At 37.5% G+C, this 72,089-nt stretch overlaps 1 protein-coding gene and 2 non-coding genes across 3 annotated transcripts; 1 reads left to right on the plus strand and 2 right to left on the minus strand.

Annotated features, from left to right (window-relative positions):
- The first annotated feature begins 4,191 nt into the window (after nucleotides 1-4,191).
- Nucleotides 4,192-42,076, plus strand: LOC149250208 (ubiquitin-conjugating enzyme E2 20-like). The gene is made up of 5 exons (XM_089453577.1): nucleotides 4,192-4,239; nucleotides 28,297-28,524; nucleotides 28,689-28,752; nucleotides 41,821-41,880; nucleotides 42,018-42,076. The coding sequence occupies exons 1-5, from the start codon at nucleotides 4,192-4,194 to the stop codon at nucleotides 42,074-42,076; spliced, it is 459 nt and encodes a 152-aa protein (XP_089309703.1).
- On the minus strand, nucleotides 26,777-26,936 carry LOC149250209 (U1 spliceosomal RNA). Its single transcript, XR_016268027.1, has one exon. It is a non-coding gene; the product is annotated as a U1 spliceosomal RNA (small nuclear RNA).
- LOC149250210 (U1 spliceosomal RNA) lies at nucleotides 39,786-39,945 on the minus strand. Its single transcript, XR_016267916.1, has one exon. It is a non-coding gene; the product is annotated as a U1 spliceosomal RNA (small nuclear RNA).
- Nucleotides 42,077-72,089: the final 30,013 nt, after the last annotated feature.

Here is a 72,089-nt window from a genome sequence, read left to right on the forward strand (position 1 = left end):
GGATTATCATCCTCGCTTTCATCATCAGAAGAAGAAATGTTTTCAAAGATAGAAGAGATAGGAAGAGGTGGCACATCCGCCGGACTAGGCTCGCAGGCCGATTTATTTTCATCAAATTTTACATCTCTTCTAATGATAACATTTTTGGACTTAAATGGAATAAGTCTATAACCTTTTACATCTTCAGAATATCCAACAAAAGTACATTTCTCACTCTTAGGTTCTAAAGCTTTATGCTTTTCATCTGGAATATGGGCCCATGCTTCACTTCCAAACACACGAAAGTGACTTACATCTGGTTTAATGGAACTCCAAGCTTCTTCTGGAGTGATATTCTCTAGAACCTTAGTAGGAGTGCGATTGATTATATAATTTGCACAATTAATTGCTTCGGCCCAAAAACTAAGACTGAGTCCTTTAGATTGCAGCATACAATTAGCCATTTCCTTTAAGGTGCGATTTTTCCTTTCAGCTACACCATTTTGTTGTGGAGTGTATGGAACAGTATGTTGCATTTGAATTCCATTTTCGGTGCAAAAGTTGATGAATGCATTTTTAACATATTCTCCACCATTATCAGTTCTTAGCTTAAGAATTTGATGTCCAGATTGTTTTTCAACAAATGCTTTGAAGGCCAAAAAGGTGGTAAATACTTCGCTCTTGAGTTTTAAGAAGTATACCCAAGTGCGTCTGGAGAAATCATCAATGAAAGTTAAGAAGTACTTGCAGCCAGAGAATGAAGCAACAGGAAGAGGACCACATAAATCACTGTGCACAAGCTGTAAAGGGGCTGAGGCGTGCCAAGAGGCACGTTTGTCAAAACTGTCCCGATGATGTTTTCCGAGTACACATCCGGAACAAACACCATCTTTGCAAGATACCATAGGAAGACCTGTCACCATATTTTCTTTACATAGATGCTGAAGGGAGCGATAGTTTAAGTGACCAAACCGCTCATGCCAAAGTTTGCTCACTTCATCATTATGAGCAACAAATACTGAGGGAAGATGGATGACCCAAAGTTGTGAAACTTATACAACCTTTTGGAATCATCAGCAAGACCAGTAGCTAGAATCTGTTTAGGATCTTTTAGATCCTTGATTACAACATCATGAGGTGAAAATTCAACAATTTTACCTTCACCTGAATGAGTTATCTGATAGACAGATAGAAGGTTGCAGGATAAGTTTGGAACACATAATACATCATTGAACTGACCATTGTCTAGATGAACAGTTCCAGTCCCTACAACATTAAGAGATCTATCATCACCAACATATATATTTTTGGTGTTACAATCATTTAAAGAAGAAAACATGGCTTGGTTTTTGGCCATGTGACAAGAGGCTCCAGAATCAATGAGCCACTCATGAGAATGAGAAGAAGAAGAAGATACATTTAATGCATAACCAGACTGAGATGATTGACGATGACATGCAGAAAGTGCCGTTCCGGAAGTTGAAGTTGAAGTAGGCTCCAGATGGATGTTATGTTTCTTCATTGCGGCTTCCAAGGCTTCCATCTTCTTAAAGCATTTAGATTCTAAGTGGCCATCTCGATTACAAAAGTTACAATGTCTGTCAGTCTTCTTCCATTTGTTTTTATTGGTCTTATCATTTTGCTGAAATGATCTTTCATCTTGAGGCTGAGTTGGTTTAGGACCATTCCTTTGAGGATAAGACTTCTTAGGATTCTTTGAATTTGGTTGCTGCTGGGCGGCTAACGCTTTCGAGGAAGAGTTTCCAAGATTAAGAAGACCAAGGTGTAAGAGTTTTTCTTGTTCTCTTATTAAGGAATCACAAAAGGAGTCAAAGGAAGGGGGCTTGTAGTCTTTGCCTTGACAAATGAAAGCTTCCCTGTAGAATGGAAAGTGGAAACAAATACAGAGTAGGCTGGTCCCAACTTAGTAAGGATGGAATAAATAAGGTTACCATCTTCTTTCTTAACTTTAACACCTTCCAAGAGATATCTAAGGGTCTTGAATTTGGACAAGAAATCTTCAATGCAAGAAAAATTATTAGGATCCAAAGTAAGCAGCTCATTTTCAAGTTGATGGGCTCTAATTTCATTTTTAATCCCAAAAACTTTAGCAAGTTTTTCTAATGCTTCATGAGGAGTTTCAATTTCTGCAATGTGGAATCTAAGATCAGGAGAAACAGACATTCCTATCAAACCACGTGCTTGATCTTGTCTATTTTCCCATTTTTCGGCCTTGTCTTCATCTTTGGGTTTCTTCTCTTGGTCTGTGGCTATTCTGAAGAGACCTTTACTTCTAAGTAAATCTCCCATGTAGGCTACCCATTGGAAGTAGTTAGTGCTGTCAAGAATGACTTGGCATGGACTTTCCATTTTTTGAAAAACAACTGAAGCTGAAGATGCTGAAAGTAAGTGGTCCAATGGATAGATCTCGAAAAAATAGGCGGTTTTAAAAAAAACGGCTCTGAAAAAGGCTTCCGGATGAAGAAGTTATGGCTTTTTGAAAAAAAATGTTGACGTTGCCGGCAAAGTGCGCGAATGTGCGGGAATGAAAAAATCCGCCCCCACAAAATGGAGACTTGAACCCAAGACCTCTACTCTCTTAAAAGGTCTTTGAACCAATTGATCTATACAAAATATTTGAGAGAGAGAGAGAGAGAGAGAGAGAGGGGGGGGGGGGCCTCGATTTGCGTGCTTGCCTTGGGAAGACTCTTTTCCCCTACAAAACACAAAACACAAAACCCAACACGAATATCCAAAGAAAAACGAACCTTACGGCTCGAAGTTAGCTTTAGCCAAAAAACTAGAAATTTAAAAAAAAATCTCAAAGTTAGCTTTTAGCCGAAAAACTAAATATTTTTCTCAATGTTTCTGATTTTCCGAGATCACACTAAGGTGCAGGGAAAAGAGCATACGCATGAGAAAAATCCTTTCTTTCTGTTTCTGATTTGCCCAGATCGCACAGAGTCGCAGGGCAAAGAGCATACGCAGAAATGAAAGGTATAGATCCGGAAAAAAAAGGGCTAAATAAACCGAAACCGAAATAAGCAGAGAGAAAATGACAGTAAACTGCAAAAAAAACACTGTATACCTCCCGATCTGAAAAATGACGCAGCTAGGGCTACCGGAAACCTTTTCGCGTGAAACGAAAGGGGTTCCTCACTGAAACAGATGCTCCGAACGCAACAGAGCAGTCCTCTCGGCCCGAAAGCAGTCAGAAACAGCAGATCTAGGAAACGACAGCCGCATGCAGTTCTACCGGCTTCAGATTTGGATCACCAACGGACGCGGCCCTCAAATAGCTCTGATACCATGTAGGAATTTACAGGGTAAGTTCCTCAGAAAGAATACCAAAAGGACACCGCTCACAACCAGATCTCAAATCAATACACCAGTATTTTTGACGTGGTTAAAACCCTCAGAGTGCAAGGAGGGAAACAGTCCACGGCCTGTCCCAACGTGGGTACAGACAATTTATTAATCAAAGAATGAAAATTTACATAAGCTTCTCTCATGCACGGATTACCCGAACAATGACCCTCCATGCGCTTTAAATAGAACTCATGGACCAATCGGGTGTCAAGCCACGGATCAAGTGTCGGTAATACCGAGGTGAGAGTGAACCGTCGGATCACTACATATCGTGACCGTCGGATTGTAAGTTACAAAATGTACAACGGTAAAGAAACACACTTTACCTAACTCTAACCTAACTCTATACTAGACCAAGTTGAACTTAACTATATCCTATGTGTCGGAATATCCTAACAGTAGGCAAAGAGGGCAGAGTAGAGTTCTGGAGAGGCGAATCAAATGATGGAGAAGTCTACAGACAGGTACCCAGAAGATGGAGTGTTGCTAGCAAGAGGGGCGGACATTCGAGAGCCGGGAGGTCTGCCAGGTTAACATCAGGATGTTTCTTCTTCCCCAAGAGCGGCAGTTGGGAATGTAAGGAGGAAGCAGCTGTCTCGGAAACATGTTCTTTTCCCCAGGGTTCCATGGCAGGGTGATTATTATATGCCCAAATGTCCTGTAGTGGCATGGGATCCTCCTCGTAGTCCACGAGGTCCTCTTCGACCATATTACCTGCCAAAACAGTGATGCCCTAGACAACCGACCAGGAAACCGACCGTCGGAGAGAAAGGAATACCTGTTCGCGGGGTTCGACAGAGAAAAGAAAACCGCAGGGTAAACCAGGTGCAAGGAAAACCGGGAATGGTTGGTGCGCTTGTGCCTGTCAAAGGTCCGGGATACCTGCACACTGTCTGTAAACCGCCATGAATTTGTGTGTGCCAGGGTCGCCGCTAGGGTTAGGGTTCCACCATTGCGGGAAGAGAGCATACTAACCTATTGATTTGTTTTTATTTTTTATTTTTGCAGGTTGGCGTGGATGAAGTGGCTCTTACCTAAATTTATTCATGAGAAATATGGATGAATTTTTTTTTATTTTTTATTTTTTTGAAAACAAAGCTAAAGGAAAACTCTATCAGATCTCATTTTATTTATTTTTAATCTATTCTACCTTTAACTTGAAAGATTTTTTTTATTTCCTAGGTAAAAGAATGCTTCCAGTGAAGCCATCTACGGACTAAAAATTCAAAAATGCTCACATCTAGATTTAAAGTTTTTACTTGATTATTTGCAAGCATGTGAGTAACCTGTCTTATTCTTGGAGTTGGTGCAAGGTTCTTTTGAAACCAATCTTCAATATTGTTCTTGCTCTCCAAGAAGTACCTATTCAACATTTTCAATTTTCTCATCCGTAGATGGATTACTAAGAAATGGGGGGTTTAAAAATTGAATTTGAAACTAAATAAGTACGAAAAAAATCAAAAATCTCAAACTTGAACTCCTTTATGAAGATCTTGCTATCACCAGGTTTCACAAGTTAGTCCATAAAAAGAAATTGCAATAAAAATAACTTCCTAAGTCTATCTCCAAATCATCCTCCCCGGCAACGGCGCCAAAATGTTGGGTCTAAAATGCGAATGCAAATTAGAGTTTCATTTAATATCAATCTGAGTAAGTAAACTTCGAGGATCATCCAATATATATGGACTTAGAGACAAACTAAACTAAGCTAGGTGAAGAGATGCCAAATCTCCCTTACAAGAGGTCTTTCATTGGGATCTCCAACATCTATTTAGTCATTTAACAAAATGAAATCTAAATGCATTGTGACAAGTGCAAGAAATATTAAAGCTCCCTTACAGGAGATTGTTCATTAATATCTCAAACATATAAATTAGAAACTTTAACTAATGAAATCAAACATTAAATAAAAAAATCAGATTCATTGAAAGAAACATTAATACTTTCTTACGAAAGGTCATTCGTTAATATTTCAAACATATGAACCTAATGAAATTTACAAACAAACATAAAATGAAAGCTTACCAAAACAAAAGTGTACTTGCTAGACAATGGGGGCCCTTCCAAGGATTCACAAGCACATCAAAAGAGAAGTCAAATGTAGAAGATCAATGAAGCTCCATTTTATTTATCTTCAATTGAAAATTGCAATTACAAGTTCTACATTCCAAGAGGTTCTAAAATCTCCATTACAATGATTCCAAATTCTAACTTCTCATTACAAACTTATAAGATCCTAAGGTTCTAAATTCTAACTTCTCAATTCTAAATTCTAAATTCTAAAATTACAAATGAAGGAGATAACACTTCTATTTATACAAAAGCTATGATAACAAACTCATAAATGTGGATCCACTATTCCCTCTTCAAATCCACATATCTCTCAACCAATGGTGACACATAACCCTATCCTCCATGATCTTCTCCATGAGGTCCATGTTCTTATCCATGAGGTCCATGGTCTCCTCAAATTCGAATTTGAACATAGAGTGCCACATACGGGTGCCTTAGAAGCTTCCTTTGTACCTACACATGTCAACAAACTCATTCTAATTGTTAGGTATAAGTATATGGATATTATTTTCTAAAGTTTAACCACAAATTCACTTAAAAATACTAAGAATTAATAATGTTTTGGAAAACACAATGGTAACCCATTTAATGATGAAACTGAAGCTGATGTGGTGACATGGTGGTGGAATAGAGGTGAGAAAATGTGTGAATGGAGTGAAAGTGGATGTATTTTAAGGATAATTCTTAGGCCCAACACCAGCATAATAGAGACAAAATTATCCATGAAATCACAACCATATACACCACATATAATCCATCATAATACTCATATACATACCAGGAGAAACAACCTTTCATTAATGATGCAAAATCTAAACATGGGATGGATCTTCCATGTTCCACCTGACCGTAGAATGGCTGAGCCAAATCTCTCTTCAACCATTCACCCCCATGCCATATTCCAAGCATGAATGTGGGATCTCATAGAACACATCAATCAAAAACCATCTAAGGCTTCCAGAAGCCATTCACCTCAACCCATCAAACAATCATTCCACATAACTAGTGGACATCACTAAAACCATCATCCGATCGGTCTCCATCCCAGCCTTCCAGGGCTCTAGAGCATTTGTTCCATCTCAACACCCAAGACTAGTAACTCAACCCATGACTATTGTCATGCTATAGAGAATATGTTCCATCCCGACAACCAGGATTAGTAACTCAACCCACAACTATTGTCGGGCTTCTAGAGTGTTTGTCCAATGAAGGCTTCCAGGACTAGTAACTCAATCCACCAAGGGCTTCCACAACATTTGTCCAACCAAGGCTTCTAGGACTAATAACTCAACCCAAGTTGTTACAGGGATTCCAAAGTGTTTTTCCAACCAAGGCTACGGGACTAGTAACTCAAACCAAGTCGTTACAGGGCTTACAAAGCGTTTGTTTAACCAAGACTTCTAGGAACTAATAACTGAACCCAAGCTAAGGAAACATGAGAACCAACCAAAACAAAACAAGGAAATAAACCCACAATCTCCATGGATATCCAAGAAATGGAAATGCTAAGCAAATCCACTGTCAATCCAGGCAATCCTCCATGCCAGTGACAGATCATAACCAAGAAACCACATGCATGTGCCATGTATGCCAAAACTAGTGAGGAATCCATACACGTGACTCGATACCTACAAGCAAAACTCATTGTAGTTGTTGATACCGATGTCATCTTATGCTTCCTGCTCTTCATTTTCCTTCTTGCTCCAAAACTTCAAGTATGCCACACCCTCCAAGAGTGCTCCAAGAAAACTCTAAGTATCCAAGAGTATGATAAAGAGAGAATAACGAGAGAGCTCCAAAACTGAACTGATCCAGTATTGCCCACTGATCCCCATAATATTTTTTATTAATGAGGCCTCTATTTTCTTTATTTTCCATTACTTTCCTTCATTTTCCTCCTCACATGCAACTTGTGACTTTTCACCTTCCTTTTCTCCTAATTTCCATTATTTTCATAAATAAAATGCCAATAAATGCCTCATGCCTTTCCAAAGTCTTAGTCATTGCCTTTGTCAATTTCTGTAGCCATAATAAACTGAATCAACACCCATTAGGATGTTTCCCCCACCATTCATCTTGGAATATGTGTCCCATTAATCGTGGCCTTATATATTTTTTACATGGAATTTTCACCAGGGCTGTTACAAAACCCTCCCCCTTGGGGGAACACCGTCCTTGGTGTTCAATGACACTTATAACCAACAAGACTGTTGAAAACAAAACATACTACCCATGGAGCTTTATAACATATCTCGTTGCATTATTTACAATGACCACTGCTGAAACATGACTAACATATTGTTTACTGGAGCTTTATAACACAGTTTATTACGGTATTTACAATAACCACATATACACATCACATTTGCTTCAACCAACAAATAACCATATTGTCTATGGAGCTTTATAAATCCATATCGATACAGTATTTACAATAATGCACACATATGCACATTTTCTCAACCAACAAATAAAAAGGATATGATGCTCGCATCCGCAATAAGGGAATCCAGAGTTGCACACCTCCACCCTCGAAGTCCAGACTCCACTACAAAATCAAATCTGCATCCAATGTCTAGTGCTATAATCCTGCACCACTTGTCCTCTCAGTGAAAAATTACCAGCTCATTGTTAAAGGGCATACTCCTAATGTGCATCTGATTCCATATGGAAATGCTAATGACCAAAACAAATCCATTTGTGATCTTCTTTTCTATGCTATATAGTCCCTTGGCAAATCCGGTCATCCCCTTTCGTGCAGTCACTCACCTTCCAAGTTCCACTAACACCCCCATCTCGGGCATTCCATCCCTTAGCAAGGTTTCCCCGCATCGGAAGATACAAAAACCAAGGCATATCCCTGCCTCAAAACCATCATACTGGTCATAGCATGCTCATGGAAATCAATGGAAACTATTGGGTACTAGTGTCCCACAATGGCCCTGCTCTTGAAGTTATTTACCAACATATTGTTGCATTTTCCAATTCCTTTTGTTGTTGCTGCCAATTCTTGCAATCGATTTCAACCACTCAACTGGGCATGTTCATGCATTCCTGTTCCAAGCACATAACTTCCATTAGATTTAAAATAAATTGAAATAAATTCACATCATACCTCATTGGTAGCTCGTCAATAAGGTACATTTGCAATCATGTTTGCTTCCTATCACAACAAGTCAAACTAGCATATTTGACCAAATCAACATGTATAAAAATATCACATCAGGTTAGCTCAAAACATAGCCATCATAGATCAAAATCATAAATCACATGTAACCATCATAAACCAGAATCATAATTCACATGTAATCATCATATACCAGAATCATAAATCACATGCATAATAAAACTGAAATAAAATATTAATACTTATTTTTTAATCAATCCTTGGATTCCACCTTTGTCCTTATTTCATATGCACTCTGGGTCGGTTTCTGCACCCAAAAAACACCAAGTGCCTTCTCCTCAACCATGTGCACACACATATAGTGTACATCCCACACATACAATCGCACACGACATACCACACCATGCAATACATGCATCTACACCTGACATACAACACATACACCTACACCTACACCTAGTGTACAACACATCACAATACATATGCATGCACTTAGTGTACAACACAATACAACACGTATACATACACAATGTACATCACAAGACATGCATCCGCATACAACATGTGACACAAAAAATGCATACACATACACCTGATATACAACACAACTCATACATCTATATCCCATGTACAATGCCACACAATAAATTTACCTACACCTAATGTACAATACAACAAAATACATGTACTACACAAAGTACAACACAATGAATACACATGTCACGATACCTTGACTACACAATGCACATACAAAGTACTACCATCCCGCAACACATCATGTATGACATGCAAATAACACCACATGTACACTAGTACCATATATACAACATGTACACAGTACCATCTGTATACCGCACCACTTGCATAATGTGTGCATAACATCACATGTGCACGACACCATTTTCACAACATGTACACAATGCCACATGTACACTACACCACTTTTACAACGTGTACACAATACCACATGTACATAGTACCACATGCATGACATGTACACAACACCACATGCACGACATGTACACAGCACCACCTGAACACAGCGCCACTTGTACAACATGTACACAACACCACATGCACAAAGAACCACTTGTACAATCATGCACCGCACACCATATGTACATAGCACCACATGTACAACATGCACGCAACACCCATAGCACTGCATATCCAACATGTACATAGCATCATATGTACACAACACCACATATCCAACACGCGCAAAGCACCATATGCATACAACACCGCATATCCATCATGCACACAGTACAATATGTACACAACATCGTATATCCAACATGTACATAGCACCATCTATACCCAACATTGAATATGCAACATTCATACAACACTATCTATACTAACACCCTGTACATAATATTGCATAAACAACATGTACACACACTACATATGCACAATACTGCATGCGCACAATCATCACAGATGAAACATGTACAACATGTATGACATATGCACAACAGTAATACCACACATCCGAAACCACACTACCTCTACCAAGCAACCTTGCTTCCAGTGTCTTATCCATGCTTGTCCTAACATGCCGCAGACCACACTGCTTTCATTTCACTGATGTATCCCTTGGTATAACCTGTCCATAACATAGACATAATATAATCACATAATATCAACTCATAACCACATGATACTAACCTCATATATTTTTCATGACGACTCTTCCACTTGATTCCTCATAAACCAAGAACCTCTTCATGTCATTCGCCTGTGTAAACAATCATTCCTCCATAAGAACGATTCTTGGTGACCTTGTCAGACAATGACATAGATAGATGGACACATACATATATATACATAAACATTAGTATAAAACAATCATGGTCCCGTCAGACAACGACATACTTACACATACATATATATACATGACATACATACACCTACATGTATACATCTATAGACATCAACATAATCTTGATCATAACATAATTACCAGATATCAAGGTCAAGGTTAAGAGAACTTCCTTATCTGTTCTCACCATGCACAACATTGAGAACAACATTTTCCAATATAGTTAAGGCATATGATGCCTCCAATCCATTAACTTTACCTTTTCTGGTTACCTTTCTCATGTCTGTACTACCATTGTCTGTTTACCATGATGGACCCAACCAGTCCAACCGATTGTCATGGTCTTCCCTTCCGCTGTGCTTACTCATGCACAAAGCTTCATATGAATTCTTACATTACCTGTTGGGTTCCACACAGCTCTCCTGAGCTCCATCAAATTTCCTCTTTCCCAAACAATTACCAAGACACTCAAAACATAAAATGCAAACACAAGTAACAAACAAGAAGAAAACCATGAAAACCAATAACAACACGACTTCGCAAACAAAGTGGTACGGCCATACACTAGACATAAGCAAAGTCGCAAATCAAGCACAACAATTCATGAAGGACCAAAAGCACAAGACTAGCAACAAACACCATGACTCAATCTGCATGGTTCCACAGGGAAACTCAACTAGAGCCTTCTTCAAGATTTAGTGGCAACCTCTATTTCCATGCGACTCCATCATCGTACTTCCATCAACACATAATTGTCAGTGCATAAATAAACATAATAATACACTAGTTACGTTTCCTTGTTGTGTCAAGAACGTTGCCTTGTAGCTGAACACATATGTGCCATCTCTCAATGGAATCCAATTCCTTTGACAGATCTACAGGTAACTAGAAACTGGTTGATATACCTGTCAAATACATGTCCATAAATATAACACATATCCACATAATGTCAGACGAGATTAAGGTTGAGAATACTTCCCATACGCAAAACACTCATTCGTTTGGAGTTAGGGTTTCCAAACATAGCCAAATGAATTCTTGCCCAATTCCTTTCCTTTACCTTTTACCTTGTTGTAATTGAGGCTTACGATGTACTGTCGTGTCACCCAAATATTAGTTATATAAACATATCGACTATTACCTTGTCATACTAATACTAAGCATGTTTCCTGAAACTGTTTATCCATGTCAATCACATGTTCCAAATATCAAGACAATCATAATCTATCAATTTGAAATCAGCATTTAGAAAGACTAACAATCATGTCATAATCTATAGTCAACTCATATTCATTAGACATAATGCTACAACTATCAACTACATTCAAGTACATATCGGCTATCTCAACACATATGTTAGTGCAATCATCTTAAAACAAGATCATTGGAGCACATACTCATATTATGCAACTCATCAAACATTCAACCAACTTGCAAACATACCATGTTAAATAAATCAACTAGTTGACATGATAGACACCAAACACTCAACATCAAATAGACGACATAATCAAGAATGAAGCATCAAGTATACTACATAAGAAAATGCATACCTTAGTGTACCTCAGGGGAGGCTATCTTATCTACACAATCAATCTAGTTAGCAAGATATAACTTTACAACATGTCAACTCAAACATAAATAAGATCACAATATCCATAACACTAATTAACTAACATGTTCACATCATAAACTCATAAGCATTTATCATTTATGCATAGCAATCACATATGTACGATCAGTCTAGATTAGTAACACACAATGCATCATAATAAGTCGACTCATATTTGAATGTCATAACCCTAATCATCTGCATAGGCCAATCCAATTTAGAATGATACATATAACATCAAGTTATTAATGTTATAACCCTAATCGTCAAGTTAACTAACATATAACAACAATAATTTTAGGGTAGCATCAGATGTGCTCTAAGCCTCAAATTTTGCGGGGAGGGTTGGGCACAGGTATTCCAAAGAACCCATATAAGACTTTTGTTAAATTCCACCCAGAAATGATTTTATTAAAATAAATAATATTTTTAATGGGGTTCCAAAGTCTAAACTTAGGAAAATTAAAATATTGATGGGTATTAATCTAATTAGGGGTGAAACTTCTAGAAAAAGCCACATATCAAGCCAAAACGATCTGAGCCTTTGATTATGTTTTAATCTAGGTTGTTGGTTGTCCAACATGAAGATATAAGAAGGGGCTTGAGGGTCATTTGGAAAACACACAGAGAGATTGAGAAAATCGATTTTCTGAAGTGAAAAGTTCTCAGGAGGAAAATTGTTTGAGGAGATCTTGTAATAGAGGGGCAGTGAGAATCTGGGAGAAGAAATTTCCGGAGAGTACCAGGCAGAGGGAGATCATAAAGACGTCTAGAGGAAGGCTAATGCTGGCCTACACAATACTGACACAGAGGCAACATAGTCCTTGAGGGGAAGTCGAGTTTCCACTGAGGGAGTCGAAATTGAGTTGCCGGAAGCCAGGGTGTGAGTCTAGGAGGCAGAAAGTTGATTTCTCAGCCAATAGAGGATCTAGAGGAGAGACAACGTAAAACCTAGGAGGGGTGACGCAGTTTTGCGCAGAGACCACGTAGAGGGTGACGCAAAGCCTCCAGTGCAACAGGATTAGTCATTGATTCTCCAGTGACAAGGGGAGATCATTTCACCAGTCTTTTGTTTAGTATTACTCTGTATTGGATTGCTAGTTGAGAATCCTAAAATTGTACTCAAAATTTCTCCTGCATAATAATAAACCTTCAGAGTTGTTGCACCGGTTTTACCGCATTGGGATTTTCCGGGGACTATTTGTCCAAAAATAAATGTGTCCTATGTGTTGTATTTGTCTTTCTTGTTCAGCATTTTGTTTTTGCATATATGTAAATTAAGCGAAGGCTACAGATGTATTTGCTTCGATATTTACCTCAGAACACAGTAAATAACTTGCATGATTTAATCAAGTAGGAGAACTAACATCAGTTTGTTGCAGTAGGGATTCTCTCTTATGAATTTTCACAGTTAACCTACTCATCAACAACATATAACATGATCATCAAGTTATCTAACATAAGAAAAAATAACAACGCATACAACCACAGGTTACTATCATTCTTAACTATCCGACACGTGCATATAGCTACACTAATCAACTAACACCTATCATGAATGTAACCATAACATCAAAATACATCTACATAAATCTAACATATATAAAGCTAATACATATGACAATCCTTAACTTACATACCCGCATGCCAAACATACAATACATGTATGACGATATGCTCTTACTCCAAAGTCTAATGTTGCAACCTCATTATGATGATTTGCATCTCCTGCTCTATCTCAGCCAACACATTAGCATCATAACAACCAATAGCATCATGATGACCTAAATTGCATACCATGACTTCACAAGGCATGTTTGACCTACTATTCATGCATAACTATAACCAAAACCATACATGCATGAAAATTGCATAATCAACCATACACACATGAAGACATGCTTCACGACAACACTTTCAACCTTCACATGGAGACATCACTACAACCATGATCAACACCATGCAAATGCAACAAGCACATGGACTACATGCATAAGGAACACGTATGCAACCAACATGAAAGCATGATCAACACACAACCCAAGGAGAGCACAACCATGCTCTGATACCACTCTGTAACACCCTCCTCCCACATCTACCCAAGCAACCGGCCAGTCGGGGTAAACATGCGATGAGAGGCTACTATGATATGATTCAACCTCCTAGGTAACCTTAAGGAAATGGAATCGATGGAAACACAACACACAAACCTCCCTCAGGTGCTTCAGGACCCCCATGAGCTAATCCACCACTCTAAGTGCCCAAACTCTAAGTTAACCTAGCATTTAGATGCATTAAACCCAAATTCGCTCCCATGACAAGGCATGCATTGTGGTGGGAGTCAACAAACTGTAAAATTGGAATTATGGTGGGTGTCAACAAACTTTGAAATTGTTGTAGTTGAAGTTTCAAGAGCTGCAACTTCGATGCTTCCTAGTTGGTTTGTGATAGATCCTTGGAAGGAAAGTGATACAACCTAAAGGAATGTAGAGCATATAAGGGGGTACAATACCTTGGGTTGTGCAAATTAAAGGGAATGAGAAATTGATTGTTGGAATTGTTGCAAGAGGTGATGAAATTATTGTATATGTTTTGGGTTGGAGATCATGTATTGAGTAAAGGCTAAACACACTGGCACTAGAATATGTGTGTACACAAGGTCTAAACATTGGCATGGATGACATTAGCAGTAGTAGAAGCAGAGGTGTGGATGTGGAAGTTTCCTGCCGTTTGCATAGGCAAGGGTTGACACATCTTAATTGAGAATTGTTTTCCATGTGTTTGTCTTGCATATTTTAAAAATGTCACTTTCCTTCTATGGTGGTGGGAAAAAGCATTCTCACTTTAGATCTTATTTCATATAGAAGGTTATTAATGTGGAAGTCTCCTACGTACATTCCATCAAGATTTGCCTTTGTCTCGAGTATATGAACATTATATCTATCTATCTATCTATCTATCTATCTATATATATATATATATATATATATATATATATATATATATATATATATATATATATATATATCCTTTCCCAAAAAAAAGAGTAATTGGAGCCTCATCTCATATGGATGGCATTAATGGGTTATTTGGGTGTAGAGTTGGATGTACTTTCAAAGCCGGTGGATGCGTCGCTAACTACCTCGTGTTTGTAAAATAAATGTGTCAATTTTCCATTGTTGCACTGAGAGGCTCTCTTCAGTGTAATATGGAAGAGATGTTGAAATGTCCTTTCCTGTAAACATTTTGACTCGGTCAAATTTCTAGTGGTTTTTGGACTCTAGGTTTTGACAACCCATGATATTTGTGAACAATATAGTCTATTAAAGGGGAAAGACTCCAAGTAATGTAAATTTGTCCTTCAATGCCAATGTTATCCCAACAATTTTAATCTTTGATCCAATGATTAGGATTGGCGTAATGCCCCCTAGATGTTTAACATGAAGGATCTTGAAGGCCTTTGATAGAATCCCCAACACCCCCATGAACTACAGCTCCTTTGTTTCTTTATCTCGGATCAAACCTCATCACTCCACATGTATCTTCAAATGAAAAATGTTCAGAATTTTATATTCAATTGTTTCACTGTTCGACGGACCTAAATTGAGGCCTCACCACTCTCAATCGAGAGATTATTTCTCTTACACTCTATATACTCAACAACATTACCCAAAAAAATGACATGGTAATTTACTTTGGTTATTTAATGAATGAAATTCAACAATGTTGTACCATTAGTTTAAACAAGTTCAGTGTAAATATTCACAATCCTCAAAATGAATGAATGTTTGCCTTTCACTTTAATTGCATGAATCAAATTGAATCCTGAATCTTTGCCTCTGCCGTGAATCCAACAACGTTGAATTTAAAGAAAAAATTAATAAACACACATTTTTAATTACGTTTAACATTTAAGGTTTTCTTTTCTCACAGCTAGTTAACCATTCAGTTCGTGCCATTCCTAATGTTTCAAGTTTCCACCTATTAATGCTCTGTGGAACATTTAGGCCGATTAGCAAAGGATATTTAGGTGGGGAAACCATTGGACTCATGTAAATAGTGTGAAGAAGACAACGTTGTTGTTAGGTGTAAGTTATAGGGTAAGTAGCATGTTTATTTAAGTTGCAAGTATTTTGGAAATAACATAAATGATTTATACCACATGTACGAAGAAGAAAGATAAGAGGAGAGGGGATAATAGAAATTCGTAGTCTAACGAGGTGTAGGAGTTGCCTAGAAAGTTATGGAAATTCTGGTTATATTTAGAGAGAAAATTTGGCAAGGATTTTTATAAATCCAAGTTATAGTCGTTAAACTTCAAAATTTTAGGTGTTTTAGACTTTTTGGATTTTTGTAAATCCAAGTTATAGTTGTTAAACTTCAAAATTATTTTTGTAAATCCAAGTTATAGTTGTTAAATTTCAAAATTTAATCCATTTCCACCATCAAAAACACGATTCAGATACTTTTTTTTATTTCTTTCCACCATCAAAGACACGATTCATTTCCACCATCAAAAACACGATTCAATTTTTTTTTGATTTCCACCATCAAAAACACGATTCAAACACTGTCTTTACAAAAATTTTGAATGAAATTTTTTTACCCAGATTTTGCTCGGATTCTGGCCAAAAACACTGCCCTACAAAAAAATTTGAATTTTTTTTACCCAGATTCTGACCACTTTTAGCCATTCCTGCCATTCCTTTGCCTCGACGACTCCATTGTGTTTTCTTTCTCTATGAAAAAACGTATAATCCATGAAAGCAGGCTAATCTGACCAATTAATCCTTCTGCCCATCGCCAATTGAAGAAGTAGCAATCCATTGGCACAATTAAAAAGCACCACCATCTTATTTGACAGTTATGTTTTCATGTGTTGTTTACTATTCCAGACCCGCCCCAGATTCCGTTGAATTTAATTCTTTCAATTTCATTTTAGGCTGTACTTTCTGGTTGTCTCTTTTTCAAAGTTGCTCGCTTCCATTTATCATCGACAGGTGTTTTTGGTTCTTTTTCTTGCTTCCATTTATCATCGGACGGGTTTTTGGTTATTTTTCTCGATCTTTCCATTTCTCATCAACGGGTGATCTGTTCAATGTTTGTTTCTAAATCCAGATCTATATATCGTTTTATCTGTTAATCCAGAGAGAGAGACAGGCACACATATATATAGACCAATGATGTGTATGTCAAACGAATTACGCTTCTACGCTGTGAAATTTCCAGGGGGTTCCAATGTGAATTTGATTTCTATCAGCAATTTTAACAAATTCCTCGGGAAACAATCCAAAAATTTGTGAATTGAGGATGAGGACGTTGTGATAACTCCTTTTACTAATTTTATCGAGTACTAATCATTAAGTACTTGTGGCTTTTGGAGGGCAGTATGGAAATCCTAATTTCATGTTATCCTAATTTCAATTTTCTGTTATCATAATTTCGTCATCCTACTCAGTTCTTCAAGCTATGGGAAATCCCCAACAAGAGTATGGGATTGCATACTCTTCAAGGTGAACTCCCCCATGCATATTGATGAAATTGGGCAGGGTTTAAAAGCTCTGATAAATGAATTACAAAAACGGGAAAAGACCACCTTAATTGAACAACATAGAGATAGTTGATGAAACGGGGTGGGCAGGATTTAAAGCCTTTGGTGGATGATTGAAAAGGAAAAGACCACTTTATTTGAACAACATAGAGGTCGTTGTATTAGCTCCCTGTATCTGGTTCTCACAGAAACCGTCTCACGGGATTCCTTTTCTTGTTGGGAGCTCCCGGAGTGGTCCATTACTCATTCTACAGTTCTCTACCATGTTTTGAGGAACACTTGACACGTGGCCACAACGAGCTTGATGGAAGCTTGGTTATAAAGACTGATGTTTGGTCCCCAAGCTCACCGCTCAATCCCCTTCAGTCTTACACCATCATATCAGAGCGAGCAGAGTTTGGAAATGCCAAACGGGTGAAAGAAATCCGTGATAAATGTTGCAGATCTTTGCGTCCCATTTTCTACAAGACCTTACACATTTGGGAACGATCTCCTTAGCTCCTATTTTTTTTGTAATTGTTGTTTTCATTCGGAGTTGAAGCTAAGAAACAGGAGAAACTTGTAAATGGAAAGTCTGGTACTACGTGAGCTTTGCGCTTAGGTTTCAGCAATTTGGTTGGTTGTTCCATCAAATGTGTAAGCCTGTTAAAGAATAAACAGTATCAAAGTGTGAGCAAGTATCAATGGTCGGAGGTATGATTTCTTGGGTATTCAAGTTTTTTTTTATTCTTTTAAGTCTTTATTCCACATTATAGAATCATTATTCAGCAAACGTTTGGTATCAGAACAGTTTTATCTCTGCCTTGGTGTTTATGAACGACGTTTTGTCTTTGTTTGTCTCCGTGTTATTATGCTCTGTTTCATTAAGTTTTGAATTAGAAATTATGTAGAAACTGTTTTCGGAGGTTTTATGCATGCAACCCAACCCTCTTTCTTTCCCTTGCATTTTCCTACTGGTAATGTTGAGAAAGAGAGAAGTCTGATGGCTTTCTGCGTGTAGTTGATGCCACTGCTATAGAAAACCAAAGCCATTAGAGAAACCAGAAGAGGAAAGTGTTGTAAAACCTCCAGAGACTTTCAATAACCCAAAGCAAGTGTTAACTAAATTCTAAGAAATAACACCGGCATGTAAAAACAGTAGTGAAAGTATTATATTGGCTATCCACGCCCTTTTCAAAAACTAAGAATCCAACCATCCATAAGCTACTGTTCACCATTGTATTCTACTTTCCCAAACCAGAGAAGAAAGCCCCATAAGATCAGGTTATGAAGGCAAGCCATTGAGCCATTGGTTTGGCTCAATGCCATATTTTGAGAACTTTCTGAATTAAGGTATTTATTTGGAAATATGTCTAATTTTTGCTCAATATTTATGCTTATAATATTTATTTGTTTTAATTATATGCAATTTGAATAATTGTTGTGCAAATTTATAACTGTGCTCATATTTAATTTGCATGAATTGATTATTTCTATTCTAAATTAATACATGTTATTTTGGATGAGTATAAGAGACCGATTGATGAATGTTATGCATGAATATTATAGTTTTATTTATGCAATTTATAATTATTCTCATATCAAGTTAAGTCTAGTGATCCATATAATTTTTAATTGATTAGAGAATAGCCACAGCATCTCTAGTTAAATAATATTATATATTATGATTGATTAGGATCAGATAAAGAATATTTAGACATTAATTGTAATTAATTATACTAAATATAATAAATTTTATCCCCCAGGAATTTTTATTATATTTATATAATTAATTAGGATAAAATATCAAATTATTCATAACTTACTCACAGGAATTATGAATTAATAGTTTTATCATAAAGTTCAAATCTAAGATAGAATTTATATCAAATTATAATCATAATATACCCTTTAGAATTATGAATTAAGTGAATAATTTGGTAAATTTTACCATAAAGAATAATTGAATCTGCTTGAATTGAAAATTTAGTCCACGGAGAATTTTTATGTCATTAGATTCAATTTTAAGCATGATTTACATTGGTAAAGCATGAAATTTTATTTAGGACTCAAATTTAACATAAGCATGTGATCTTTAATTTTATGCAGTTGTACAACCTGCAAATTTCTCTGAAATTCGTTGTGATATCTCTGAACTTAAGGGAGATAACTATAAGGTCTGGAAGGAGAGAGTTCTCCTTCATTTGGGGTGGATGGACATAGACTGTGCTATTAGGAAAGATGAACCACCGGCACTCATTGATACCAACACTACAACGGACATCATGCTTTATGAACGATGGGAGCGATCTAATCGCCTAAGCATGATGTTCATTAAGACTAAAATTTCAGCTGGTATTCGTGGTTCTGTTGATCAGCATGAAAAGGTCTGAGACTTGCTGAAAGCCATTGGTGATCAATTCGTCACTTCAGACAAGGCACTAGCAAGCACCGTAATCATGAATTTCTCATCCCTAAGGCTCACCAGTGTGAAAGGTGTACGCGAGCACATCATGCAAATGAGGGACAATGTGGCTCAATTGAAGAAACTCGAGGTTGAAATATCGGAGTCCTTCCTGGTGCACTACATCATGAAAACCCTTCCACACCAATACGGACCCTTCAAAATCTCATACAACACACAAAAGGATAAATGGTCAATTAATGAACTCATGACCATGTGTGTTCAAGAGGAAGGGAGACTTGTGATGGAACTAGGAGAAAGTACAATGCTGGCAACATGTGGAAAGGGAAAATCTCAAGCCACTCAGAAAGGGAAAGGTAAAGTACCTCCCCAAGCCAATATCAAGAAGGATTCCAAGTGTTTCTTCTGTAAAAAGAAGGGACACATGAAGAAGGAATGCACCAAATTTTAGAAATGGCTTGCGGACAAAGGTAATCCAATCTCGTTTGTTTGTTATGAATATAATATGATTAATGTCAATATTAACACTTGGTGGATTGATTCTGGATCAACAATTCACATTTTGAATTCCTTGCATGGTTTGCAAAACCTAAGGAAGCCAGTGGGAAGTGAGCAAACCATCTTATCAAGAAACAAGATGTGCTCGCATGTGGAAGCTATAGGAACATGCTATTTAACTTTAAGTAGTGGCTTTGTTTTAGAATTAGAAAAGACCTTTTATGTTCCAAGTTTTTCTAGAAACTTAATTTCAGTTTCAAGGCTTGTACATTTCGGATATTCCTTTAACTTTTCAGAAACATCTTTCAGTTTGTTTTATAAATTTGATTGTGTTGGGAATGGTACTTTGTCTGACGGTCTTTACTGCATTAATTTACAAAACAATGTCACTTATGATTCAATGCATGTTCACACTGGCACTAAAAGATGTGTTATTAATGAGGATTCCTCTAAATTATGGCACCGGAGATTAGGTCATATCTCCATAGAAGAATTAAAAGATTAGTAAATGAAGGGATACTTAATACTTTGGATTTCACTGATTTTGAGACTTGTGTGGACTGCATAAAGGGAAAGCAAACCAACAAGTCAAAGAAAGGTGCAAATAGGAGTTCGTACATATTAGAGATCATACATATTGATATATGTAGTCCAAACACGGACTTACATGGTCAGAGATACTTCATCTCTTTTATAGATGATTACTCACGATATATGTATCTCTACATGCTTCATAAAAAGAACGAAACATTAGATGCCTTTAAGATATTTAAGGCTGAAGTAGAGAAACAATGCGGCAAGCAAATTAAGATCGTGAGATCAGATAGAGGTGGAGAATATTATGGTAGATACACAGAAGATGGACAAGCACCTGGTCCATTCACAAAATTTCTTCAAGAGCATGGGATTGTTGTCCAGTACACCATGCCTGGTTCACCCGATCAGAATGGTGTAGCAGAAAGAAGAAACCAAACATTATTGGACATGGTGCGGAGTATGCTTAGCAGCTCCAATCTTCCTAAATCCTTGTGGACTGAAGCACTTAAGACGACAGTGTATATATTAAACTGAGTTCCAACCAAGGATGTTCCTAAAACACCATTTGAATTATGGAAAGGTTGGAAACTAAGTTTGCGACATATGCGCATTTGGGTATGCCCGTCTGAAGTAAGAATTTATAATCCACAAGAGAAGAAACTGGACCCAAGGACCATTAGTGGGTATTTCATTGGATATGCTGAAAGGTCTAAAGGTTACAGATTTTATTGTCCATCTCACAGTACTAAAATTGTGGAATCAAGAAATGCAAAGTTTCTTGAAAATGACTTGATCAGTGGGAGCGATCAAACTAGAAACGTAGTTTCTGAGAATGATCATTTAGAATCTCAACCTTCCACCTCAAGTGATAGATTGGTTATTGTTCGTAGCACCCCTCAAGTACAAACACGTGTTGAACAACCAATTGTTAAAGTTCCACAAGCTGCTGACGACATTCCAGTAGATCAGGTAGTTCAAGAGTTGCCAATAACTTTTGAACAACGAGTTGAACCACATACTTCTCAGGAAAATGATGGTACAACATTAAGAAGATCTATTAGACCAAAGAGATCAGCAATTCCTGATGATTATGTTGTGTATCTGCAAGAATCTGACTACAACATTGGCGCCGAAAATGATCCTGAGTCCTTTTCACAAGCAATAAGTTGCAAAGAATCAGAATTATGATACGATGTCATGAAGGAAGAGATGAATTCTATAAAGAGTAATGGAGTCTGGGATCTTGTTGAGTTGCCTAATGGTATAAAAGCCATTGTATGTAAATGGGTCTTTAAGACAAAGAAAGACTCATTAGGCAACATTGAGAGATACAAGGTAAGACTCATTGCTAAGGGATTCACTCAGAAAGAAGGAATCGATTACACGGAGACTTTCTCTCCTGTATCTAAGAAAGATTCCTTGCGCGTTATTTTGGCATTAGTAGCCCATTTTGACTTAGAGTTGCAACAAATGGATGTGAAAACGACATTTCTCAATGGAGATCTAGAAGAGGAGGTTTACATGAAACAACTTGAAGGATTCCCCTCTAGTGATGGTGAGCAATTGGTTTGCAAGCTCAAGAAATCCTTATATGGTTTAAAACAAAAATCCCGCCAATAGTATTTGAAATTCCATAATGTAATTTCTTCATTCGGTTTTGTAGAAAACATTATGGATCAATGTATATACCTGAAAGTCAGTGGGAGTAAAATCTGTTTTCTTGTTTTATATGTGGATGACATTTTGCTAGCAACCAATGATAAGGGTTCGTTGCATGAGGTGAAACAATTCCTCTCTAAAAATTTTGATATGAAGGATATGGGTGAGGCATCTTATGTCATTGGCATTAAGATCCATAGAGACAGATTCCGAGGCATTTTGGGTCTGTCTCAGGAAACCTATATTAATAAAATTTTAGAGAGATTTCGGATGAAAGATTGTTCACCAAGTGTCGCTCCCATTGTGAAGGGTGATAGATTCAATTTGAACCAATGCCTGAAGAACAACTTTGAAAGGGAACAAATGAAGAACATTCCATATGCTTTTGTTGTCGGAAGCCTAATGTATGCTCAAGTCTGCGCAAGACCTGACATTGCATTTGTTGGGGGAATGTCGGGACGATATCAGAGTGATCCAGGTTTAGACCATTGGAGAGATGCAAAGAAAGTAATGAGGTACCTTCAAGGAACCAAAGACTACATGCTTATGTATAGATGGACGGACAATTTGGAAGTAATTGGCTACTCAGATTCTGACTTTGTTGGATGTGTTGATTCACGCAAATCAACATTAGGATACATTTTTATGATGACCGGTGGAGCTGTATCATGGAGCAGTGCCAAGCAGACCTTGACTGCCACTTCCACCATGGAAGCCGAGTTCATCTCCTGTTTTGAGACTACTTTACATGGTGTATGGCTTAAGAGTTTGATTTCTGGGCTTAGAATTATGGATTCTATCTCTAAGCCATTGAGAATGTATTGCAACAATTCAGTTGCTATTTTTATGGATAAAAACAATAAAAGTGGGAGTCGAAGTAAACACATCGACATTAAGTATTTAGCTACAAGGGAACGTGCTAAAGAAAAGAAAGTGGTCATTGAGCACGTCAGCGCTGAGTTGATGATCGCTGATCCTTGGATTAAGGGCATGCCACCGTTAAAATTCAAGGATCGTGTAATGAATATGGGACTTGGTTCCATTATGTAGTTTCTCATTGTATGGACAATGTTATTTTTATGAAATTCTTAATTATTGTGATGTTTTCCTCATATTTATGTGCACCTTAATTTGATTTGAGAGAATTCCTTTGTGTAGGATCAAGAATAAACATAAGGTTTATTCATTAAGAAATTGTTGCCACATAAATTATAATAGAAATAGATACATAGTAATACATGGAAGATAATACTCGTCATTAGAGGACCTATCGCCATGATTCATGTTTCTATTACTTAATACAGATTATCAATGGGTTTTAAGATGAGACGTTAGATCAGAAATATGGACCAAGTGGGAGAATGTTAGCTCCATGTATCCGGTTCTCACGGAAATCGTCTCGCGGGATTCCTTTTTTTGTTGGGAGTTCCCGGAGTGGTCCATTACTCCTTCTATAGTTCTCTACCATGTTTTGTGCAACACTTGACACGTGGCCACAACAAGCTTGATGGAAACTTGGCTATAAAGACTGTTATTTGGTCCCCAAACTCACTGTTCAATCCCCTTCAGTTTTACACCATCAGATCAGAGTGAGTAGAGTTTGGAAGTGCCAAACGGGTGAAATAACTCTGTGATAAATGTTACAGATCTTTCCGTGTCGTTTTCTACAGGACCTTACACATTTGGGAACGATCTGCTTAGCTCCTCTTTTTCTGTAATTGTTGTTTTCATTCAGAGTTGAAGAAACTGGAGAAAATTGTAAATGTAAAGTCTGGTACTGCGTGAGCTTTGAGCTGAGGTTTCGGCAATTTGGCTGGCTATTCCATCGAATGTGTAAGCTTGTTAAAGAATAAACAGTGTCAGAGTGTGAGCAAGTATTAATGGCCAGAGGTATGATTTATTGGGTATTCAAGTTTTTTTCTAATTCTTTTAAGTATTTATTCTGCATTATAGAATCATTGTTCAACTAACATGTTGGAATCGTGAAACCCCTAATAAAAAAAGATAAAACCAATGTCCTTAAAACCAATGTCCTCTAATAAATTTTGTTGAAATCTTGGAACCCTAATAAGAAAAGATGAAGTAAAGTTATCCACTAAGTTAGATTTGCATATAGTGAACCCCTAATAAGAAAAAATGAAGTCATCCACTAAATTAGATTTGCATATAGTGGTGTGTGGAAACAGGGAAAGGGAAAGCCTCCGAGGATAATTGTAAGCCCACATATAGACAAATCATATGCATGGGAATATTTAGGGTAGGAAAGCTACGAAGGTTGGGGCAGAGGAGTTTTATATTTGGGGGAAACTAAGAAATTAAAAGGAAATTGTTTCAAAGAAGCACTGGGAATAGGAGGGGTACAAATAACTGGGCAAAGCTGAATTCTCCGGAGTTGCTGATAAGGATGGCAACAGGACACATTCAAATTTAAGGAGATTGGCGGGCGAGGGTACAAATCACTGGGCAAGGAAGAATTCTGTGGTATGGCAAAATAACTTAATATTTAAGTTTTTAGGAGATTCCAACTAAGATAACCACTGACTAGATGAAGATTTATCTCTTTGCACAGGTATTTTTACTACACAGGAGGAAGAAGCAGAGTCCCAGCTCTCAGGCACTATCGGATTATTATATGATGATGAACACCCAGCCATTATAGGATGCTTATATGATGAACATCCAGCCACAACAACTGGCTAAAGACTGCAGGACAAATGCTGATAAGTTTCATTTTCTTTTTTCTGTGTTTCCACGCACAAGAGGTGGATCCAAGTTTTTGTTAGCAGAGCCTATATGACAAATCTTCAGAATCTGGGCCTTCTGGAGGAAGAACAGCAGCATTATTGGCACCCCTCGTTTTTTACGAGGCTTTGATATTGACACACAACTTACTTTTTCTGAAAGCTCAAGCGCATTGCAATGTATATTCAAATTTGTATTTAAAATAATGGCAAATGTACAATTATTAGGGAGCACAAACTCGGCGTGTGCAAACACATCACGAGTATCCAACAGTTTACTGCATGTATACAGACAATAAGAAATGATTGCTTTGCCGTGAAACTCTTTGGGTCACTGTAAAAACGTTTTGGGAAAATAAATTCACTGCGGTGACTTGAACCCGGGTCTCTGAGGTGAGAGACTACAAGTGAGCAAAGAGTCAAGTTGAGCGTTCAGTGTGTGGAGCAATTTGGCAGGAAACCTTCTCATTTTAAATTTGAAAAATAGGCGTTGTAATTTGTTTGAGTCGACAGTCAATCCATCAATGGCGTGCATTTCGTCTATAAGCTCGTGTTTATAGAATATATTGGAGTCTGTTTATAGAATAGATTGGAGTAGTGCTATAAATCTATGAATGCAAGTAACTGCGCACGCACCAGCACCAGCGATCTGCAGTAATCGCACACCTTGATCTAGTTTTAACGAGCAACAGCTCGGAACCACAGAAAGAAAATCCGCCAATAATTTGAACTAATTATTTGAAAACTACCAGGGGGTAAAATTTACCCAAGAAATCCGCCAATTACTTCACAGGAAATAGAAATGCAAATACTCGTGTAATCATTTCACTCAAAGTCTCACTATAGAACTTGAATTTCCATTAATCATTTCACTCGAATGCATAGAAATGCAAATACTTGTGTAACCATTTCACTCAATTGCAAATACGCGTCTCACTATAGAACTTGAATTTCCATTAATCATTTGACTCAAATGCACACGACAACTGCGTACGCTCTCTCATTTGCTTTACATTTCTTCACTCAAAAACTGCGAACACTCACACTCTCATTTGCTCTCTGTATTTCTTCAACACTGTGATTTGCTTTGCATTTCTTCACCAGACATCCGCGGACTCCCTTCGATTTTCATTCCGTTTCAGTATTAACTCTGATTTCCTTTGCATTTCATCCAAAAACTGTTAACGTGTAGGCGTACTCCCTTCGATTTTCATTCTATTTCAGTATTAACTCTGATTTCCTTTGCATTTCATCCAAAAACTGTTAACGTGTAGGCCGCGTTCACGGACAAGGGCGCCAATACACTCTGATTTTAATGTCGTTTTAGCCGCGAATACGCCGTGATTTTCATTTGGTTTAGCCGCGAATACGCCGTGATTTTCATTTGGTTTTAGCGTTGGTGTGGAGGCCGCGCGAACGCGAGCCTCCTCTGCCACAAATTATGACGTGCACTCTCCTCAATGGGAGATGCTAGGTAGACCCCCCTCCGACGTGCAATGGTGGTGGTCTTCCTAGGCCATCGACCTTCCTGATCATCCATTGACCCCGCCCAGGTAAGTATGTTTCGTATTTTACCAACTTCACCCTCTATACTCGTCCCTTTCATTACTTCCATGGCCACTTTGCATGTGGGATATATCCATGCTCTTATCCTAATCCAAAAATTTAAATATGGATAAATGCTCCCTCCATTTCATCCTTATTGTTATACTTGAATGAAAGTTGTATGTCCATGCCATATTTTAAATTATATCTTAATCCAAAATTTAAGAACACAATGAATTGCTTTTTCTTCTATTTCATTCCCATGTTGTTGTTAACTTCCATGAGTGAAAGTGGTAGCTATTATGGCCTTTACTAAGGTTCAACTCACATGGCTAGTGTCACTTTTCTGCTTATCACTATGGATGTGTACATATGTATGTAATATTTGTTTTGGTTGGGTGAAGGGTTTTGGCGACCTTAGCTCTAGGGATTTGCCTAATCAATTGGACCATTTGTCAAACCAAAGGCATGTTGTCGATGGGGAGGTTACATATTCAAATCAAGGTCGGCCCCTCTGAGTTACCATAAGCTCTTGCACCCAACAGTTGACACCAGAAATACTTTGTAGGACTATTACCCCACTCCCCACCCTGCATTGCCCCGCCTCCCCTTTCTTGCCCATAATAGTTGGATGAAAAGCGGTGTCAACTGCTAGCTTTGAGAGAGAGAGACACACAAAAAATTGTTCATTGTCAAAGCAACCAAAACAAGCAAATTCCACTGACTTGCAAGTGCCTAAAGAACTCTGAAAAAAAACAAAAAACAAAAAAAAAGAACAAAAACAAGAGCACAAATTCTAAGCCCATATCGCTTGACAAGTCCCAAACTTGCGCAACCATATAAATTAAATCGCTGGTAACCGATAGACATCAATCCATAATAAGCATTAAAAAACACACTTCATCATACATCTCAAGTTGCTAAAATTTAAACTAGCAATTACCCCTGAATGATCAAAGGTACATTGAATGAAGAGAAATGTGGGAAGATCATCTTGAAAAACAAAATCACTAAATATAAAAACTCTTATTTCTAATAGAATAATTTTTTATTTTTAATTAGAACTAAATAATTAAAAGAACTCTACAGTGTTGGGTTGGGCAGACATTGTTCAATTAAAAATAAATAATTAAAATCTACGAAGACAAATGAATATCAAGGATTTGCATAAAAGTGAGTGAATGTACTAGTCTTTGAACCCGTTATTTTCACACTTGGAATGTATTAACAATATATTCTATTGGAAATTGTTTTAAGTCAGTGGAGTATGTAGAATGCATATTAATCTCATGTTTAATTTGCAATTTCCTTGTTTTCCTACTCTATTTTGCTATATTTTGAAGAATTGATTTTATTTTATCTTGTTCAATCATCAGATGAATGGCCCTCCTGGAATTTCATCTTTTCCAGAGGCAGATGACACGTTCTCTTTGTTTGGCACCGTAAATGGAGGAAAATATATTGTTTATGAGGGTCTAACATATAAGATTTCTTTGTGTTTTCCAAAGGATTATCCCTTCAAGCCTCCTCTAGTGAAATTTGAGACACCTTGCTTCCATCCTAATGTTGACACATTTGGAAACATATGCTTAGACATTCTTCATGTAGGTTTTGCTTGTTTTTTGTCTTTTCCTACGGCTACAACTAACTTGCAACTTGTAAGCACATAAAAGAACCAAGCATGACGTAGGCAATATTATGCTTGTTATGGTATGCTAGGCAATTTGTTGCCTTGTGTACATTGATATGTAATGAGAATTGATTATAGGAAAAATGGTCCTCTACATATGATGTTCGTACTATCCTCCTGTCTATTCAAAGCCTTTTGGGAGGTAAACATGAGCTTAATCTGGATCAACTTTGTAATTTTATATTCCTTTGGTTTTGTTTTCCAAACTCAACCAACTCTTTTAATTGTATCGCAGGATGATTGAATTAATTTCTCTTTTAATAACAATTTAGAAATCTTAGTGCAATCCATTGATTACTTAATATAGCAATGTGTAGACTTCAAAAAGGCAGTGATGAAACAGTACAAGGATGACGGTGGAGCAACTGGTCAATAATTTCAATTCATGTAGTTTTCAAGATTCAAAGATTCTTTGCCTTCGGTGAAATCAAATCAAATTGTCTTAGATGGTAGTTTAACAATTTTGTAGTGTATAGAAGTAGTGGAGTTTAGATAATTATATTATTTTTATTGTAAATATATTGTTTATTAAAATTGAATTTAGGTAGAAAGTATACTTATTTTTGTTTCTTCTAACCAATGGTGAATGTTTCTTGTAAATGTATATATATCCATTTTGTTCTCGCTCTGGCATGTTGACAAACTTGGCCATTGTTAGTCATGAACATATTATCTCAGGAATTCTGGTGGTTGTTTTGTTTGCTGATAGATGTTTATAATAAATGTATAGGATTTCCATTTTTGTTATTTATTGCATCAATGACAAGGTTGAAAATTTGCGTGTCAACAAATTATTACATGGAAAATTATTTTATACATGAAAGTGATTACATAAACATTTGTGAAAGTGATTACATAAACATTTATTATTGGAGATGAATGGAAACTCATCGTGACAAGTTATGTAATTGATGCTTCAAAGTTCAAACTATGGACTCACAATGTGCTCAATTGGCGTGTTGTCCTATCACAAATAAATGGAACAAGTGACGTGGATGTAGACGAAATGTGCATGGTTTTTCTTTTCCTATTTATTTTTACTTCGGAGCGATAACGATTAGAAGTGATCTTATGTTGAACTTACCCATAAGTAATTTGTGGAGAAAGTGGTGCCCTTACCTTAAACTAATTAACAACAATAAAAAAAAAAAATGTGTTATAAACATTTGATCCTGGGCTTGTTCAAGATAACTCTCACCAGTTACCGATTATCCTAGATTAAAAAAAAAAAAATGTGTTATAAAGTAGAAATCATATTATTATAGTTAAAAATTGTGAGATAGTTATTATGTTGTATTTTACTGCATTTTAAAGACGTTGTAAGAAAGTCAAATTATAATTATATTTAATGATATATTTAGAATACAGTTTTTAATAATATTGAAAAAATATATATTTTTCATAATTAAATATTATAATTATATTAACAAGTGGGTTTTTATATTGATGGGGGCAATCTATAAGTAGTCATAGGCTGGTTTACGATGGAGGAGGAGGCATAATCATACTACACACCAGATCTTTTTGAATCGACTGACATTTTTTCTGTGGGGGTTGGGGCTCAATCATTGTTGGTGAGTGTGGAATCAAACCCGGGACTGACCTATTTTGGGTATTTACCTGACCGTTGCTACCATGGGGCTGGGTTGCCGGCGTCGTTGATGAATTGTTCAAGGGACAGACTTATACAGGGTGATGCGGTCCTCTCTACTAGACAACTGGGGCATATCTGGGGGGACACTGGGGTTACTGGGAATACAAGTGTCAGTCTTGTTCATTCCTTGGATTTTGGGCCTCCTTTGGAATTTTGTGACCCTTGTTAGGACAATCGGTGCTCGGAGCAGTTACATGAACTTCCTGTTGAAGTGAGGGAGGTGGTTTCTGGATCAAAATCATTTGCAGGATTGGTGGTGGAACCATTCTCCACACCAGTTTGTTTATCTGAGGATTTGGGGTCATTTTCGGTTGGGGCTGTAGACTCTTTTGATATTTGTGGGGGGGCTAGTATTGGGGTTTCTTCATTAGTTGGGCACCCTCTGGTGGAGGGGGGGAATGTTGCTTCATCTCATGTTTGTGAGGTTTTAAGGAATGTGTTGAATGGTAAGAGTGTGGAGGGAGGACGTGTTGTTGTTTCTCTTCTTGGTTCGGTGGGAATTCAATCGTTATTTAAAGATAGGATTGAAGCTGCTAGACAAAGGGGGCATAACAAAAAATTCATTGCGGCATGTAAAAAAGATTTTGGTGAAGGATTAATTTTTGGGGAGGATGTGCCAATGTCCAAGTTGGTTGAATATTCAGATTTGGTTGTTGTTGGTCGGGCCTGTGGTAGACATTTGGGGGTCCCTTTTCTCAAGGACTGGATTAACGAGACATGGGGATCTAAGATTTCATATGTCCCCAAGGTTCAGCGGCTGGTGAAAGGTTGGTTCACTGTCTTTATGAAAACCAAAGATGATGTTAAATGGGTGGTTGGCTCTCACTGGCAGATGGCGGGGGTGCCTGTCTGTTTTTCCAAGTGGTCTACATTATTTGATGCCAAGAGGGCTAAGGTTGTTGAGGAATTGGTTTGGGTACGCCTCCCTTGTCTTCCTAGTGGCTTCTAGGAGCTGGACCATCTGAAAGCAATTGGGAATTATATTGGGAAATTTGTTGAAGTAGATATGTCGATTGCGGAGACTAGGGAAGCGATGATGGCTCGTATTTTGGTAATGTTGAAAATATGAGAAGGTTTGATGTCTGAAATCCCTATTCAAATACCATCATGATCCTTCAAACAACAATTGGATTATGAAGGTATACCTTTTTGGTGCTAAAAATGTCATGCTTATGGTCACTCAGTTGATCAATGCATGTTGTCGTTTCGGCCTAGGTTTGTGGGGGCGGATCCTAGTGGCTGCAAAGTGCGAGTTTCTGGGGCTGCACCAGATGAGGTGGGTGGTGGTGATCATAGAGGAATGGGACCTTTGGGGGAGGGGTGTTGGAGAAGACCCCTCCTATCATTCACAGGGTGGTGGATCTGGAGGAGAATGGGTTTACTAGCAGGGCGGAAGAGATGCATTTTCTAGAGTCGATGGTCTCTACTGTAGAAGTGGTCGGTACTCTTGTTATGTCACCAATTGTTCCTATGGTACATGATTCTTTGTCGTGTGATAAATCAGTTGTTGTTTCACTATATTCTGCTTCAACTACTTTAGTTTCTTCTTTGGTTATGGTAGATTGCATCATTCCTAGTATTGAGCAGTGTATTTCGTCTCCTAGAGTTACGTCTTTGTCTTCGCTCTCGAGAAATTAAGAAGAGTAGTGGATTCGGTACTCTTTGTGAAATCGAATGATTTTATGGTGAAGGCATATGTGCTTCTTTTGGCCTGGGGTTCGCTTCCACCTTACCTATGTTCTACAGGGGTAGGGGTCAGAAATCATTACTCTCACATGCACAGGCTCATGCGAAGATGGATTTAGCTTATGGGAGACATTCTTCTATTGAATGGGCACTTAGAGCAGCGAAACCCAGGATTGTGGTTACCTCATGAAGTTTTTTTCCTTTAATTGTCGAGAGTTGGCGAGGTCATCTAAAAAATCGTCACTTCGTAGACTAGTAATGGATACTACAATGGATATTATTTTCCTACAAGAAACTTTGGGTATTGCTACATGGGTGAAGGCTACTCTGGAGTCATTACTTTGAAGTTGGACATTTGAGGCTATTGATGTTTGTGGTCATTCTGGTGGCTTGGCGGTGGGATGGCTCAATAGGACCTATTGTTGTGAAAACATTTGGGGTTTTGAGTCAGTTATGGGGTTGGAGGTTTACTTGATGGATTTGGATACCTCCATATTAGTTGTTAATATCTATGGTCCTTGTATTGATTGGATCCCCTTCTGGGAGAACCCATTTCGTAAATCATTTTTCGAAAATAACAACATGTAATGCATGTAATGCAAACAATCAAATAGCATTAGAAATATCTACACTGAAATCGATGCATCTAATGAAAGTAATCAAATGAGATTAGAAATCAATATCTACACTAAAATCAATGCATCTAGTGCAAGCCATCAAATAGGATTATAAATCTACATCTACACTAACATCAATGTGTCGAGTGAAAGAAATCAAATAGGATTAGAAATCCACATCTACACTGAAATTAATGCATCTAGCGTAAGCAATAAAATATGATTAGAAATCAACATCTACATTGAAATCAATGCATCTAGTGCAATCAATCAAATATAGTTAGAAATCATCATCTACATTGAAATCAATGCATCTAGTGCAACAAATATTCTTCCCTCTCTCCCCCTTCCATTTAATCTTGAAAAACATTTTTAATAATTTACAGTCTCAAGATTAACAACATCTAATCCATCTAATGGAACCAATCAAATAAAATTAGAAAATAACATCTACGTTGAAATCAATGCATATAATGCAAGCAATCAAATAAAATTAGAAACCAACATCTACAATGAAATCAATGCATCTAGTGAAAGTAATGAAATATAGTTAGAAATCAACATCTACACTAAAAATCAATGCATCTAGTGCAAGCAATCAAATAAGATTAGAAATCATCATCTATGTTGAAATCAATGCATCTAGAGCAAGCAATCAAATATGATTAGAAATCGACATCGAAACTGAAATCAATGCATCTAGTGCAAGCAACTTAATATAATTAGAAATCAACATCTACATTGAAATAAATGAATCTAGTGCAAGCAATCAAATAGGATTAGAAATCATCATCTACACTAAAATCAATGCATATAGTGCAAGAAATATTCTTCCCTCTCTCCCCCCTCCATCTATATTTATATATCTCCATATCTCCTTTGTCTCTCTATCTCACCCCCAAAAAAATAGTCTCTCTCTCTCTCCATATTTATCTATCTCTCCCTCCCTCTAACTATATCTCTCTTCACCTCCCATCTATATCTCTATCTCTTTTCCTTTCCTTTATCGCTCTAAAGCACCCCAAAACATGCACACTCTTTCTCAATATCTATATATCTCTACCGCCCTCTTCCTCTCCTTGTCTATTCCCCTTAACTCTATCTCTTCTTCTTCTATCTCTCTTCCCTCCTTCTCTCCTCTCTCGCTTATCACTCCCCCCCCCCCCCTCTCTCTCTCCACCTTTCTCTCTCTATGTATTTCTTCTTACTTCCCTCCAACACCATCTCTCTTTCTCTCCCTCTCTCCTTCTATCTCTAACATTCTCTCTCTCTAATTCTCTCTCACCTCCCTATGTCTCTCCCCCCCTCTCTCTACAACCTCCAACTCTGTCACTATCTCCCTCCCTCTCTCCTTCTCTTCCCCATTCCTTCCATTTCCCCTTCTTTGTCTCTCTATCTCACCCCAAAACATGCACTCTCTCTCTCCATCTCTCCTTTGTCACTCCCTCTCTCTCTCTCTCTCCACTTCTCTCTCTCTATGTCTTTCTTCTTCACTCTCCCTCTCCTGCTCCAACTCCATCTCTTTGTCCCTCCCTCTCCATCCTTATCTCTCTCCCCCTCTCTCTCAAGTCCTCTCTTTGGTCCTTCCCCTTTGTCCTTTTCTCTCCTACCTCCCCCTATCTCTTTCTAGCTCTCTATCTGCCCTCCAACCTTATCCCTCTCTCCCCCTCTCCCCCCTCCATCCTTTTGTCTCCCTCTCTTTATCTCTCTACCTCTATCACTTTATGTCTTTGTTATTCCTTTCACATATATCTAGAGTTAATATATATCATGATATATTAATGTATATTATAGTATAACAAATTGAATATCGTATTAAATTTAATATTGCATTAATCCAAAGTTATTAAATTTAATAATATTAATATTAGATTTAATGATGCTTTTTACATGGCATGATAACAAAATTTATAATAAAAATACATCAAATTAATGTTTCAAATATTAGAACTTTGATGTGCAAATATTTATGTCTTAAATATTTTCATATATCCATAGGATACGGTTTTCCCTTTAAAAAAACATTTTACAATATTTAATTAAAATATTATTTGTGTTGAATTAACCTTTTTCCTTTGATTTGAGAGATGGTATTGGATTTAGTAAAGAGTAAAGATGTTTAAAATTTTACCTACTTTGGAATTTTAATGTGGTAATTTTTTTTGTTGAAGGTAAATTTATGATCCATTCAAATTCACACATACGATAAATGAACTATTAAACACATGAGATAATTTATTTTCCATTCAAATTATATGTAATAATACATAGTTATATTTTAATAATTAATCTTAGTTCATTAATAAGTTTAAAAAGTTATATATGATCTAAAGATTCAAGTTATATATAATTTAAGATTCATGCTAATTTTTTCGCTGACATTAGTAGAAAATATTTTTATTATTTTTTGAGGACGTGACATACTTACACATTAGGGTCATACTGGACTGTAAAATGCACCTCTCGTCACAATGAAAGATGGCTTCCCTCATTCCCATTTTGGAACTCAAACGTACAACAAAATATTTTGATTTGAAACAAGATATGAAAACACAAAATTGACAACTTCACATCGAGAGTGCAACAAGATATTTTGATTTGGAACAGGGTATGAAAACACAAGATCGACAACTTCACATCGAGAATGAGGGGTCTAGGATCTTTAGTGATGGCAATTCAAGCCAACAATCCACATCGCCACAAAATGAATAATCAAGAAGGATCCATCCACCACCACACTTAAAAGCATTTGAGAGGCATGAGAACCCCTTGATCAAATTAATCATCATCGGAGAACGGAACCTAAAGCCAAAGTAGAGTGCCAATGGTCTAATGTGTAAAGCCAATGACAAGGAGATACACGTCAAGATGTACGCTTTACTATCTCCAATGATCTACACACAAACTCCCAAACTTGCGTTTTCAGGATATGCAACTCTACTGGCATGATGCCTTTGTCTTCTAATGTTGTCTATCTCTATCTCTATTTGAGAGGGATTTTTTGCCCGTCTTGTAATGGTGTGTATCTTTGTCTCTGTTTGAGCCAGTGTTTTGTGATTTCCATCCTGGAGGATCCTATCTAAATCAAAGTTTCTTTAATGTATTGGTAAATGAGTGAGGCCTTTTCTTCCTCCTCCAAGCATCCGCTACACCTTTTCGGCCCTTGGAAACATCCCTTCCCTAATTGCTACCCGACATATACAATTTTATCATTCGCTGCCAACAGACAAGACGATACTACTTCCTCCCACATTCTTGGGAGCTATGCCTTCTTGCTGAGCTTCTCATTTGACAAAACCCAAGCAAGATTATTAGGCATCCTTCCTTCCAACCAATTCTGTATTATCCCCTTTTAAGAAATCATATTTCTCTTTCCAATTTCAACATTGACGGTCCAAAGATACCGAGCATTTCTCCAGCACTTTTCATTGTAGTTTTTTCACTGGAAATTCTAAGCCTTCCCCTTCCAAAATTGTCTAGTATTCCTTGATGTTCTTTCAATTTTTGTGTTATCATAATTTCGTCATTCTACTCAGTTCTTCAAGCTCCAACAAGGGTGGAAATCCCTGACAAGAGTATGGGACTGCATACTCTTGAAGGTCCAACGAGGGTTAAATTCAGAACTCCCCCATGCGTACTGATGAAACTGGGCAGGGTTTAAAAGCTCTGATAAATGAATTACAAAAACGGGAAAAGACCACCTTAATTGAACATAGAGACCACCTTAATTTAAAGCCTCTGGTAGATGATTGAATAGGAAAATACCACTTTATTTGAACAACGTAGAGATCGTTGGAAGCGTGGAACCCCTAATAAAAAAAGATAAAGCCAAGGTCATCCACTAAATTTTGTTGAAATCATGGAACCCCTAATAATAAAAGATGAAGTAAAGTCATCCACTAAATTAGATTTGCATATAGTGGAAATCGTGGAACCCCTGATAAGAAAAGAGGAAGTCAAGTCATCCAGTAAATTAGCAATCATGGAACCCCTAATAATAAAAGATGAAGTAAAGTCATCCACTAAATTAGATTTGCATATAGTGGAAATCGTGGAACCCCTGATAAGAAAAGAGGAAGTCAAGTCATCCAGTAAATTAGATTTGCATATAGTGGGGTGTGGTGTAATATTCCAATATGGAATATCAAAATGGTCAATTTTATTATAAGTAAACCACTGGAGTACAACAAATTGGAAGGAGTGCACATGGGCTTGTTCAAGGCAAATTATAAGCCCTAAGTGATCAATCTCTCAATACCCAACCACTGCAATAGTTTGTTCCTCCAGAAATCTGCACTGACCCAGTTTTTCTACACTGCTGGATGACTTGGCCCCTTGATTTGGCCCCTCAAAACTGTCCAGAAAATTCTGTAAATTTAGGGTTGTGATCTTTGTCAAAAACCTAGAAAAACCCAAAAAAGTTTGCTCTAGTTTTGACCTTCCAAAGTTTGCTCCACATGGAGCAGAAAATGATGAATCGCTGCTCCAAAATGCTAGCAATCTGCCTACAATCTCCCTCTAAATGAAACCCTAGTAGCTCAGCCCCTAAATCCTCCAATTGACACTCCACACAACAATCACCCAAGAAGAATTGCCCAGGCCTATGAGGGATGACACAGTAACAAGCTTCAACAATTCATACAGCGGTGAAGGACTCCCTTTTGCCTCCCAAAATCTCCCTCCTTTGGCTGGAATCTGACCAAGAACACTCCTGCATCAATAAAGACTCCAATTTCTAGCACCAATTCTCCCAATCACTGCGTGGCCTCTCCTTTTGCATCTTAACTGAACCAGAATAGTGTGTACTTGTGTGATGTCCCTCTCCCAACCTCCAAAACAAAGAGAAAATCCTTCCTAGGGTGGCACGCAAAGTCCTCCGAAGAAAGGTTGAGCTTCACTCCTTGGGAAGCTCTTGTGCTAAGCAGCGCTTGTAACTCAGCGAAATAGCTAGAGTGACAATCCGTTATCAAAATGTCAAAAGCTCCCAAAATGATGTCTCTTATTTCTATTTATCTTTGCTGCCCCCTTTCTCTCCTTGTGGGCCCCACCAATTCAACTTTCTTCTCCCTAGCTCGATTTTCCTAAGGGGTTTGAATTCCCCTTTTTGGGTGGCCCTTTACATCTCACTACCAATTTAATTTTTCCTTTTCTCTAATGTTGGTGGCCTCCATCTTTCAAATAATTAAGTGGAGACTCCATTCACCCACTTTTCCTAAGTTTACATGCCAAAATATTTTCCAACACCTAAAAGAAAAAATGGAAATTCTTCTTAGCAAAATTAATTTGATTGAGTACATTACATGTGGAAACAGGGAAAAGAAAAGCCTCACAGGATAATTGTAAACCTACATATAGACAAATCTTGCATGGGAATATTTAGGGTAGGAGAGCTACTGAGGTTGGGGCAGAGGAGTTCTATATTTGGGAGAACCTAAGGAAATTGTTTCAAAGAAGCCTTGGGATGGGAGAGGGTACAAATAACTCGGCAAATTGCTGACAAGGGTGGCAACATGATACATTCAAATTTTAGGAGATTGTCGGGAGAGGGTACAAAGTTCTATATTTGGCAGAACCTAAGGAAATTGTTTCAAAGAAGCATTGGGATGGGAGAGGGTACAAATAACTCGGCAAATTGCTGACAAGGGTGGCAACATGACACATTCAAATTTTAGGAGATTGGCGGGAGAGGGTACAAATCATAACTGGGCAAGGATGAATTCTCTGTGGTATGGCAACATAACTTAATATCTAAATTTTAGGAGATTCCAACCAAGATAACCACTGACTAGATGAAGAGTTATCTCTTTGCACAGGTATTTTTACTACACAGGAGGAAGAAGCAGAGTCCCAGCTCTAGGCACTATCGGATGCTCATAAGGCACTATCGGATTCTTGTATGATGATGAACACTCAGCCACTATAGGATGCTTATATGATGAACACCCAGCCACAACAACTAGCTAAAGACTGCAGGACAAATGCTGATAAGTTTCATTTTCTTTTTTTTGTTTTTCCACACACAAGAGGTGGATCCAAGTTTTTGTTAGCAGAGCCTATATGACAAATCTTTAGAAACTGGGCCTTCTGGAGGAAGAACAGCAGCATTATTGGCCCCACTCGTTTTTTACGAGGCTTTGATATTGACACACAACTTACTTTTTCTGAAAGCTCAAGCGCATTGCAATGTATATTCAAATTTGTATTTAAGATAATGGCAAATGTACAATTATTAGGGAGCACAAACTCGGCGTGTGCAAACACATCACGAGTATCCAACAGTTTACTGCGTGTATATATACAGACACAATAAGAAATGATTGCTTTGCCGTGAAACTCTTTGGGTCACTGGAAAAACGTTTTGGGAAAATAAATTCACTGCGGTGACTTGAACCCGGGTCTCTGAGGTGAGAGACTACAAGTGAGCAAAGAGTCAAGTTGAGCGTTCAGTGTGTGGAGCAATTTGGCAGCAAACCTTCTGATTTTAAATTTGAGTCAACAGTCAATCCATCAATGGCGTGCATTTCGTCTATAAGCTCGTGTTTATAGAATAGATTGGAGTGTGTTTATAGAATAGATTGTAGTGATATAAATCTATGAATGCAAGTAACTTCGCACGCACCAGCACTAGCGATCTGCCGTAATCACACAACCTTGATCTAGTTTTAACGAGCAACAGCTCGGAACCACAGAAAGAAATCCGCCAATGATTTCAACTAATTATTTGAAAACTACCAGGGGTTAATATTTACCAAAGAAATCCGCCAATTACTTCACAGGAAATAGAAATTCCATTAATCATTTCACTCGAATGCATAGAAATGAAATCCAAATACTTGTGTAACCATTTCACTCAATTGCAAATACACGTCTCACTATAGAACTTGAATTTCCATTAACAATTTGACTCAAATGCACACGACAACTGCGAACACTCTCTCATTTGCTTTACATTTCTTCCCTGAAAAACTGCGAACACTCACACTCTCATTTGCTGTGGATTTCTTCAACACTCTGATTTGCTTTGCATTTCTTCACCAGATATTCGCGGCCTCTCTTCGATTTTCATTCCGTCTGTGTTAACCCTGATTTCCTTTGCCTTTCATCCAAACACTGTCAGCGTGGAGGCCGCGTTAACGGACAAGGGCGCCAATACGCTGTGATTTTCATATCGTTTTAGCCGCGAATACGCCGTCATTTTCATTTGGTTTTAGCGTTGGTGTGGAGGCCGCGCGAACGCGAGCCTCCTCTGCCACAAATTATGACGTGCACTCTCCTCAATGGGAGATGCTAGGTAGACCCCCCTCCCAAGTGCAATGGAGGTGGTCTTCCTAGGCCATCGACCTTCCTGATAATCGATTGACCCCGCCCAGGTAAGTATGTTTTGTATTTTTCCAACTTCACCCTCTATACTCCTCCCTTTCATTACTTCCATGGCCACTTTGCATGTGGGATATATCCGTACTCTTATCCTAATCCAAAAATTTAAATATGGACAAATCTCACTCCATTTCTTCTTTATTATTAATATTATACTTGAGTCAAAGTTGTATGTCTATACCATATCTTAATCCAAAATTTAAGAACACAATCAATTGCTTTTTCTTCTATTTCATTCCCATGTTGTTGTTCTTAACTTCCATGAGTGAAAGTTGTAGTTACTATGGCCTTTACTAAGGTTCAATACACATTGCTAGTGTCACTATTCTGCCTTACCTTACCACTGTGGATGTGCACACATGTATGTAATATTTGTTTTGGTCGGGTGAAGGGTATTGGCAACCTTAGCTCTAGGGATTTGCCTAATCAATTGGAACATCTGTCAAATCAAAGGCATGTTGTCGATGGGGAGGTCACATGTTCAAATCAAGGTCAGCCCCTTTGAGTTACCATAACCTCTTGCACCCAACGGTTGACACCAGAAAAATTTTGCAGGACCATTGCTCCAGCACCCCCTCAGCCCTGCCCCTCCCTTTCTTGCCCATAATAGTTGGATGAAAAGTGGTGTCAACTACTAGCTTTGAGAGAGACACACACACACACACAAAAATGTTCATTGTCAAAGCAACCAAAACAAGCAAATCCTACTGGCTTGCAAGTGCCTAAAGAACTTGGAAAACACAAAAAAAAAAACAAAAACAAAAACAAAAACAAGGGCACAAATTCTAAGCCCCTATCGCTTGACAAGTCCCAAACTTGCGCAACCATATAAATTAAATTGCCGGTAACCGATAGACATCAATCCATAATAAGCATTAAAACACACACTTCATCATACATCTCAAGTTGCTAAAATTTAAACTAGCAATTTCTCCTAAATGATCAAAGGTACACCAAATGAAGAGAAATGTGGGAAGATCATCTTGAAAAACAAAATCACTAAATATAAAAACTCTTATTTCTAATAGAATAAATTTTTATTTTAATTAGAAATAAATAATTAAAAAAACTCTGCCGTGTTGGGTTGGGCAAACATTGCTTAATTAAAAATAAATAATTAAAATCTACAAAGACAAATGAATATCAAGGATTTGCATAGAAGTTTTTGAACCAGTTATTTTCACACCAGGAATGTATTAACCATATATTCTATTGGAAATTGTTTTAAGTTTGTGGACTATGTAGAATGCATACTAATCTCATGTTTAATTTGCAATTTCCTTGTTTTTCTACTCCATTTTGCTATATTTTGAAGAATTGATTTTATTTTATTGCCAAGAAAAGAACTTTTATTGTGTAGTTCTTGTTTAATCTTTAGATGAAAATATATTGGCACCATAAATGGAGGAAAAGATATTGTTTATGAGGGCCTGACATATAAGCTTTCTTTGAGTTTTCCAAAGGATTATCCCTTCAAGCCTCCTGTAGTGAAATTTGAGACACCTTGCTTCCATCCTAATGTTGACAAGTTTGGAAACATATGCTTGGACATTCTTCATGTAGGTTTTGCTTGTTTTTCGTCTTTTCCTACGGCTACAACTAATCTGCAACTTGCAAGCACATAAAAGAACCAAGCATGCCATAGGAAATATTATGCTTGTTATGGTATGCTAGGCAATTTGTTACCTTGAGTACATTGATATGTAATGAGAATTGATTACAAGAAAAATGTCCCTTTGCATATGATGTTCGTACTATCCTGTTGTCTATTCAAAGCCTTTTGGGAGGTAAACATGAGCTTAATCTGGATCAACTTTGTAATTTTATATTCCTCTGGTTTTGTTTTCCAAACTCAACCAACTCTTTTATTGTGTAGAACCAAATAATGAATCTCCTCTTAATACCTTTGCAGCATCCATATGGAGCAATCAAGAAGGTAATGCTTGTGACACTCTTATTAAAATAAATTACAATTACTAATTGTATGGCAGGATGATTGAATTAATTTCGCTTTTAATAACTGTTTAGAGCTCTTAGTGTAATCCACTGATTACTTAACATAACAATGTGTAGACTTCAAAAATTCAGTGCTGAAACAGTATAAGGATGACGATGGAGCAACTGGTCAATAATTTCAATTCATATAGATTTCAAGATTCAGAAGTTTTTTTTACTTAAGTGAAATCAATCAAATTATCTTAGATGGTACTTCCATCTAGTTTAACAACTTTAGAGTGTATAGAAGTAATGGAGTTTAGGTAATTATATTATTTTTATTGTAAATATATTATTTATTAAAATTGAATTTAGGTAGAAAGCATACTTTGTTTCTCCTAACCAAATTTTGTGCCCATTTCCTGCACTTGTCCATGAATGCGGTACCAACATTGTTCATATGACCTTTAGAGTACCGCTTGGCTTGCTATTGATTTTATCAAGATTGTGGGAGATTATGAGATTGTCATTGATTGGCTACAAGGGTGGAACTCCCTTGAAGTTTTTTTGCTCTACTTTTGGATGCAAACACCATTGGATGGAAAACATAGCTGCCCTCTGCTCTTTCTTCAATGATATTTCCTTCATTCATGTGTACAAAGAACAAAAACATGGGCGACGATGCTCTGTCCAAGCAAGGATCACTCTATGTCTTGGCAAACTGTTTTTTGAATTTTTTATTGAAGGGTTTATATATAATTGAGGTTCTTTTGAGCTCTGAAAGCCCTGTTGGAGACACAGTTTTCATTGTATTAGAATTATATAACTTCTCAATTATAATAAAGAATGTATGTTTTTTTTCTGTAAAGAAGCAACATAAAGGCTTGCCAATGACCTTTCTAATTCCATAACCAATTCTGTAAAATCACTTGCGCTGAAGATAATACTAGTGCATAATTTATAGTATGTGATCGTTGCCACTAACTCTTCCTCTGCCAGAAGGATAATGAATACCAGTGTTCCTAACACAAGGCACATCAACTGTGCAAACCCACTCACTGCCATGATTGATTGATTGAGAATAACAATACATGGGAAATGAAATGATGATGAAGATTGAAGGCTTCACTATACGAACATGTGGGGAGAATTGGGTTGATGCCCAAACACATTCAAAGGCACCGAGTAAAGTACTAATGACTCGAGGTCTAGGCTAATGGATTTCTTCATAGGAAACATGAAAGAAATTTTGTGATATTGAGTTCTATGAAATCTTAAAATGTCGAAGAAATTTTCTGTTCATCTTTAGATAATATTCCACACTGAAATAAATTCAATTTATTTTACTAAAAGACGAACACAAATTTGTTTAAGGCAGGCTTATTCATTTCATTTTAAGCTAAAATTAAAATTAAAGCGAAATGACAACGTGTCTCTTCCAATGTAATGAATGCTTGCTTTCATCTAATGGTTGATGTTTAGGACAATGTGTCTCTTCCATTGTAATGAATTCTTGCTTTCACCTAATGGTTGATTATAGGAGGAAATCTCCCAATGGGTTACCATAGGCTTTTTGGTCGTGTAATTTTATATCATGTTCTCAGAATTCCGAAAATTTTCATCTCACCTATGTGGTAGTCAAAGAAATTTGATCTATCATATGTTTGGGATCACCAAATAAATTTTAACAAAGTGTGAACATCTTGATTTATGAGTACTCCTCCTTGGTACAGTAGCAGTGATAGACTTGCATAAATGGTAGAATTTAGTAACAAATGTGGTTGTGCTCGAACCAACGGTGGATAACAGTAACAATTGTTTGTTCGACAGTGCAAAACAAAATGGTAGATGAAAGTGGACGCTGAAGTGCTTCAACAAATCATCAAAATTAACTAAATTATAATTTTATTTAAATAATAGTTATTATTATTAAGGATAAAAATATTAACATATAAGTTAAATGCATATACATCTTAAAAAAACAGATAACAAGATTCTAATCACCAATTGAGTGGGACATGTGGCTAATATTCTAACCACCAAATGTGAAGAGTCCTATACATCAAGTAAATCTATTAGATACTCCCCCTTGGTGATCTACATCACTATGTCTAGAGTATGCCAATAAGAGAGGCCATGTTCACCCTACGCAATACGTGGACTATGTGGAATTTTCGATGCTTTGCCTCTGCGTGCAAGGGAGCAATAGATGAATGCACACCTCGACATATGTTTGCAGAATGGTTGAAGAGTTAGAAGGTTGACTGTAATCAGTGGAGAGTACATCAATTTGTGTTGGAACATTGCTCCCTAATGCACACATTCATCTAAGGCTTGGCTTCACCAAACTCTGGTATTGTCAGGGAGAACCCAAGGAGCTTTCCAAGTGCCCAACTTTTGATGCGATTTTTAGTGTGTTTTTTACATCCTCCCTAGTATTTGCATAGTCTCCCCGGATGAGATCCTCCCCAGTATTTGCATATGGTCCTAAGTGTACACCAATAGGTATTTGAAACACCCCATCTATTACCACATCCATGTGGTGAGCATGATCAAGGTATCCCCTTGCCTCTAGGTAGAAAACCACACGGTGTGTGTCCTTATAGGTGCCCATATGCACAAAAGAATGAAACATGAATGATCATTCAAGATATAATGGAGGTTGGAGTCATACATCCTAGTACGAGCTCTTTCTCATTACCCGCAGTCTCCATATTTAAGAAAGAAGGTAGTTGGCACACATGGCTCGATTTTTGCACTATCAATTAGTTTACCCTTGAAGACAAATTTCCATTTCCAGATGTCAATGGTCTATTAGATGAGCTTCATGCGGCACAAGTTCTTCACTAAACCGACCTTTTCTTAGGATACCACCAAACACAAATGAAGGAGGCAAACATCCCTAAAACAACCATTCACAAACATGAATGTCATTGTGACTTTCTAGTGTTTCCCTTTGGACTTTGCAATGCTCCGTCCACCTCTAAGAGCCCCATGAACAAGATTTCATGACCTTTCCTTTGTAATTTTGTGTCTTTATTCTTTGATGATAGCTTGATCCATAAAAAAAATTTGGATTCCCACACATAACATGATTATAGAGCCTTGTCACTCCTTGAGGACCACCAGTTGTTCATTGAGCATTCTAAACACGATTTTGGGGCTTCAAAATTTCAAATACCTCGGCCACATTATCAGTCAAGAATGGGTGCAAGTGGACCCCAAAGCAAGTTGAAAGTGTGTAAAATTAGCCACAACCCAAGACATTGAAGAGTCGGTGGGTTTCTTAGGAATTACGGGCTACTTTATGAAGTTTGTGGAGAGTTATGCTAAAATTTTCACCCTCTTAACAAAACATACTAAAAAATAATGCCTTTGTGTGGAATCATGTTGTTGACTAGGACTTTCCGACTTTAAAGGAAACCATGTGAACTGTACCCATTTTAGTCGTGCCCAATTTCCTTGATGTGATGCATTCGGCAGATGTCCTATAGATGTGTCGATGTTGTTGTGGGACAAAAAAAGGGGAAAATCCACCATGGAGAGTGAGATGATGGCTATATTTCATACAATTGATACTGGGCACCTGTATCCTATTTGGATGTTCTTCCAAGTCAAGATCGTCATTAGAGTTTAGATTATTTTCTAGACCACGAGTTATCATTCCTTGAGAAACACAAATGGGTTAGTAAGATGCATTGGTGTGATTACAAGGTCATATACAAGAAATTATATGTGGATCCTTCTTCGTTGCAGAAATATGAAGAGAATGGAACTCTCTCTTCACTTTACCCTTACAACAACATATTGGGTTCTCGAAGCTCGTTGAGAATGGATGACAATTAACATTGTGGTTGAACTCATCCAAATGCTTTAGGAGGGTCACAATCCCCCTCAGGGGTATAAATTGTAGTATAATACCTTGAAGTATAAAGGGTGCATTTTCCTGGCACAAACACGTGATTTAAAATAATGGATCTTAGAGGAGTTGCATTCATCCCCTACAATGATCACCTTGGTTTTCACGATACCTATGAATGAGTTATGCACTTTTGCTTTTGGAAAGGCATGAAAACACTAATTTATGCTTTTGTAGATACATGTGGCTCTTATTGACGGATGAAGGGTGAGACGGTGAAGACCCCTATGGCATTACAACCCCTACCAATTTCAACAACATTCTAGATAGACATTTACACGATTTTTATGGTGAACCTTCCTAAAGTAGAAAATAAATAGGTCATCAGAGCACACATTGACTACCTTTCTAGATATGTGCCCTTTTTCACCCTATCACACCCGTTAACACCTATAATCACCCACATTTTCATGGACCCAATTTTTAAGTTGCATGTCATGCCCACTTCCATTGTGTTGATTCGTGACCTTGCCCTCACCAACAAAATCTGCCAAGATCGATTTAAACTCTAGGGTACGCAACTAAAATGAGAATCGACTATCATCTCCAAACTGGTGGGAAAACACATATGGTCATTAAATGCTTGGAAACCTATTTGAGATGTGTTGCTTTAAAAACACGACACTAATGGGCATAGCGACTAGACTTTTTGGAATGGAAGTATGTTACCTCTTATTATGGCATGACCAAAATGATGCCATATGAACCTATCTATAGCAAAAAATTCTTGGCAATGGCTTCATATTTACCAAGCACATCCAAGTTGCATGAAGTGGATTGCATGCTTCACAGTAGAAAAGTCGTTCTCCACATGCTTAAGGACAATCTGGTCATGTATCAAAATGGAATGAAGCAACAAGCTTATTAACATTTCTCGAAGCTTTCTTTTGTATAAGGGGACTAAATTTTTCTTCACCTTCAACCCTACAAACAAACATCTCTGAAATATAAAATGCATAAGAAGCTCCCGCTGAAATTCTATGGACCCCGTTAGACCATCTAGTGCATTGGACAAGTTACCTACAAATTGGCTCTTCCATCCCACTTCAATATTATAACATCCAATCCTTCATGTGTCTTGTTTTAAGAAGATAGTGTGATTGAATTGCAAAGTGTAAACTAGCCTACCTGAACTTGCTGAAGAGGGGTTTGTCTTGGCTATAGCAAGAGTTAGTTTTGGACACCATAGAGTGTCAATTATTGCTACCACGTTGTTCGAGATGTGTTGGTCCAATGAAAAGATATGCAACCAAAATATAATACCTATGAATCGACGATGATTTTACAATTGTTTATACACCTCCAGTCATAAGGACAATGTCACTTTGGAAGGATGAGGTAACATTAGGGTCCTACTCTCACCTGCTTACTCTGGGGATACTTAGGTGTTAGTCAACTAAAGTATGAGAGAAACTTCATTGTGTTACCCAATCATGGCAATTACAAGTTTTGTTTTCATTCCATTTACACAACGAGAGTATTTTCATAGATTAATTTCTTATCTTGCTACTATGATGGTTCTCAGCCAATGACCTTTCACACCAAACAACATCATTATACCTTTATTGCATCATAAGATAAATAATGTGTATGTATATATCAACCATTCAGTATTAAGGTTATGAAACTTCCTTTTTCTTCTCCATTGTCATAGTTGTCATGTTACTATCCATTTTGTTCATATGGAACCAACAAATCCACTTGCTTGTTCTGGTGTCTTCTTTTGTCCCCTTATTGCCCTTTTTTTTTACGCGGGGTTTAACCAAGTCTTGCACTTCCAAATGGATTTTACTTCAGCTCTTCTCCAAATCTCCTTTTCCCACACTCAACAAACACCAAGAACAAAACATAAAGGACAAGAATAAAGAAGAAACTAGGAACAATAAAAATGTCACAACACAACACATAATAACAACACAAGGTAGCATGGCCATGCTCAAGGTGAATATTCCAAACAACAAATAAAACTCGAAGCCAACAATAACATATAAACATGTAAAACATTCTTGAACCCACAACAACTCAATCCCATGAGTTATGGTGTTCAGTGAATCATATAGACCGAGTCTTTTCCGAGGTTTTATGGAACCTCAACAATTCAACATCCCTCGAAATAGTTCATGGAGGGACCTTTTAATTTCTTAGAGAGCTTGAGGGGATGATCCCTCCTCTCCTCCCATTTTATACATTGGTGGTTCATGTGCCCGGAGTCCACATGAAATACTCTTCTTCTTCTTTCATTATTTGTTAGGACAGTCTCTTCCCAAGTGTCCCTCTCCATGGTACCGTCATGAAATTGGATTTAATTCCTTTTCAGCCTTATGAGGTCTCTTTATGGCCTTACCATCATGAAAATCCTCTATATATTCAGAGGATGAGGGTTGTTGCAAAAAAAATTGCATGTATGACATGTGTTTTAGTAACACCGAGCTCAACTTTTCCTACATGTTTTGCTTCATGTCGAGCCTTTCAATTTCTGCCTCGCAACTCTTCAGCTCAACCTTTAAGCTCTTGAAAGCTTTTGCTCTTTTAGGGGAGTTTCCCCTCTCTTGTTCATGATGAACTTGGTTCATACAATGTTGTACCATACTGTTGTCCATGCATTTAATTCTTGCTATAATTGTGTCTTCCTATGTGTTGTCACACACACACAGTTGTTAGTTTCACTAATAGAAACAAATTAACTTGCTACCTCATCATGCAAATACCAAGCATGTTAATATGAAGCATGTTGATCTGTTGCTTTCCACACATCTAGAATTCATGTTAGTATGTTACAAGAATTAAGAAATGCAAGTCAACCTGTCTATAACCAAGCTATCACAAGACTGGAAATCAACCTTTTACCAAGGCTAACAACCATGACATCTGCAAGACTAAAATTAAATTAGAAAATAATTTAATATATCACTATCTACTATCTTCGTAATTTAACAATTATGATAACAATACAGATATGCATACACATACATTCTGCGATTGACACATAATCATTGATCACAATGATACAAACAACACCTACATGCAAAACACAGGCAACCACTAGAAAACACTGCAATTTATAACAAAGTTCCAAAATTTTTAATCCTCAAAGGTCTAGTATAGAACCTTTGATTTTTCATTTCGTCTACGTTAATTCCATCCAATCCAAGTGTTGAACTTGGATACTTTAACATTATTCTGTAACATACTCGTGTTAGTTTTGTGGCATCGAATGTGTTCTAGCCAAGAAATTTGTTGGAGAGGCTAGAATACTTGTATTCTCCAAAACCCAAAAATCGTTTCTGGAAATTCCACCTAGAGACGACTTAATTAAAATAATTAATCAGTTTTTAATATTTCCTAAGTCTAAACTTAGGAAATATGATTAATAAAATGGTATTAATTAAGTCATGGTGAAAATCTTCTAGAAAAATTCTTGGATCGAGTTCTAGTTAATCTTAGCCATCCATTAAGTTTTAATTGTGCTCGTGGATGTCTCAACGAGAGATTATAAGAAGAAACTCGACGAGGCTTGGAGAAAACACACCAGTAGTTTGATTTCACTCGCAGACCGATTTCCAAAGTAGCAACACTGAGTTTCCGAAGAGAGAGCTAGTGAGCTTGAAGCAGTGACAGAGGAGAAGGGATAGTAAGGCCGGAGGAAGTTTTTCCAGTTCTGGTGAGTGCATTGCAGAGAGGGAGTAAGTGCCATAGAGAGGCAATGCAGAGCCATGCAGAGGTAGCGTAGTGCTTCAGTGGGGATTTCCTATTTTGCTGGGGAGAAGCAGTGGTTCAGTACCAGAAGTTGGAGAAGCAAGAGTCCAGAGGCTAGGAGGATCCATCTTCTAGGCAACAATTGATTAGATAGTGAGAGGGAAAGAAATTTCGAGTTGTGGGACACAACACTGTGTAGGCTGACGCAGTGACTGCGCAAAGGAAACATAGAGCATCTCAACTTGAGCCAAGGTTAGTGTCGGATCACCTGTGGGATTGAGATTTTTCTCACTAGATTTATTGTCAGTCATTTCTCTATATGGATTGCTATATTTGAGCATCCATAGTCTTGTACTCAGATTTACTACTGCATAATATTAAAACCCTCAGCTGCTGCACCAATTTCCCGAGTTGGGTTTTTTCGGGGACTTAGTCCAAAAATAATTGTGTATTTGTGTGTGTGTGCATTTATTCTTCCAACATTTTTATTTCTTCCCGCATTATTTTATTTGTGAAGGTTGCAGTGTATTTACTTCGATATTTGTCGTAGCACACAATAAGTAAATTGTTTAATCAAATTAACAATTAGAAGAATTAACATCAGTTGTTGCAATAGGATTCGAGTTAGCTGATTTTTCACAACTCTAACACATTAGCACACAGTGTTAGAGTCCCAATTTCTCATCTCCATAGGTCCAATATTGAACCTATGCTATGATACCTTTTTGTAATGCTTCGTCCCTCCCCCTTGGACTTTCGAATTTGTATGGGAGGTGTTACCTCGCTTTCACCCGATCTCCATGGTCTCGTTATGGAGATGGGCTTACAAAATTACTATTTTCCCAAAATTAGCACAAACAACTTTGGACTACACCATCACCTTCAGCTCATTGAGAGATTTCTGATGATATAAATTTTAGGCAAGATCTTCTAGAGAAATCACATAGAAATATTAGGGTCGACCCATTCCGAACCCCTATCAAGGTTCATCATGAATCACAAAAGCATCCAATCTAATATTTTATCCCTATACAGAAGGGATGTTTCCAACCAAGTTCGTCTTTTTGAACGAATGAGGTTGAAGGTTGCAAAGAAGATTTCAAATCTAACGTTTCTCAACTGCTCTGAAATTTTTAAGACAAGAAGGGAATTGGACAGGTTGTCAAAAGAATTACTCACGTTGCATTTAATTCTGTCCAATTCCGTCTCCCCTTCGCTCTGGTCAAAGGTTGATGCTGGTTTTGCACTAAAAGTCGTGCGTATTGAGGAAGAGGCCAAGTTAAAACAAACGAATAAATTCGATAAGTTGTGTGAGAAGCATAGGCCATCTTCCAATGGATGTGATTCACATGATCAGGGTTTCAGTAGCCGCATCAACAATGATCAGAAATCAACTCTGCTTTCTTGGTTATAGAGCGGTTCGTTGGGTTCCTCTGAGCATTGTGATACCGTTGCCTCACTGGTTTCAAATTTGGGCTCATTGAGTGATCAAGAGAAGTATATTCTTGGTGTTTTTCCTGACGTTAGTTCCAGCCGTGGTTCCGAGGAAGCAGGGAATAACATTCCTGTGGTTTCTCAGAATGTGAACTCGGTCAAGATTGGTTTCTCCTCCAACAATTCAGAAGAAGTAGGTAATTTCGTTCCCGAAATTGTTGTAAATTTTGATCCCTCTCCTTCATCCCCGTGCTCCTCTTCTTCTTCCTTTGGCATTTTACCTTCCCTTTCATTTCCTGAGCCTCCTCTCCTTTCTGTGGGTGAATCCCTCCAATTTTCTCGCTCTGATTCAGTCTGTGGCATTCTGAGCGACCATTGTTCCTCCTTGTCATTACACCCACCCCTTGTGCTTTCTTGTTATTCTCCCCCAGATATTCCTCAACCTCCTCGGTCATCCGCTTCTGCTGTTCCATCCTCGATTTTGGAGGTGACCGGTTCTTCTCAGTTCGTTGACTCTTCTTTTAATTTGTGTGATTTGAGCGGATTTTCTAATAGGGATTTTTATTATTCAAAAAGTTACTAATAAGAATATAAATGATAGTAGTATTAAGAGTAACATTAAATATTGTAATTATAATAAATCTCATTACTTTAATTCTAATGGCATAATTTTCAATAACCCTAGTAACATAAGGGATTCTAATTTTATTGATGATTTTTTATTGTCCTCCTTTTCTAATAAGAATAATAATGATACTAATTCATTATCCTCTTCTTTTAATAATAATAATAATAATAATAATAATTACTTTAATAATAAAATAATAATAATAATTCTTTTAATAATAATAATAATTTATTTGTCTACTCTTTTAATAATAAGGTTATTAACTTTTCCAAATTCTCTTTCGATCTGTTGGTTTATAGTCTTTTTGAGAAAGGATTGAATTTTTCTCTTGCCCCTAGAAAGATTCTGGTTGAAGAGATCATCTACTCAATTGAATACGACATCAAGGAGTTGCCTGATCACATCAAGGATGTCATTAGGCAGGATTGTTCCGTTATTCTTAGGAAAATTAAGCTGCCTAAGAGCAATATTAGTTAGTCCAAATTTGATGCCCTAAAATCCTTAAACAATAACCCCGATGTTGTTGTCCTTAAAGCAGATAAAGGAGGAAGGGTGGTGATTTTAGATAAAGATGATTACCGGAGGAAGATGTTAGATCACTTGTGCAACAGTGGGAGCTATAGAAAGCTAAATAAGAACCCCATTAAAAAGGTTTATAAAGTTGTTGCCTTGGCTATTAAGTCTAATAAATCTATGAGCTCATTAAGTCACAAGCTTATAGAGAGAAACCCTCTCACCCCGAGGATCTATGGGCTTCCTAAGATTCACAAGGAAGGCACCCCGCCAACCCCCCCCAAGACCTATTGTCAATACCATAGGTGGGCCTACTTATCTCCTTGCTAAATATTTAGCTTGGAAGCTTAAACCTTTGGTGGGTAAGTCTAGTTCTTTTGTTAAGGATTCTTTCTCTTTTGTGGAGGAGTTGAAAGAGGTGAAATTTGAGCTTGATGATTTTATGGTTAGTTTTGATATTTTTTCTCTTTACACTAACATCCCTATTAAAGAAGCTATTGATGTTATCAATTGCATAACAGATCCTGATACGACCAAGTTGGTAGAGATTTTCCTTACCTTGACCTTCTTTAGTTTCGAAGGCGAATTCTACGAGCAAATGTGTGGGGTAGCGATGGGTTATGGAAGATTTCGAGTCTGGAGCTTTAGCTACGGCTCAATTTAAGTCGAAAATTTGGAAAAGATTTGTTGATGATACCTTTAACTTGTGGCCCCATGGTCATGAGAAATTATAATTTTTTTTCAAGCATCTTAATAATCAATCTAATTCCATCAAATTTACCATGGAATCTGAGGTTAATGGAAGCTTACCCTTCCTTGATGTGCTTATCTCCAAGAAAGATGATGGTTTTTTCTCCCACCAGGTCTTTCATAAGAAAACCCACACTGAACAGTATCTTCATGCAAAATCACATCACTTTCCAGCCCAAAAACTAGGTGTTCTCAACACTCTAGCTACTAGGGCTTTAAGGGTTTCTGATAAAGACCATCTGGCTGATGAGAAAATCCATCTCATGAATGTTTTTAAGAAGAATGGTTATAATAAGTCCCAAGGTATCCGAGCCTTTTTAAAAGCTATCCAAGGACCTAGGACTAAGAAAGAGCCTGGTGAGGTGGCCTCTAGTGTCCAACTTCCCTTTATCCAAGGGACTACTAACAAGATTGCTAGGATTTTGAGGAAGCAAAAGGTAGTCTCCACCTTTAGACCTTTAAAAACCATCCATGGCTCTTTAAGATCTGTCAAAGACCCTGTGGATCCCAAAAACATGAAGGGTGTTTATTTGATTCCATGTTCTTGTGGAACCCCCTACATTGGAGAGACTGGTCGTTCCATTTCACAGAGAATTCAAGAACATGTAGCAGACCTTAGACATTGTAGGACTCGCTCCTCTTCTCTAGCGGAACATAGGGAATTGTGAAAACACCATATTTGTTTGGAGGATTCTAAGGTCCTCTCTAGGGTTGATCATTTCCATCACCGTAAATTAAGAGAAGCCACTGAAATTAAGAAGAGGATTGGTACTCTTAATATGGACGATGGATGGAATATTAGCAGTTCCTGGGTCCGCCCCCCTTTATCCCTAAACCCTATATTTTTTCTCCCCTTCTTCATTTCCCTCTCCAGTTCGGGTTTGTGTTTGTTTTTGTCTTTGATCTCCTTTCCTTTATATGTTTTGATTTTTTGTTTTTATTAATAAATTTATCATTTTTTTTGTAAGCTTGGTAGGACTACATCTTCATCATGTCCAACTTCTCACCACGATTGGGAAGGGATAGCACAAGATTTGAACCCAAGACTTCCGGTTCAATGGAACTTCATTTCCACTGCCATTGTCAATTGAGCTACCCCAAGTGGGCATGGATTTATCAATTTTATTAATACCGTTAGTGTATATTTTTTCTCTTTCTTAATAATTATATGGAGTTTTTATACTTACAATTATTTAATATTAATATAAATTTAATTTATAAAGTGAAAAATAGTTGAATCTTATTTTATATATATATATATATATATATATATATATAATTACTTTTGCAACATTATAATTAATTTATTTAATATAATTAATCTCCTAACATCTACTTTATATTTTGTAACCCGTTCTTAAACCTTAGAGCATCATTTTAATTAATTTTCGAATTATTCTTACTACATTAGGAATTAATTAATTTAATATACTTTAAAATAAATAAATGCCCAACAACTACTTTATAAATAGATAATATTTTGTAACCAATTCTTACCCATATAGGATTATTTTAATTAAATTCATATATATATATATATATATATATATATATATTCCTAACAGCTACTTCATAACTAAATATATAATATTTTAATAAATAATTCCTAATTGCCAATTTTAGAATATTTTATTGACTAGTCACTAATGACTAGTTTTCAACGGCTAACTCTGGGCAATGATGCATCCATGTTATTTATTCTTGAAGACTGATTGATTTTTTCACCTTGTCCCGAGGATGAACCACATTAGTTGGTTCAAAACATCAACCAAATCCTAATAATTTGAGTAGTAAGGGGTTTTCGTAGTGCATTATATTAGATATCAGTATTTGGGATCAACTGCGTTAGGTAAGTCATTCATGTATGACCATTTCCATCAGAGATAGTTGTAACTGACTAATTTCTCATGATTTTTTAATAGTCCACTTAGCACTCATTGCATTGGGTGATGCTTGCAGGGGTGAAGAAGTGGAATTGAAACTAGTGAAATGAATCACATAGCATCAATCATCACTTCCGGGACTTACACCCGGTAACTGAGAAATTAGTCAGTTACGACTACCACTCATGGAAATGGTCATACATGAATGACTTACTTAACGTAGTTGATCCCAAAAACTGATATCTAACCTAATAATGTGATTAACCCGAAAGACATTTATTTACAATATGGATCACAAAAGTCTTAGATCTAACATATTATATATTGTCAAAATCTTATAAGAATTTTAGAAAAATAAAAATAAATAAAGATTAAATTTATATATAACTATTTAAATAAATTGCTTATTTAATTATTTATTGTGACCCCTTAATGTTTCTTTTTAGTTTTTATATTAATATTTTTTAACCATTGCCATTGCATCTTTGATATATATTAGTGATATGTTGATATTGATCAAAGCGTCGACCCTAATGTTTCTGTGTGATTTCTCCGGAAGATCTTGCTTAAATCAGAATCACAGAAGCATCTAATCTGATGAATATATATATATATATATATATATATCTATATAATTAAGGGGTCTCTCACCCAGGTGGCCAACTGAGAGGAGGCTTATTATTTTTATTTTTATTTTTTAAATTTTAAATTTTTATAATTATTTTAAATTGGTTTTTCTTTTTAAATTTAAATTTAAATTTTTATTTTTATTTTTTATTTTTTAATTTTAATTTTATTTGTTTTTCATTTTTAAATTTAAATTTTATTTTTTATTTTTTTGTTTTGAAATTTTATTATTTTTGGTTATTTTTTTCTTTAAATTATGTGATTTTTTGAAAAATTTCCCTTATTTATTTATTTTTTGATATTTTTTTTGTTTAAATTTTTTATTTTTACAAGTTAATTTTTTTATTTTTTTTTAGTTGTTTTTTTTCTTATGTGTGTGTGTGTGTTTTTTTAACCAACATGAAAATCACCAACATTTATAAAAATTATCCACACTTAATACATAAGAAAATTTAAAGTGCCAAAAATATATTAAAAAAAAAGTTATTCTGAATAACCACTTTTCAAAATCAAGTGTTTTTTTTTGCCACCTAAAAAAGGCGAGTAATCAGTAATTTTCTTGTTTGATCGATAATTATGTTGTACCTGAAGTTGGAAGGTCCATGAGTTTGTGCATGAAGGTACCTCTATTGTCTCGTTGATTGATTCATCCTCTGCTGGTGTGGTTCCTTGGGGTAGATGAAGTTATTATTCCAGTGAGGAGCTCCTCTCTGGTTTTCTCCCTTTTGTCTTCATTGATTCTTTCTTGGTGCAACTTCGCATTGCTACGAGGTTCCTCAATTCTCGCGGACCTGAAATTCATCTTTCCCATAGAAGATTCCTGTGATCTGGGTAACCTAAACCTGTTTTGTTTCTTGGAGATCTTTGATTGCTTAGAATTTGATCTAGATTTCTTGTTCCTTCTACATATTTCTCATTTAATCCTTTTTTGATCTTTATTTTTTCAAGATCTGTTCTTAGAGAGACAACCTTTGCCTTGAGACTTTGACAGTTCTCTTCCCATTCATGGATCAAATCTTGAAGAACCTCTTCTTTTCGTTTGGCTTCTTCTAGTTTGACTTTCGAGAACAAAATTTCATCTTTGTATGTTTTTGAGATCGTTTCCTTCTTTACCTTGAACAACTCCTCCTTTAATTTCTTGTTCTCTTCTTCTAGTTTCTCACACGTTCCTTGTTTTTCTTCTAGTAGAAGAGCTAAACTATCTTTGCTTTTAATGGCTTCTTCAAGTTTTTCTTTTTGATAAACAAACTCCTCATTGTTAGAGTTGTACATACCTTCTTCATCACATTGTAGTTATTCTCTCAGTTACTTATTGTTTTTCCTTGCTTTCTTTAACTCATCAAGAGCACTGATGAGTTCCCCTTCAAAGTCCACCATTCCTTCTTCTTCTTCTTCTTCCTCTTCAAAGTAAATAATATTTTGGTTCTTGGACTCTGTTCCAAATTCCATAAGTAAATACTTATCTGACTCATCCTCCAAAGAGTTTTCACTGTTTGACTCTGGTGTTGAGCTATCCTCTTTGGAGTAAAGCCATTTTTTCTTATATAACTTCTTCTTATGATGTTTCTGAGACTTGTTTCCAAATTTCTGATTATCTTCCTTTTCAGCCTTTTCTTTGTAAGGGCATTTGGATGAAAAATGTCCAACACTTCCACAGTCAAAACACTTGAAAGGGAAACTTCCCTTTATATTTTCCTAAGCCACGCTTCAGTTTCCTGGCTAATTGAGCTAGCTCCTAATCAGATTCACAACTGAAGCAATCTTGGCGATCTTTGTGCTCCTTGGCCTTCTTGGACACTTTGAACGCTGCTTCCTTAGGTTCAGACTTTTCTCTTCCTACTCTCATCTCATAAGTTGTGAGAGTACCAAGAAACTGATCCATCTTGAGATTCTTTAAATCAACCATCTCTTCAATAGCCGAGATTTTGGCATTAAATCTCATGGGTAGAGATCTTAAGACTTTTTGAACAATCATATATTTCTTGACTTCTTCACCAAGTCCTCTAATCATACTGGTTACTTCATCAAATCTGAGGAATTATTATGCTATGTTTTCATATTTACTCATTTTTAAGCTCTCAAACCTCATTCTAAAGGTTTGAAATTTGGCATGCTTGACTTTGTCATCTCCTTCATGACTCTGATTGAGCTTCACACACACTTCCTTAGAATACTTATAGTTCATAACCTTTACAAGTTCTGATTGACTAAAGCCAAAGAGAATGGCGTTCATGGATTTAGCATTATTTCCATACAATCTTTTACCATCTACATTAGTGGGAGGAACATCAAGGACATTATAGTCTACTAGTATAGAAGTCCAAACATCTACTCCTAGGGACATAAAATATGCTTCCATCCTTACCTTCCAAAAGGCGTAGTTTGTCCCATCAAAGACTGGTATTATGCTTGAGTAAGCCTCTTGACTCTCTTGCTTAGACATAATTCCTTATGGATCTACCTTCTAGTGGTTAGACTGTTCCTAAAGGAAATTAGATGTGATACTAATTGTTGGAACAAGGAATTACTGGAGGGGGGGCGGGGTAAATCAGTAATAGTGAGGTTCTTAAAACTTTTATTGAATATGTTTTTAGTTCTTTCTTTCCTCTACTATCTTATACTTATGAGAGCATTCATACATAAATAAAATGAGCAAAAAGATGAAGCATTCATATGTACATATAATCAATCACATGAGCAACATACACATATTGACACTAGTATTTTCACGTGGAAACCCAAAGGGAAAAAACCACCAATCTGTTTGTTGTTATGATGTAAATTAAGCACCTACTTAATTACATCAGTTTGTTTGTGAGAACCCACTCACAGGAGGCACCGACCCCCTTAGGATAGCAAGAACCTACTTGCTAAGAGGCACCAACCTCTTATGAATGCAGGCCACCACCTGTTCTTGCCACTGTTCTACTTTTCATACAATTTTCAAACTGAAAACAAAGGCACATACAAATATAGAAAAGTACCAAACTGATTTACTGCAGAATCAACTTCTTCTCTCAATCTTCCACTGTTCCAAAGTCTCTCTCAGCCTCACACAACAACTCCCTATTCTTTGCACTTATGTGTTCCATTCCACAGGTTCTCTGCATTAAACTGCTTCAATTCAACACTTGGGCTAGTTGCTCAACTCACACACACTCTGCTCTCATTCTTCAACACTTGCAACAATACTCTCTTCCCCCACTCTTCTCAATGGCAATCACTGGTTTTGTTCATGTGTTGCACACTGCTCAATGTTACCTTTCCTACATGTTACCTCACTTCCCTAGTGTACCTCTACATAGCTCCTCCATGATGTTATTGCGTCTAATGCTGCAATTCCGCTACCTCATTAAACTATGAATATGGGCATTTGTGCTCTTTACCGACTCACTTTGTGGTTCTTCATGTTGAGAATTAATTATTAGCCAATACTGCACACTTCAGCCATGCATTGTCCTCTATGTGGATTAAATTGTTGTCCCCGAGGCTCTCCATGATTATTCATGGCTCTCTGAGCTTGACTGTACCTTAGGATGGCTTTTCTTTTAACCTCAAGATAGGCTCGACGCTCTTATCTGTGACTCATTGTCCTCTTTGCCTTGACACATCGATCTCTGCTTATCCCATTAACTCCATTAATAAATTCCTTTGACCTGCATTTAATATCAAAGCTGCCAAACCATTCATCCTTTAGTACATTTGTACAACAATATCAGGGCTTCTCACATCGTAACTTTTGTTAAAAAAGACTTTACGAAATTGTGGGGTCTCGAGGGTCCGAGCCCCTTCTTGTTTTTAATTATGATGGGGTGCGATGACTGGGGGCTTAGCACTTAGGTGGTAAGGCTTCCAAGCTCCTGCTGGGGGCTTATCACCTTATGTATTTGCTCTCCCTCTTGATTCTTTGAGCTAAGTGCTAGCCACATCGGAGCTCTTATGCATCATAACTTTTTCAAATTAATTATAGAGGAGTTCTGAGGTTTCAACCTCCGAAATACTTTTCTCATGGCACCACACAACACTTAGGTGCTCATCTCTTCTCTACGCCCTTGGTCCTTTGGTTCCCCTCGACCAGATGCCAAACTATATCAGAGCCCCTATTATCGACATTCCTCTCCAAATTACAATTTCGGAGGAGTCCTGAAATTCTGACCTTCGAAATACTCCATAGCACCTTGGTGCTAAGTCACGCTTCTACATCCTTGGTTTCCTGGGTGTCCTATGACCAAGCGCCAGTCTGCATCGAAGGTCCTTTATTAGATTAAAGTTTTTTCACAAGAATTAAATGATAGGTTACAAAATCCTGACCTCCGATATACCAACCTCTGAGATGAGATCATGTTGTCGTCATTTCTCCACATGGTGCCTCCTTAGTGGTGACACGTGTAACCTAGATTTTCCACAATAGGTTACTGAAAAACTCAAATCAAACTGCCACGCGTCCATCGTACAGTCGCATCATGCTGACATCATCTACCATGTCAAATTCATAGGGTCAATCACCTGCCGCCATCTTTCCTACCAGAGGAGAGAGAAAGGGTCCCGTCAAGCCTTAGTTTTGCAATGAAAACCTTTGTTAATCCTGCTCTGCATCCCTTGGTGCTTTTAAAAAGAACAACAACAATATTGACAGCTCCATGTATTGTAACTTCTATAAATTCAATTGTTAAGAAGTTTAGAGGTTTTGATGGCCTCAATCTTCCGATGTTCCAATGGCCCTATGCTCCAAGGCTCCGGTGTGCCTACATTCCAAAACCCCCGAGACTCCGACCTGCGATATTCTGTCCTCCCGAGGTCCTGATATGTTGTAATGTGCCCTGATATTTCGGCCTTCTGAGGACATCAAGACCCAAACTTTGGTAATCAATAACTTTTGATCCAAGAGGCCATTTATGGACTTCCACATACTGTTGGAAAATTCTTTCAGAGCACTAACCCCTCTATCCTAATTCTAGGAGTATTTGAGTTTATATATTAAGGTAGAAACTCCTCCAATGTCTAAGCCTCCAAACCGCCATAGTCATCTTTTTTATGGCTTCTCTAGTATGCCTGTTACTATTATTATTCTCTATAAGAGACTGCGGAAACCATAGGAATCCTTCTGAGTTTGACATATCAATCATATCAAACATGTCCAACACAATTGACATCAATTCTAATACATTTGCAGCCACTAGCCATCCATACAATGCCAACTATCCAACATGCTACTCATTATATGTAAAGAAACATGTGCATGGCCCATTGGTAATGCAGTTGGCTTGCTCACCAGAGGTTACGGGGTCAATTTCGGAGGGGTCAAATGGTCTCCATAACAAATTTTTACACAAAACTTGAGGGCCACATGACGCCCTCCCATTGGGCCATGTGGCACCTCTTAAATGACCACACCAAAACCAAACAACCATTAAGAATAAGCCACCCAGTCCTATATGACCTGCCATGTGTTAGCACTGGATTGTTCTATACTACAAATTGTACCTACATAGTCACTTGGTGATTTCAGTTCCATGTCACTATACGATATGCACAATCAACAACCCAGTCAACCTTGCAAGTTGTTTTTTCAGTTGTTTGCCAAGAACTTCAGAATGTGATAACTTTCACATAAGGTGTCAAATAGAGGCGATTCAAGCGTTGTTGGAATAAGAACGATGAGATCTATCATTTACCACTGGTTTCGAGCAATTTTGAGCAATTTGACTTTTAAGCATATTTTTGATCCCCTGGATTAGTCCTCCCAACTTGAAGCTTTTGAACCACCAAAAGTCTGTTTTTACTCAACAAGTAAGTGAGGGTACATCTCCCTCACTTTCTCTATATCAATCCACCTTTCTTTACTTGGATTGGTACCTTTGAGCCCCACTTGAAGATACTCCACATTGCCTCTACGTGAAGTCTTGATTCTCTTATCAAGAATTGTTTCTTCCTACAACTCATCTAAATATTCAAGAGAAAAATCTTCAATAGATGGAATCTGAATATTCTCTTCATGATCATCAATCGTTGGAGGCTCATACAATCTCAAGTTTTCCACATTCACAACAAAATTAATTTGCATGTAAGGTGGAAAATCTAATCGGAAATAATTGTTACCAATCTCTAAAATTTTAAAAGGACTATATCTGATTGGTTTGAGATTTTTACCTTCACCTTGAAGTCTTTCCTTGCTGATATACAACCAAACTTGATCTCCCACTTGGAAATCATGATCAACTCGATGCTTGTCATTCCTTGCTTTGTACTTGGCTTTGATTTTCTCAAGCTTCTCTTGTACTCTTTGATGCACTAGCTGAATTTGTTCAATGAAATGCTTGGCTTTGTCCACATAACTATGTCCATCTACTGCAATATATTTACCAAAGATGAAATCCAAAGGAGACTTTGGAAAATAACCCAAACAAGCTTCAAATGGAGATACTTGCATATATGAGTGCTTGGCATGATTGTAGGCATGCTGGATGTAATGCAAATGTTCATCCCAAAGTTTAGGATGCTTACCACAATATCCACGAAGGAGATGCACTATTGCTCTGTTTTCCGCTTCTATCTGGCCATAGGTTTTTGGATGAAATTCCATGCCCTTCTTCAACTTGGTGTCCATGAGTTCCCATAAACTTGAACAAAACTTCCCAGAAAATTGAGAATATCTATAAAAAATAATAGAAGTGGGAAACCCAAAATGAACCCATACATTTTGGAAGAACAAATTTGCGGTATGTTTAGTTGTAACATGTTTCTTACATGGCATCGACACACACATTTTACTAAAACAATCCACAACAACATATAGATAATCATGACCTTTCTTAGATATTGGTAACCCCCCTACAAAATCCATAGAAATACTTTACCAAGGACGATAAGGTATAGGAAGTGGAGTGTACAAACCCAATTTCCTATTGCTAGGTTGCTAATAACACTCATGGAACATCCCTTTACATACCTTGAAACAATTTCATTCATGCGAGGGAAATAACAATGCCTCTAAATTTGTGTAACTATTTTTCCTACACCTAAGTGACCAACAATAAGAGAAGTGTGGGCTTCCCTTGTGACATTGACTCTTTCACCCTGTGGAACACATAACTTGCCAAGCTGAGACAACAACTTGCTATGAACATGATAATCCAACTCTTCAACATGATTGCCTTGAATCAAAGTTGCATAAACATCTTTAAAGTCTTCATCTTGAGCATACTGTTCAATATAACTTTCATGTATATTTGAGTTACGCTTAAGAATAACAGATGCATTAACAATAGGCTTTGATAACATATCAAAAAATTTGTTGTATATACCTTTCTTGTACTTGATTACCAAATGAAATTATTGTAGGAATCCCATCCACGTGAAATGTCTAGCTTGTTGTAACGAGGGATAATTTTAAGGATGAAGGTTTATCTTGAAGTTTAGAAACCTTGGCGAATCTTACTAGTCCCCAATATGTAAATTGTAAAACTTTTGATGATATTTTTGTAAAAATATTTAGGTTTCTAATTATTTTATATTAGTATATATAAAATTTTAGCGATTTTTAGGGTTAAATAAATTTATACTAAAAAATTTGGGCGAGTCAAGTTTCAAAAATATGGAAATTTGCGAAGGTTTTTTTGGAAAAAGCATGGGCCCACCTGCGAATATTAGCCCCTAAAAGTTTCCCTAGTTGTAACTTGGTTTGTGATTGTAAATATTACAAAGGTTGATGGCTAGTATGAATAATCGTTTCTTTACCTGTTGCTGTTCCTAGAGACAACCTCTAGGTTGAGAGAGGTCAGTGCCTAGGACATATTAGAGTGTTTGAAGGATTTATCATTAACATCTAACATTTAAAACATATGATGAATTAAAATTGGTTCAGATATCTCTTCCAAAGGCAGATTCAATCATAAGCACACATTGAATGCTCTCTTAAAGGACTTAACATTTAGATATGGTGGCCTACTTGTAGAAACATGCAGTTATTTTAGTTGTTGTAGTATAGGTGAAAGAGGAATGTAAAGAAAAGAAACTTAATGCAGAGGGTTGATACCAGAATCCTGTGCACCAAACTTCAGCAGAAAACATGGAATAAACTATGTAAATGAAAATTCAGAGGACACAAAGCGCATATTAAGAACATCTGACCTCACACATCACAGGCATCGTTTATCATATAATGACATAGATGAATCTATGACTTAGAGGTTAAGTTCAATAGCTATAATTACGCACCTTCTGAGAGGAAAGAAACACATATGGAAATAAACAAAGGGAAGATCACATACTACACATTTCATGCATTTGGAATCACCATAACTTCTTTATTAATCTGCAAAAAGAGCATACATCTGCAGTTCTTCAAACACTTGCAAAATTCACAGTTTAGAGCTACCTTTGAAACAGAAATTCGAAACATCTTTAATGAATCTCTTCAACAATTTTATAGGGTCTCATAAATGAGTACCCCTTACAAAATATTCCTTCTTGATCTTCTCATAACTGCCTACCAACTAAACTGTTCGAGTGTGCTACTAGCACAACTATCCTAATAATCATATAACAATTTTGATTCCATTCTTGAAAAAAATATTTACAAAACATGAAAGTAACATGAAGTGTCATGATTGACACAACCAAAATATCTTCATTACTGGTGAGTTGGTTCTGGTGGGAGGGACCCAAGATCAATGATTCAGACTTGAGGTGGATTAACCAGTTGATCACACTTCTGTCATAGAGTTGGGTTCGATAGAGGAGAGTGAAAGTAGTAATGATATGATACCTTTAGGCTGCTCAACTCGGTGTAATCTGGCTTGTCAACGAACAAATTTTTCACCATCCAAAGCAGCTGGAAATCCCTCCTCAGAAAATTAACTATAGTTTTCCCTTTGAGGGTGGGAGTCTTCTCATGAGAAGAGTCAATTTTTCTCTTTTCCTCTACCAATGATTGTTGATACTGCTCCCATGGGACTAAGTTATCTAAGGCATCCCAGTAGCTAGACAACCTGGCTCTTTTCCTTCTATCAAAATTCAAATCAAAGGTAGCCACAGATTTTAATAAATCACCTAAGCACTCCTCAACCTTGGCTCTAGTTGCTTCTTTCTGAAGCATCTTGGAAATTTTCATTATTTCCCTTGTCCTTTCAACAATATTCAATGTTCTCAACTCACTTGTAGGATTTTTGTTGAGGTACCTAATAATCTTTTCAACTATATTGACATTTTTGACATCCTCCTCTTTGGAAGACCTGATAAAATATTCAGTATCTTTGATGGTGATCTTTTTCTCTGCTACTAAGGTGATGTGCTCCCAGATGTTATTCATTTCAGAGATGATCTCATCCTAGATTAATTGCTTGGCCTCAATCAAGGTCATATTCCCTTTTAATTTGTTCTTCAACTCTGTGATCCTGTCATTGGCAACCTTCAAATTGTTGTTGACTTGTTCTGCGTTGCTTCTGGTTGTCTCCAACTGTTTCTCCTTTTGTGTGAGAGCACATTGAGTACTCTCCAGATCACTTTGCACCTTATTAAGCTCATTCTCAGAAAATTGTAACTCTGTGAGGGCCTTAGTCAATTGCTCAATGGGATTTTGTGGGTCCTTTAGCACAATTACAACACAAATATGTGAATCAATTCTCTGTTGGAGTTCTGCCACATGTTGCTTGAGGACTACTACCTCATTATTCCTATATATTATCTTCTTAGCTAGGATTTATTTGTCATTCTCCACCTAGGCCAACTCTTTGGATTGCACATGCTCACTTGCAAAGATTTTCATCTTGTTTCTTAGGTCCTAGATCTCAGATTGTGAGCTTTGAATGATGGCCTCCACAACATTTTTATCCTCTGGGTTTACACCTAGTTTGATAATCAACTCTTTGTAATCTTCATTTAGCAAATGAAGGGCTCTAGAGTTGGCATTTTCTTTCTTTACCCTAATGGAAGATTTTTCTAACAGTTTCTCAACCTTGCTGACAATCAAGGCACTTTTTCTCAGCTCACTATATAACATTTCTCCAACTTGCCTATGCCAATTTATTTTTTCCTCCAAGGGGATGCTTGCCATGTATACAGTACTGAATTATGACCCTGATGGGAGGGACTGTGTTGTAGGGTGATGCAAAGAGAGATTCATTTTATTCCTTTCCAAGTCCATGGAAGCTAGGAGCCTAGTCTGATAAGGGACTGAGTGTTATGGCAGTTGATGTAACATGTCATCTGTGACTTTTTATGCCTCTGCTCAATCACTTGTTCTTCTTCCATTTTGAGGCCTGTTGTAGATGAAATTACCAAAGTGCCCAAGATTGCCACTTCTGTGGAATTGGACATTGTAGTTTGTGGGAGTCTTTTAAGGATACCTCAAATCACGTCTGGTTCAGTTTCCTTTCAGTTAGTGAGGTCTCAAACTGTTCTTCAAACTCTTCCTTGGTCAACTTGGCCCTCTTACTAGATGAAGCCTCCTCCATCTTTGTGTCTTCAACTTCATCCAAGCTTCTATTTTGAGTCTTTTCATTTGGAGTTGGTGTTTCAATTTCCATTTTTGTATTAATGGGCTAGGAGTCAAAATTATCCTTCCATTCAAGCTCAAGTCTATATTCATGCACATAAGCCAAAGCATTAATAGCCTTTCTCCTTTTGGATATAATCTCATGGGGATCATAGTGCCACACCTCTCCCATTTCAAAATTAAATTCCTTCAACATGTCTTCTACCTGCTAAAAGGCTTGTCTAGCATTGACAACAAAAGGACCCACTGCCCTACCCAGTTTAAACATGTAGCCCTTTTTGGCAGGGACGAAGTGGATTTGGTCAACATTCAAGCTTTGTCTGATGAATTCTAGGGAAAAAATTCTCATGGGCATGAAGGTAGGTAAACAATATGGGGGAAGATCTGACCCATAAACCCTAATCTCAGTGTATTCCTCAAACAGGTACCAATCTCCTACCCTTTTATCTTTGTTGAGTTGTAGGATTTATTTTTTCTTAGGCAAGATCCTAGGGGGTGGAAGATTGTTTATAATTGTATAGGCAGTGGCCATGTAAGTGGAGATGAACTGAGAAAAACCCTCATTATTTTCCTTTTTCTTTAGGGCACTGTCCCATAAAAAATTGACTTTGTTTGCCTATGAGAATCCATGATACTCAGGCCCAAGTATTCAAATTTATCTACATGAGTGTACACAAAAAGATAAACCAATAAAGAATAATATCTGAAGTAAGAAGTAGTAGGAAAATGGTGAAACTGGAATTTTATAGATTCGGCCAGAAATGAGGGTATGTCAAGGATGAGGTCTGGTTGCATCATTATGTGCAAGAGCCCTATGGCAACCTTGGTAACATTAGTTGTTTCTTATTCTCCAAAAAGTAGGGCAATAATAGTCAGAATGGGTTGTATTGCCTCTGAAAACATAGAAACAGGGAACTTGTCAACAATGGGGAGGGATTGATTTCCAGGTGCTAGAATTAGTTGGAGGAAAGTTTGTTGTGCTCCAACTAAGAGCCCATTGTAAGTATAAAAGAGAGTAGCTTCTATAAACCTCTCATGGTTTGAAGATTTTAGGGACAGGAGGGAATTTTGGATCAATTCTGGCATGACTTCCATAATTTTCTCTTTGGTCCAGGATACAAATGAATTCTTCTCTTTGATGTAACCAACTGCAAGCAGAGTGATCCAGGATACTTTCGCTTATAGATGTATGAAAAGAATCACATGTAAAATTGCATCTTAACACAGGAATTTAATGTGCACAACAGAAAGAGGAAGAAAACACATAAAGGCACAAAAAGAAGACACCAAGAATTGATAATGGAGTTCGTCCAACTCGGACTACGTCTCCGGACCCTGCTCGAACAATGGGGAGGCCTTTATATTAAATGGCATGAAAAGAAAATAATTACAATCATCAGTTGTATACCAAGAGGCTTATACCTCCATTCTTCCAGACGACTGTGAAATGGAGACCTCAGATGGAGAAGTGAGCAGCACCAATGTGTTCGTGGCAATGAGAGGGGCTGAAAACATGTAAAACTTGTCCAAAACAGACAAAGTGCACCATAGGCTACCTGAAAGCTCTCCTACCTCAAATAGCATGCTGAAAATCCTCCTCCTTGCGCTTTTTCCAACATCGGCTTTTATAATGGGTCATTTGGACAAATCCCACTTAAATCAGGCATAAAATAGAGGTAGTTTAAGTAGAAGGGTCGGTGGGCACAACTAACCTTCTTAAATAGCCTTTTTATCGTTTAACAGCAATAATACAAAAACCACGAAAATCACTCCGACCCAAACCTTTAAAACTGGACTTCAAATATATTAAATCGGCCCTATATACTTATCGGGTTCGGGCCCGATATCGCAATCGGCGTATCACTGTTTCTAAAGTCCTGTAAAGAGGGAATTTCCGCCCGTCAATCGCCGATATCGGCGTCGGCAGATCGAACCTCCGATCGCCAATGTCAATGACCCCTATATCGCTGATAATCATTCTGCCAACCCGATCGCCAATCTGATTTAATCGGAGATCGCTGATCGGGGTTTTGCTGCACCTTCCTTAAGTCTGCCTCTCTGGATCCTCTGACTGTGATTTTTCCTCTTAAGGCTTAAAACCCATTTTTTAAGGAAAAATCCTCATTTCTTTAAGGAACACAACAACCTTCTTTTCATGATAACTTCATCATCCAGACTCGGATTGAAGTTCCTTTCACGCCATTGGAATCAGGCCGACGAGATCTACGCTCTGGTCCTGTGTCGACTTTATTCTGAACATTTTGATTTCTGAGCTTTTCCATGCCATTGTATCTGAAGATCCACCTGGATCAATCCTCCCCATTAAGGAGCTTTTGGACCACCAAAAGCTTTTCATTAGTCAATTGGCAAGTGAGGGAATTGTTCCCTCACCTTCTCCTTCTCTAGCCTTTTGGCCTTGCTAGGGTGCATTCCCTTAAAACCCACTCGAAGGTATTCCACATCTCCTCGCTGTGAAGTCTTGGTCCTTCTGTGAAGGACGATGTCCTCCGGTAACTCATCGAGATATTCTGGTGCAAAATCATCAGCTGTAGGAACTGCGCCCACCTCATCTATGTCCATGATCAATGGTGGTTCATATAGCTTTAGCTTCTCTACATTCACTACAGAGTTCATCTGCATATATACCAGTAAATCAAGATGAAAGGCATTATTTCCAATCTTCTCCAATATGGTGAATGGACCATACCGGATGGGTCGCAACTTCTTTCCTTCTCCCTTCATCTTGTCTTTGCTGATGTGGAACCACACTTTGTCGCCCACTTGGAATTGATGGTCAACTCGATGTTTATCATGTCGAGCCTTGTAATGGGCTTGAATTTTCTCCAACTGCTCTTGCACTACTTGGTGAATCAATTGGATTCGCTGAATGAACTGCTGAGCTTTGTTCCTATCATTACGTCCACTGGAGCCATCTTCCCTTCCAAAGACCATATCAAAAGGTTCCTTTGGCAGGTAACCAAAGCATGTCTCAAACGGTGAACGCTGCGTAGATGAATGCACTGCTTGGTTGTAGGAATGTTGTGCATAGGGGAGATGTTCATCCCACAACTTGGGATGTTTCCCACAATAGCCTCGTAACAGGTGTATCACGGTACGGTTTACAACCTCTATATGTCTGTCAGTCTGCGGATGAAATGATGTTTTTTTTTTCAATTTGGTGTCCATCCTCTTCCACAAACTGGTCCAAAACTCTCTGAGAAAGTGAGAGTCTCGATCTGACACGATAGATGTGGGTAATCCAAAATGGACCCAAACATGCTGAAATAAAAGAGAAGCAGTCTGCTATGCAGTAATCTACTTTTTACAAGGCATAAGAATACACATCTTGCTAAAACAGTCAACGACAACATAAAAATAGTCGTGACTCTTTTTAGACAAAGGTAAACCTCCTACAAAGTCCATTGACACACTTTCCCTTGGACGACTTGGAATACGGAGTGGTGTGTAAAGCCCGAGTTTTCTATTAGAGGGCTTTGAAACAAAACACATCACACACCCCTTTACATAGCGAGTCACAATGTTTTTCATATGAGGCCAAAAACAAAATCCTTGTACATGACATAAAGTATTTTCGACACTAAAGTGTCCAGACACAAGAGAGGTGTGGGCCTCTCGAATTACATGTACTCTTTCCCCTGTGGGAATACACAATTTACCAAGGTGATAACACAATTTCCCCTGCAAATGATAGTTGTCCACCTATGAACCATGGGTTAGTTTTGCATAAATCTCCTTAAAGTCATCATTGTTAGCATATTGTTCAGCATAACTCTCAAAAGATAACGAAGCATTATGTGAAATAACAAAAGTAGAAAAAGGAGGGTGAGATAGCATATCGACCACTTTATTGATAGTGCCCTTCTTATACTTTATTACCAGATGAAACTGTTGAAGGAAGCCCATCCACCTGAAATGCTGAGATTGTTGCAACTTGGTTTGTGATTGAAGGTACTGCAAGGGCTGATGATCTGTATGGATGATGGTATCCTTGCCGATTAGGTAGTGTTTCCACTTTTTCACACTCTGCACCAAGGCATAAATCTCCTTGTCATAAGTGGGATAGTTTATCACAACTTGAGAAAACTTCTCAGAATGGTAACAAATCGGCTTCTTTTGCTGCATCAGTACAGCTCCCATGGCACAACCACTGGCATCGGTTTCAATCTCAAATGGTTGTTGGAGATCGGGTAAGGCTAAGACTAGCACGGTGCTGATCTTGTCCTTCAATGTTTCGAAGGACTTCTACTGTCTTCCTCCCCATTGGAAGACCTGCTTCACACTTGTCAATGTGTGCAAAGGTGCTACAATAACAAAGAAATTAGCAATAAATCTTCTCCAATACTAGACTGCACCTAAAAAGTTGCAGACCTCGGTTACACTAGTAGGCTTAGGCCAATTTACAATTGCTTCAACTTTAGAGGGATCAATCTTTAACTGACCATGACCAACAATATGACCTAGGTAACCCAACGAGGTTTTCCTGAACTCACACTTTGACAATTTTACAAAGAGTTTTTCTTTTTTCAGCACATCAAGCACTTTTTTTACATGACACACATATTAACCCAACTCTTATTAAAGACAAGTATATCATCTAAATATACAAGAACAAAATCATCAATGAAAGGCTGAAATATATCATTCATAACCCTCATAAAAGTGGCTGGAGCATTGCAAAGTCCGAATGGCATCACCATCCATTCAAACAACCCCTGCTTGGTCTTGAAGGCAGTTTTCCACACGTCCTGCTCCACAATTCTGACCTGGTGGTAGCCACTGCGCAAATCCAACTTTGTGAAATAAACAACACTCTTTAATTGATCTAATAAATCATCTATGCGTGGAAGGGGGTAGCGATTCTTCACCGTAATTTTGTTTAGCGCGCGGTAATCCACGCACATCCTCCATGTGCCGTCTTTCTTTGGAACTAAGACAATCGGTGAGCCACATGGAGAAGTGCTCGACCTGATGACTCCCTGGTCCAGCAATTCCTGCACTTGTCGCTTGATTTCCTCCATCTCAATAGTCGACATCCTGTACATGCCAATATTTGGCAAAGGAGCATCATGCTGCAGATGGATTTCATGTTGGATTTCCCTCCTCGGAGGTAATCCCTTCAGCTCCTGAAACAACTCATCATAAATAGAAATTAAGTCAGATAATTCTTGTTTATGCTCCTGATCGCAGCCCTGGAAAGCATCAGAAAATTCTACCTCTTTTTCCCTTACAACCATAAGCATGCACCCCTTACTGGAATTCACCAGTCTTTTCATTTGTCCAGCGCTTACAAGGTTGGCATTGATTTTATTTTGATGAGCCCTTACTATATATTCTACCCCATCTTTGGTGATTTGATATTTGTTTTCATGACGGAAAAATAATGCCTTTCTATCATACAGATATGGGCTCCCTAACACCATGCCACAGATATCCAATGGTATTACATCCAATTCTACTTCGTCTACTAGCTTAGACGCGATCACAAATTTGACTTTACACTGTTGGGTTACATTCAGTTTGGCTTTATCATGTATCCATCCCAGCGGGTAAGGTTTCGGGTGTGGTTTTGTTTCTAAGCCGAGTTTCTTTACTAGGGATTCTGCAATTAAGTTTGCTTGAGACCCAGTATCAAACAGAGTTTCAACTTTGGTATGATTTATAACTACTCTGATATGAAACAGTTCAATCCTCTTTCGGTCATTAGTAAGGGACTCATTTACAGAACTGGTGCCTTCATGCGATTCAAAATTAACATGCGGTGTAAGCATACCTTTCGTTCCTACTGCTGTGATCAACGCTTCATCTCCGGAATCCGATCCAAGGTCTTGCTGCACCGTTGCCACTGTCTTCTACTTCCCTTTTCCTCCATACCTCTTGGGACGCTTTTCTGGGTGCTGTTTCCAACAGTGATCGTCATCGTGGCCTTCCTTTTTGCAATGATTGCAATACGGCTGCTCCCCTTCTTTGGCTGCTGCCATCTTCTTCTCCTTTCCCTTCCACTTCGCTTTGGATTTGTCATTGGGAGGTTTGAACGGTGGTTTTCTGGAATGATCATCTCTCTCATTTCTGCCCCTGTTCTCAATATGAATTGCCTTCACACTAGCTGCGTCAATAGTGGTTGGTTCAAACAACAACAATGAATGCCTAATATAGCTATGCAATGAGCCTATATACTTAGTCACAACTTCAGGTGTATCAAGTGCTATACCCAGATTTAGTGCTTGCTTTCTAAATTCTTCTGTAA

The sequence above is a fragment of the Pinus tabuliformis genome, chromosome 7 (assembly GCF_031772625.1).
Source record: "Pinus tabuliformis cultivar Carrire ecotype Pingquan chromosome 7, CPIR1, whole genome shotgun sequence".
Taxonomy (NCBI): Eukaryota; Viridiplantae; Streptophyta; class Pinopsida; order Pinales; family Pinaceae; genus Pinus; species Pinus tabuliformis.

Bases quoted from the DNA above. Each gene is read 5' to 3' on its own strand.
- LOC149250208 (XM_089453577.1), top strand. From the start codon at position 4,192: ATGGTTGGTGCGCTTGTGCCTGTCAAAGGTCCGGGATACCTGCACACT. The intron at 28,525-28,688 runs GTAGGTTTTGCT...AATTGATTATAG, and splicing joins TATGCTTAGACATTCTTCAT to GAAAAATGGTCCTCTACATA. The intron at 41,881-42,017 runs GTAATGCTTGTG...AACAATGTGTAG, and splicing joins CATATGGAGCAATCAAGAAG to ACTTCAAAAATTCAGTGCTG.